The sequence below is a fragment of the Oryza brachyantha genome, chromosome 6 (assembly GCF_000231095.2).
Source record: "Oryza brachyantha chromosome 6, ObraRS2, whole genome shotgun sequence".
Taxonomy (NCBI): Eukaryota; Viridiplantae; Streptophyta; class Magnoliopsida; order Poales; family Poaceae; genus Oryza; species Oryza brachyantha.
The window spans coordinates 3,399,697-3,453,927 of NC_023168.2; the positions used below are offsets into that span (position 1 = coordinate 3,399,697).

The following is a 54,231-nucleotide window of genomic DNA, read 5'->3' on the forward strand; positions in this document are numbered from 1 at the left end:
ATGTCATAACGGCGATGCTGACCATGGCTGCAAGCGCAAAGCTCCTTGCATCTCCTGATGCCTCCAAGGCCTACAATGACACAAGGCAGTGGTCTCTGGGTTTCTATGACGCCACAAAAGAGACTAGATGTAGATGCTAATAAGATGGATGAAGTGTTGGTTCGTTCTTAATTTACAACAAACCTGACTGGTTTGGGAACTTGGGATGCAATGTTGACAATGAATGCTGCTGACATGATCAAGGAGCAGATGGTCAAGTTCTGTGGCAGTTTTCAGAGAGAGCTCTAGGGTCTTGATGGTTCATTTTTTTTGAAACATTCTTTCCTATATATTTTATTTGAGATCTTTTCTGGCGTTTGCATTCCAAAAGGGCAAATATCTTATGCTTCATGATGGAAGTTATTTAAGTATTAGTAGACATACTTTGGTAGGAAGGGTAAAAGGACAATTTTACAATAAGGAAAAAAATCATAAATGTGTGAAGGTAACGGGTCAGTACTGTTGAAATGCAAGATGTGATTTGCATGATTTTCTCTAGTTTGAATTTTATTTCCAAGTACTCTATGATTTACGCGGTGTTTTGCAGATTTGCAGGGTTCAAATCTTCAACAGAAATAATGACTGGCAGGGCAGCCAACTGCCCCAGATCTTCCTATCTCCTTGATTGTCGCTCCTGCCACCTTCCAACCCAACGATAATCTTGCTACTCAACAACAGTTAAGAAAGATTAAGAAAGATTTGTGTGTGAAGAACGATCACCTCTCTGCCTCCTTTCAACCCAACACTGATCTACCTCCTCGACGTTAATGACGGGCAAACCCTACGATGGAAGATTTACGTATGAAGAAAAAACAACGATCAACGATATCTTTTAGATAAATGATATTTTTCTAATAGAGAAGTTATTGAGATTAAACACAATTGCCACTAAATAGCCTATGTAATTACACCACTGACATTGATTACACTATTTTTTTCCGTACCTTGCCCCTAACTAGATCAACGACTAATGTTGCACAATAATCCATACCTCTAGCTGCGTACCTTGGAAACACCATGCTACTTTGTGAATTGTGAACAACATAATTATTTCATGTATTCTTGGAAACTTATTCATTTATATATTTTTCATATGCATTTCAATAGAGCATAACAGTTGTTTCTTACCTTTTTTTTCCTCTTTACCTTTTAGAGCTCTCTTTATTATTTTCTTTTAAAATTAACTACATATTTATTTGACCTGATTTTTTTAACAAAACTTATCGCAACATGCTATTTTTACCCACCTCAACCTCTAGAGTTAGAACTAAGTCATTTAAATACAATTTTCCCAATAAAATAGCTATTGCGCATATTCACAAACTTTAACTTTCTAAACATGATGGATCGGAACATCTTGACCAGCCACTTGCATGTTGTTTACCCCAAGAATAATCAGTCTTAAACATACCATTACAATTATATGATATAGCTTTTCTGGCAGGTTTTGCTGAGCAGTATTTCCTGATGCTTCCTAGCCCTACCATGTCTGCTAAACATGGTTTCATCTAAAAAATTAATCAGAGGTTTTGATCAGTATTCATTCTGAGCTCTTCTCTTTTTGTCTCTTTGGTTAGGCTGCTTTCTCTTTTGTGCATTGTGATTCTGCTACACCATCTCCTCTCACTTTTAAATAGGCAGTGGTTTGTGTTGATGTGGTGTGAATGTCATTCAGTTTCCATAGCCCCGTACATGTAACATTCAAATGAGCATATCACCATCTTTCCAATGTCGCACAATATAAGACAACATATGGAAAAGCATTTGAACGATTTGTTTGATTGATAGAGCCTGAATCTAGCCTAAAGTGAATGTTACAGGAAGTTCATTTCACTGAATTTCAATTCCCAATATCTATTCCCCAGGGATGGATTCAGGATCAAATCGTTTGGACCTCTCAATAATTTGAATTATTTTCCAAAAATTACATGAAAATTATATTGGCATTCCTATGCTAAAGTGAGTGAGAAAACTTGTTCCTGTACTTGACCTTCAGCTAGGCTAGTATTGTACTATTGTCCCACTCTGCTCATGAGTGTAGGAAATGGATGAACAATTTTCTCATATGCTTCTCTGCTCGTAAGGTGGGTTTATGAGAGAGGCAAACTTGATACTACTAAGTTAATTGCACTTAGACTTCCTTGTCATATTCCTTTTCGTCTATAGTCCAATACTGTACGTAGCCACTGGGTTGGAAATTGAGTCAAGACTGTACATAGCCACTGGCTTGGGACTGCAGTCGTCAATTGGTTGAAGGAGCACATATTTCTTTTCAAATGGGTGTCCATGAGCTGCTGTCGTGTTTCCTGGTGCCTCTTGTTCCTATTGTTATTCGTGCTACTGGATTGTCCATCAAGTTTGCCTCCAAAGAACAATCGGACGTAGGGGTCATTTTCTAATGTTCTCTACTGGTAGTATTATATTACAAGTAGAATTAATCTGAGTCATTGATTAAAAAGATATTTAGTACTTTGTTAATTAATTGATTAGTAGTATTTTAAAATTTAGATTTTTTGGCAAACAAAAAGACAATATGTGATTAAAAGAGAAGATCATTTTCTTCGTGTGCGCATCTGCGGCGGTGAGGTTGCAATCAGCGGTAGCCTGGTAGAAGAGAAGATAATACACACGTGATTTCCAGGCTCACAATTAAAAAGACAATAATACATCTCTAAATTTCTACTACTCTTAATATCGTTGGTAGTACAATTTAATCATAACTATTTGATAAAAAATAAATCAACGGTGTTGCTTAAATTATATTGCCCGTAGAATGCACCGGATTGAGACTCCTTAGAATAAAAAGGTTGCATTGCATACAACACACCGTGCTTCATAAATCAGAACTGGTTTGTTTTGAAGTTGGTGGTGTTTTGCCAAACCGTCCGGGGTCATCCTTTTTGGCTTTGGGTTGGGTTATAACTTAAAATTTAAATTTTCAATCTTGAATTAATTTGAAGTTGATTTTGAGATTATTTTTTCATTGAAGTTTATTTTTTAACTTTAACTTTAACTTTTAGTTTGCTAAAACATGTCGTTTGACCTTTTCTTCTAAACACCCTAAAGATGACCCTGCGCAACTCTGTTCTCCTTGATTGCCAGACATGGGCCTGCACATAAGGGAGCTTTCATTACAACAAGTGTGTAGTGTATGATAATTGAACTACTTGCACATTCAATTTGCTTTCTTGGCTGAACTGTTTTCCCAAACTAATACATATAAACAAACACACATGCGCTCACCGTTCATAATTTGGATCTATATATCTCACTTTAGATGTTACTTAGAATTTGGAAAAAGTGTCCGTATGTTGCACCGGGAAATCATATATGGAAATCGTCATAATAGAATCACATGTGATCTAACTATTACGTCACGATAGAGAAAATTGCTTCACACTAATGGCAGAAGGAAATCATATATGGAAATCGTCATAATAGAATCACATGTGATCTAACAACGAAAATAAATATGTCACCAGGAAGTAGAAACTCAATAAATTCATTTTTCATAAATGGTACTCCATTTCATGCTATAACTCACTTTAGTTTTACCTAAGTCAAACATTTTAAAGTTTGTAAAAAAATATAATACTATTTTCAACGCATAATATATATATATATATAATTTTTTACTATAAAAGAAGATAATGATGGTGAAAACAAATCTGCCACACACCAACTATATTGTACGTATTTTACCACCTACTTCATGTATTTAATATTAAAAAAATAGTCATGCACATATTGGTTCTATCTTATTTCAACTCTAAAACATAAGTTTATTATGCAAACACATTATAAATCTACAAAGTCAAATTGTTCTAAAAACCTCACGATTGATTGGTTCCAAGTAATAGTGAGATATGTATAATTTAAAGTAGATATAAATATTTATAGGATTTAAATTTTTTATAAGTACTGAAAGTGTAATCTTTCAATATTTTAGAACGGGGTAGGCTATATAATCACTGTCTCACTGACAAGCGGCCCCACCAAGTAGTACAAATAAAGGAAGACCTCTTTTATTCTTCCCAGGAGAAAGCGGAAGTGGTCTGTTTGAAAGTTTGAATCTTTCGGCTCCTTCTCTGATACTCTATACACCTAGTCCATACACCCATAGTATAACACTACGAGCAAACAACCCCTCCTGGTCCATAGACCGGGTCCACGTCTAAACCTCTCTCTGCCACCCAAAGGTTCAATTTTTATCTGCTCTTGCCCTCCCTGCTCAGTTCACCTTCCGAACTCCAAAGAAAGCGGCGAGAGAGATTGCGAGAAGCCAGGAAGGGGGGAGCCAATGGCGGAGGCGACGCCGTACGAGGAGCAGCGGAGGAGGCAGGTGGAGGAGAACAAGCGGAAGCTGGAGGAGCTGCGCCTGCACCACCTCTCCGCCGCCGTCCGCGAAGCCGCCGCCAAGCCGTCGCCGGTGAGATCGATTCGTTCCCTCGTTTTTCTTTCCGCTGTCTTTTCCCCTCCAAGGCTCCTCTTGGCTTTGTGTTTCTCTGGTGGTTTGGGGGGTTCTTCTCTTCCTAATCTGGGTGGTTGTTTTCCGGTGCAGACCAAGCAGCGGAAGAGGAAGGCGCGTGCGACGCCGGGCGCCGGCGAGGATGTCCCGCTCCGGCGGTCCGGCCGCGTCGCCAGCCTACCCGAGAGGCCCAAGTACCAAGACGTGCGTGAGCAATGTGGTGTGAAAGTTTGAAAAATAATTCCTTTTTTTTTGCTCGCTTTACTAAAGAATTAACTCGTCCAAGATTGCATCTTTGATGGTGGATTTTGTGTTCAGGAGTTCCAAGATTTCGGGAAGAAGATAAGGAGGTTGTGAATTCGTGGCCCTCACCTCTCAAACAAAATTTCTCCATCCAGTGTTGATATCATGAATGGTTTATGAGATTCTTGAGCTGTTCTTCATCAGGTCTTATGGCGGCAAGAGGAGATACTTGTCCAATCGAGTGTACGCAACCGACGAGGAAAGGGAACACGCCATCACCGCTGCCCAAGAGCTGGAAGAGGAGCTCGGCTCCGATCACCCCATCTTCGTCAAGCCCATGCTTCAGTCTCATGTCACTGGAGGATTCTGGCTGGTAAGCTCACCTCTTGCATTTATCTTGGGCAAAAAAAATCATGTAGATTGAAGCTGATTCTTGGGTTTTGTTGGGTGAAATTGGAAGGGCCTCCCGACGCATTTCAGCCGCAAGTATCTCCCGAAGCGCGATGAGAGGATTGTTTTGGTTGATGAGGCTGATGATGAATTTGACACCCTCTACCTTGCCAACAAGAGGGGGCTGAGTGGCGGGTGGAGAGGGTTTTCCATTGCTCACAAGCTAGTTGATGGAGATTGTTTGGTGTTCCAACTGATCCAGCGGACAAAGTTCAAGGTCAGTTTTGAGTTGTTCGGCATGGCACGAATTCTATAGGAAGACTTTGCATGGTTTCAGGTTGATTTTTAGCCAACTAATCATGTCGGTTGATTGAGGTCTTAATTGGGAAAAAACAGAGGCTTTAACTTTCTAGCACTCTTTACCAGGTGCGTTTAATCCCTCTCACGACACTACTTGAGAGGAGAGTGACAAATATGTTAGTACTCACTTTTCCAAAACAAAAATAGGTTATCACCATAAATAATTGAAATGAATGTGTTCCAATTCTTAAACATTCATTGTTTGTATTGGAATATTTTTCAGAAAGCATTGGTTCTTATCAGGCCTAAAACTAGGAGAAATCAATGTTAGTGCTAACCATGTCGTATGACTCATATTGATATCAAAATTGTGCAGGTTTACATAATTAGAGCAAGTTCCTACTATGAAACTGACAGCTGATGTCGAAGCTTCTAATGTCTGTGATTAGAGCACAGGTGCCTGTTCTTGTCATTTTTTTTGCATATATTGAATCTCGTGGTTAAAATGTACTCCATAGTTTAATGGTATCTACTAGTAGAAGTCAATTACTCCCCTTTTTTTTCCCCAAAAGGTTGCTCGGCAATTGACACAATCAGGATTACATCACTTTGGCAATTGCTTTAACAATTACATGGTACTAAAATTATAAATAATATACATAATGGTATATTGCTCTGGCATTACTATTGATGAAATATACATCCCCATCCAAAAAAACTAACTTATGGAACACACGTGTTCAGATTCATAGCCATATTTTTTTTTTGGATGAATGAGTATTAGTAAATATTATGGGCAAATCAGCTTTACAAAAATCAACCATAAGAATCCTAAAATGAAAGCTAAATAGATATAGTGCGTTTAGAACTGTCTGCAAAGCTTCAACCTTTCTCCCATTTCAAAGCTGACTTCAGAATTGAATGTGTTAATAATGATTCTAATTGAGGAATAAAGATCATAAATTAAAGTTAGTTTATCTAAACCTCTCAAGGTATTCTCAATCTTGCCAAAGTTAAATCTCCTCAGGCTGGACTTCTTTATGGCTAAGATAATTTATGACAGCTTCATGAGCTGAACTGTGAAAATGCTTTTTTGGTAATGTGATCACATAAAGTTCTTACTAATCATACCGTTGTCAGTTTTTTCGTTTTGGACTTCCCTTAGATGGAATGATAGTAACTCATTCACTTGCTCACTAAATTTTGCAGCTGCAGTCAATTAGGCCGCCCTAAATTGGAGATTGCAATCCATCTTCAGTCTTTTGGATGAGGAACGATGTTCAAAATATTAATTTGACATGTTCTCAGCTAGCTATTAGGTTATTTGTGGACTAGCCATTCCCAGTCTTTTGGATGCAAACAATGTTCAAAGTTTCAAGTTGCCATGTCACCTGCATTAGCTTGTTAACTTGAACTTGCACAGTTCAGAAACCTATACCATGTAACACGATACCAAAACATTAATTTGGCACATCACGTAGGAACTCTACATGTGATGCCTATTCTGAATTCCCACTTTTTCTTATATTGGCGATCATCTTTGGCTTTTTGAGAGAAAAAAAAAAACAACACATTTGCAAATAAAAAACAATTTCTGACAATTTTTTATATGTGTTTTTAGCGATCTAAAAACAAAGGCTGAAAAATAAACTTCAATGAAAAACTTCAAAGTCAAATCTAAATTTAAGGTTGAAATTTTAAAATTTAACTTATAAACATAAGCAGAAGCGAAAAGATGAGCCTGATCATTTTTGGTAACTTACTTTTAAGTGAGCATGACTTATGAATTTAGAGCACACTAAAAAGTAAGTTACCTGAAATGATCAGCCTCATTTTTTTTTGCTTTTGCTTATGTTTATAAGCTAGAATTTAAATTTTCAACATTAAATTTGGAGTTGACTTTATGGCTTTTCCATCATAGTTTATTTTTCAAGCTTGGCTTTTACATCGCTAAGAAAACATATATAAAAGTTTTATTAGCAACCTATTTTTTATTTGTAAATATATCGTTTGACAATCAATTACCCACTAGGATGGATGAACAAACGTCCCAATTTTTCCCCAAAAAACCGTGAGCACTAGAATATATCAACTCTATTGAGACTTGAGAAAGTTGAAACATGAATGTCTGTTAAAGCTGTAGAATCCAAGAGCATCTCAACAACTCATCTAAATTTGGTCATATATATTTTCATTGAAATAATAATCTAAAATAGTTTCATCCATCATATCTCTTTATACTTCAACAGATCATCTATCTATGACATTCTCTATAATTTTTCTAAAGGATGAAGAGAGAACATCTAAATACGATTTTTTTCTCTTCTAACATGGATGACAACCAGATGGATGCTTTGCTGGAGTTTAACTTTCACTCTCCATCCTCTATTTTGAAAATGGAGGGGATGTGGACATGATTGTATAATATTCTATAGTTCATTCAAATTGGCTGATTTCTTTTTAGTGGTTGATTTTGTCTGATTAGTCGCACGCATAACAAGAAACATAAATTTATTTAATTTTTAAAGTAACTTGTATATAGAAATCTTGTCTACGAAACATATCATTTAGCAGTTTAAAAAAAAAAGACATGTTTACCCAAAAAAACGGTCCCTAAGGTTTGGCTAGCGAGTGGAGCAGCTATATATCTTCATTTCGTGTTATGGAAGTCGACTAGTCCTTCAATGACATGTTTGAATCGAATCGAGAGCTACCAGAGTGATTCCTTCTAAAAAAAATTAAAAAAAACAATTTGAGTTGGTCGCACCTATTAAAATGTTGTGAGATGGATTGATATGAGAGGCTCCTCGTTGTTACTAGGTTCAGGCCAACCGTGACAGTATTTCTCAGCTTTCTTTTCCATGGATTAACTAGGTTCAGGCCAACCCCTGCACTAGAGAAACTAAATGGACTGTTCAGTTGCATTGTTATGTATCTCTATGAAAAGTCTGAACCTATCTCCTTAATTATAAGCTGCTGGTTCCTCGATCGTATCTCTGTACTCTTGTCCTAGTAGTACATATGAAGACAGCGATGTAACTGCATCTGCTGCCATGATTCTTCAAGATAGCTGCAGTGCTGCACCCACATGGTTCACACTTGATAAGAAGTCCTGCCAAAGTAGTTACTGCTGATCGAGCTAATGGTGATCATGCCAAAATTTTAGGACCCAATCAGTTACAATAGTTCAACGATTTTGTAACTTGTAAGTGTGCACTTTTTCTTTGTGTGATTTTGATTGGAGAATCACTCTCCAATATACTGCTGAAATTTTGTTGTTCATCGGATTTCACTCCCATCAGCAGATAAAAGCTTCAGGTAGATCAACCAGTGCACTGTATGATCACTCTTATGTCTGAACCTTATCCTCCCATCAATTAAGCTCCTGGTTCCTTTGATATCTTTAGGTACCTGAGCTCTCATCTTTCCCCACATGCAAAGAACACATCGTTGGTTGTGCTTTAATTGCATCTGGTGCATTTATTCTTGATAAGCTAGGATTCCTGCTAAAGTAATGACTACTGAGCCAAAGTGATGATTCGAATTTATAAGGAGCCTAATTTCATTGGTTTCTTAATTAGGATGTCATAAGTTAAAATCATTCAACAATTTCACAGCTTAATGAGTAGTTTTCGTTGGTTGGTTTTATCGGTTAATTGCTGGCACCATCATATCTTTATCTAATAAAAATAATTTAAAAGACTAATTAGGAGATAAACCCTGAGCCCCTATTAGAATGTAAAGAAAAGGACAGAGGAGACATCCGGACATGTGACACATTTGATTCCTTTGTGACAAAAACCTAAAAACTAATAGCGTGATCAACAAGAAACTGGGAGGGTTTATGAGGTTGTCTCATGGCAGCACATTTGGAGAACCGAAGGCCGTTGACATCAAACTAGAAGCCATCCATCAGAAGCTGACCAACCAAACTAGAAGCCATCCATCAGAAGCTGACCAACCTGACGAATTCAACTCCCCTACATACTTCCTCTACGCCAAGAGAAGAAGAGAGAAGAGAGGAAGAATAGCAAAGAATCAAAAGAACCGGCTTCAATGGCTTCACCAGCAGCTCAGTAGATCAATGGTGAAAACTAGAATACCAACTTGATAGAAGAATGTAATAGTAGATCAATGGTGAAAACTAGAATACCAACTTGATAGAAAAATGTAATGTACAATGGTGATCCCTAGCATTAGGTGGCAAGGGGTCAGCGCTGGTCATCATTTTCACCGTCCCAACATTTCCTAATGCATCCAAGTCCTAGTTCTAGTCCTGCAATATGCATGGCCAATAAAACTTTCCGTTGAAGCTGGGCGCAAAACGTATGTTGATGTACAAATTCCTGTCATGTATATTTCTCTCTAAGCTCCCTCCTCCATTCAATTAAGAGATTATGTCCGGTGCATTCTACTGGTAGTATTATACTCCTAGTAGAACAAATCCCAGCTATTGATTAAAAAGAGTATTTTTGTACTTTGTTAATTAATTGATTAGTAGTGTTTTGTAATTTCATTTTTTTTTGGCAACAAAGATCACAATAAAAGACGATATTATCCCTTCAAATTTCTACTACATCTAATATTGTTGGTAATATAATTTAATGATAGGTGTTTGATAAAAATAGATTAACTATGTTGATTAAATTCTACTATGGTAGAATGCACCAGAGATGAACCCATCAATTAATGGTTTATAAATGTGTTGAAAGCATGAGCATGTCCAACTTCTATCTCTTTTTTTTTCTAGAATACCAAAAGGGCTTGCATATCTTTGTATTAAGATGGATGACATCAGAGCAAAAAACCCAAAAAACCTAAAGGAAAAGGAAAAAGTTAAAGAAACAGGGAAGCTAGGGTTAAATCTCCGGAATTTATATTGTGTTCTTGACGTGAGCTACTTGCGAGTGGCGACACTTGTAGTGCCCCAACCGAACGGTACAGTGTGGCCTCTTCTGACGTTGTCTCGGCCAGATTGTGCTGTTTCTTTCACCCTCGTCTTATGCTTATAAACCAAAATTTAAATTTTCAATCATAAATATATGGTTTTCCATCTTAGTTTATTTTTTAGTCTTGGTTTTTAGACCATGAAGAACACATATATAAAATTTTATCCACAAATGATTTTTTATCTGTAAATATACCATTTGGCTTTTCCGTAAAATACCGTCAAAAACAAATGTCCCATATTGTTTAATGGTAACTATGATATCAGTATGAGAGAGATCATGAGACATGATGGAATAAATTATGGCGGCACTCCAACATTTTGCTTAGATAATGGATATCAATCTGGCTTCTGCATCCAGATGCATCCTTCATTTGGTTTTGAAAACTTAGGGTTGGTCATCACTTTCATGTTTGCATCTTTTCCTAATGCATCCTAATCCTAGTCCTGCATTGTGCATCACCATATATATTTGCCATTAGCCTTACATTGTGTGGCCAATAAAACTTAAGGGGAAGTTGTGTGCAGTGTGTGTGTGTATATGTTGGTATAGATTTTTATGTCGTCTAGACTATAGTATTTCTCTCTTGAGCTCCTCTTGCCCCTCAGTTTCTTGGGTTATAAGGCCCATTGTGGGAAAAAACCAAATGACATATTTGTTAACAAAATATACTTTATAAATAAAACTTATATATATGTGTTGTTACCGATCTAAAACCATTGACTGAAAAATAAACAATAATGGAAACTCTATGAATGTTGTATTATTGTAACAGAAATGATATGGTACTCTCTACCAGTAAAATAGATTTTAAATGTTAGTTTTATGAGTATATGAGTACTTTACTAACTCAGTGATTTAGGTGATTTGGGTAAGTAAACACTTTTGTACTGACTACTGAAACAAGAGCTGCCCTTATGTCTAGAGTAGCTGCACCCTAAAGTTACTCTGCAAAACTGTTGGGACTATACACATCTGTGAACACGTCATTTATTCATGCAACTTCTCTAACTTTTGAAGGTTTAAGTATTGTTTATCTGTGACAGAACAAAATGATGGAAACTAAAAATGTTATAATAAGTGTAAGGATGAGTTTTTCTAGCCAATATATGGAGGTAGCTGGCTAGCTCTAGATGGGTCTTTATGGGCTACACCTTTTCTGTTCAAGTAGGCTCTATGTGGCCCTGAAGCTAAAGGGTGATTGTTTGGTTTTTTCGGGGAAAAAACAAACGACATATTTACAAACAAAAAATTTTTTTAATATTTTTTAACAAAACATCTGTATATGTATTACAGTGATCTAGAAAGCAAAAACTAAAAAAAATAAACGATGATGAAATAAACTCCAAACTCAACATTAAATTTATTATTGAAAATTTAAATTTTGGTTTATAAGTATAAGCAAAAGTGAATAGATGAGGATGCAAGTCCTAATTGCCTGATTGAATATGCAACGGTGCAAGTGGAACATGTTGGTTCCCTCATCGTGCTTCACCCCGGCGGCCGGCCAACTCCGGCATTCTCCAGCCATCCGCACTTCACTAATTAGCCGTATATGTATCGAAGATTCTCAGCAGAACATGCATAATTTGTTGCATGCCGAATTTCATTCAGATTTCAAGTCATCTTAGAGATGCAACACACTTAGGTCTTAACAAACTATCTTCACGTCTTGAGAGACATCTTTTAACCTGACTTCTTCCAAAGAAGAAAACAAGACTATACCTAACGCACTAGTTCTACTTCAATCTTTGTTAACATGTCGTCGCTGCAATAGAACAAGTTTATCCCCTGCCATCTCTCCGCACTATCTCTCCTCTTACTCTAAATTTAGGGTAGCTTGATCCATCACCATTTGAAGAATTGCTGAATTTACTGACACATCACATTCCTACATATATCACATTATCAGCATGATTTTGTACCCAGTGTTCATCGGCCTTCGCTTTCATCAGCAGATAAGTTTCAGGTGTGATGGTGATCATAGTGTTGGTTATGTATGAATATGAGATGTACTCTCTATCTGAAGCCTGAACCTCTTTCCTCCCCTAAAGTAAGCTGCTGGTTCCTTGAGTATATATCTGGAGGTATATTTTTCATGTCTCACATATTATGTAGACTTGACGTGCACTTCATTGGAATATTGGATCTGCTGCCATAATTATTCTAATCAGGAGTAGATGCATCCAGCACGGTTAGGCAGTGCTGCCAAGCCAAAGTAATTGCTGTTGAGATAATGATGATCATGTGAAATTGATAAGAAACCTAAATTGACTAGCAGCTTATGACATGATCAGCTGAAGTTGTCCAACGATTTTGTAGCTTTATGTTACCTCCAACCCAATATCACATAATTAATGTACACATTTTATTGTCTAATTGATTGGGGATTATGCCAATATACTTCTTGAACTAATGGGAGAGAACTGTGGGAAACCGGAAACGCCTTCAACTCGATTAGTTCATGGTCTAGTCCGGGTTCTTTCATTTACCAAAAACTAACACAATTATAACTACATATAGTGTTATCTAATCCTTTAATTTTTTAGAGAAAGAGATGATATCATCTATCATTTCTATTACCATAAACACAAAATTAAGTTTAGCACTTCTAATATTTGTTAGACATGAGCATCTTTTCTAAGTTTTGATGCCATTCCATTCATCATAGATTAATGACCTAGGCAACTGAACTTGACAAATATAGCATGTTTAACCAATAAGAGTACTGACAAGGATGTTCTGCTCTAAAACACAAATAAATACAAAATTGTGTAACTAAAACGAAATAGGTCATGCAGATAGGATGGGCTACCACAGTCACCATTGCTTTGTTTCCTCATGCATCCCAATCCTGGTTCTACAATTTATAACAAAAAGCCTGTGGTGGTATCTAAAATGTTGGCGCATGCATATCCCTCTCCTTCCCTCATCATCCACACTTATATATCTATTCTACTATAAACATTGCTACCACCACCACCACCAACTTCTTGTTTTTTTTTATCTATACTCTATTTGTAAAAGAATAAATAATGGTGGATTTCATATATTAATCGTTACCACTAACTCTACTTATAAGAAGAAAAAACCGTGAGATAATAGACCAATATGTCAATAACAAATATATGTAACAATTAAATTATGACACATGTAAAAAAATAATGACAATAACATGTTATGATATATTTTTTTAAAATTAAATCCTATTGCAAATGCATGGGCAATGTGCTAGTATATAAAGAAGAAAGGTATTATGTTGAGTTTGGTCTAGTAATTCAGCCAAGTATGAAATTTAAAGATGGTAATGGCAAAAATGCCACTACAAATTTAATATATATATATATATATATATATATATATCATCAAAACTATCGTTCTAGCGACATTCTTGCACTAGAGAGGAAAAATCAATGGCAAATTTGTAAACAAATTGAAGTTACACATATATACATGATACATGGTAAGGACTTGGTGTAATGAGATGCAAGCTTAAATCACTTCAAAGAAAACAGCATCCTGATTGCCGAATCGGTTATTCATGTCCTTTGAATAGATAATGACAGAGGCATAATTTGTGTGGGCCGTCTCTCCTCACGGATAATGATGATAAGACAAAGGCCGGTCCGGAATCGTCGCTACTGTAATGCTATATATGTATCCACGAACCAGGCTTAAGCAGCCCAAACAAATTTGATGCAATTTTGTATTTGTCGATTTGGATTTTTTTTTTGTGTACCTTTTCTGTTTCATACTTATAAGACACTTTGGCTAGCAAGCTAAATATCTTTAAGTTGGACCAAATTTATATAAAAAATTTAGTATAATTTTCAACCCAAAATAAATGACTGATATGGTTTCTAGAGACAGAGAAGGTGAGCATCCTAGCTGAGAGCTGTGGCCCGGTGGAACAATAAAACCAACAAGAGAACTGCCAATTCTATTTTACATAACAGATGCGGATGACGTGGCACAACGTGAGAGCTTCTTTACAATAACTTATGTAGACAGGAAGCATAAGGTGGCCAGCATATTAATCATCTCTCTATGAAGAGCTGAAGAGAAATTGCTCGGTATAGTTCATCCACCGTTTCAAGAGACTTTGCATGTGACTAATTAACCCAACACTAGCTAGTACTACACAAAATATATAGTGATCATCTGATCAGATTTTTGAAACTAAGGGAGAATTGGTTGTTTAGAATTCAAAATTGCACGCAATATATATGGATAAATGGACCACAGACAAGATACATCAGAGAAATGAACTGTCAGGAGTAATATTACTTGTGGTACGTGGACACAGTCCATGTTCTAGAGCTGTGTGCATTAGTAGCCATCATCGCGACATGCACGCGTGGCGTAGCTAGCACCGTCTCCATGGTAGCAATCTACTAGCTCATGAGCAGGATTGGCTGAGGGCTTGTGGCTGGGTTTTCACCGTTAACAAGGTGTGGGGGAAGCCACCACCAAAATTGTTGCTCTGGTCCATACAACATTGAACCGCTAGCTCACAATACCGTCGGAGCCCTCTTCGCCTACTTCCTCCCACGACCACGAGGCATGCACTGATGCATTCCTAAATGCCTCCCATTTCTACTCCTAACCTTGCAATGTTTCTAAGTGTATTAGTAGTACTGTATATGATGGTGTAAGATTGTGACAGCTAAAGTCATGGGTTCAACTCCTCCATCTCATTAATTTCACAAGATCAGCTAGCTTCTTAATCTCAGTTCCCTTAGATATCCTCTAGTGATTTTGTTTTTTTCAACAATACACGATACTACAAAAACCATTTTTGGTGACATCCTCTTTGTTTTTATAGGAGTCTCAAAATAAGAAATGCATATAAGGATCCTAGTCACGGACCCCCATGAAAAAATTATTTCCACAAATGGTCGTCTTATGAGTGCGACCTAGGATGGCCATCTATGGAAACCCACAAAACCAACTGACCGAGCCATAAAAAATCACCCAATACTATCTCTCCTCTCTCTCTCGCCCATCACTCTTAGAATTAAAGTCCTCACCATCATCCTGCCACTGCCTTCTGTCATCCTTGACAGAAGTACCTGAGGCTAAGGTCCTTGCCATCCTCCTGTCACCACCCTCTTCCCCTACTCCTCACCCTTCTCCTGCCACTCAAGTGACCACTGGTTGTAGTGGGCCCTGCATGCATTGGATCTAGCAACATCCACCCTTGGGGTTGCCAGATCTAAGGGAGATGGGAGGAGGTCGATCCAGATGGACAACAAAGGTGAGGGGTGTCGGTCGAGGAGGAGTAGGTCTACGTTTCAAGATCAACAGTGACAGTGATGCCTCCACAACAACTTGGCAACACCAACCACAACACTTCTTCTAGGATATGGGCAAAGGTGAGAAGGCAAGGGGTGCACAAGGTTGAGTGTCGTAGTGGAGAAGTAAGAGCCAAGGAGACAATGATGATCATAAGGCTCCTAGATCTAGTCATTAGCCTCGTGACAATGATTATCACTATGATGGCTACCGGCCTTATCTACCACAACCACGATGATTGCTAGCTTCCAGATGCGAGGAGGGCTGCAAGTGTTCCTTCCTTTTGCTGAAAAATCTTCTTAACAGGCAATCCATCTCTAAAAACCTATTTTAACAAATAGGTGTCGATCCGTCAGGAAAAAAATGATGATATTTACAAGTCTTTTGTTACAGTCGGAGTCACCCACACGCCTATTACATTTTTTGACTGCCAAGAAAAACAATTTTGGTACTAGTTGTATATTCAACTAAAAAGCTAGAAATTTGCATTCACGTTTGAGTGACAAAACCAATATATATAGAATTTGTTCAGCTAAAGTGATCAAATATTTTTCAATCAACTCAAGTGCATTCTTCTCTCTCTCAGTCTTCCATCATTGAGCGGAATGGTACCAAACAGACCACACACAATGTGTTTTGATGAATGCATTGTGCATATAATGATAAACAAGATTAGGCTAACAAAAAAGAAGTGCCCATGTCAAAATCATTTCAGTAGAGCTTTGGACCAAACTTCTTTTTTGGTTATTTGATAGGTTGTTGAACATGACTAACGGATGTGGCGCTATGATATTAGCATCTTTGTAGCTCCATTCATGTACTGATCAAATTTTGTAGCATGATCTATGGATGAATCACCCTGCAACAAAACAATGGCAACATCTCAGCCTATTTCTTGGATAGATAGCCCGTGTCACTAGAGGGCCATAGACAACTGTGTCCATCTCGTGTTGTGCAATTGATTGGCCCTGCCTATGAACCTCATGGGTGTGCTTTGTTGGATGCCAAGGAGTTGGAAAGATTGGGATCAACCCTTACTAAGATAATGTGTTTAAGAAGTTGGCGTTGTTTACTCCGACCACCCTCATACTTGATTTTTTTTCTTGGAGTGATCTTTAGAATCTTCCTAAATTTCATCGCATGCCATACATGGTTTTAAGTGATATTTGACTTCGTTGCATCTCCAAATGCCTTCTATTCCTACTTCCCATCATAACCTTGCAATACTCCCCGTATGATCACTACTATATTATATTCGGTACTACTCCTCAAGGGATGGAGTGATGAGGTGATGTGAAGGTTCATGTGTGGAAGGACCCAACATCCAACAATGTTGTCTATTACATCGGAGATCCAACCACTTATTCAAGGTGTTCTCAAAGCGAATGTGGACGCACAATATTTATCAAGCCAGATGTAATAAGTAAACTTGAATATTAGATTTTATACAAACACACCCTAATTAAATTTGGAAAACAAATTTGGGCAAATTGATGACAAATATGTGAATATCAATATCCAACTGTACCTCTTCCTTTTGAACTACGATAACCGGTACCGATGAACTTTGATGATTTGTAACGCAGCATACTTCGAGAAGTGTTGTGTTTTTGCTGGAGTCGCATTGCACACATGACATGGGCATTGTAAATTCCAGAGATGATTTGTAGAAGAAGCCAGCATCGAAACATGTGTTGTGTTAGGCTTGACATCCGATCATGAATCACAATTTGTTTGCAGATGTCATGAGTTGCTTTCTTGCGTTAGCTACATGGCATCGCATCGATGCTCGCCTTTGCTGCCCTTGCAGCGTTTCCAAATGCCTCCCGTCCCTACTTGCTCACTTAAAGTAGTAGTAAAGTATATGCTGGTGCAAGGTGGTGATGGTTAGAGTCAAGTGTTCAACTTCTACACAAGATCAGCTCCTGATCAATAATAACGTGCAAGGATGCTATGAAACTAGTCATGTGTGTTATTGTGTGTGTGTGTCTATATATATATATATAGTAAAATAAAATCATTAAGTTAGGTATATTATTAAGCCACCTCAATGCCAACCTCCTTGGCACAAAGATTCAATACCTTGGCGCCAAGAATGATGTCGACCCTAGGCCATCATTAGCCAACATTAATGGAAGAGAAGTAAAAGAAATAAGATAAATAAATGATGCTAATATATGCCCATTCACTATGTGGATGTATAAAAATAAAATATTTAATAAATTAGTTTATTAAATGAACAATAAAATTCATACATTGGTAAAACTCATTTGAAGCTCAAACTCGATCGGTTCAAACAAAGCTCGCGAGCTTTGACTCAATAGAACCTCAGGCTCGGCTTGTTAAGAGCTCATGCCTAGGACGAGTCAAGCTCTAAGCCCAGGACAGGTCAAGCTCCAGTAACTCCAAACAGACATCAGATCCGTTGGATCCAAAACAATGGACGGCTCACAAACATTCGATGGTACCTTAAAAAAATCTCTGTTTTGAGACAAGGGCAAGTAATCTACTGATGGTTAATGTGTTTGGAAGAAGCCTAGTGTTTGGACGATTTCACTCTGCTTTACGGAGATCCAACCACTAATTGATGGTGATGTCGGAGTTGACATGAACGCACTGAATCAATGGTAAAAAACAAACTCCAGTATTAGATTATACAAGCAGATCCTACATTAGGATGGGCTGGTGAGAAATGTGTGGATATTCAGCCGTTTTTACTTGTTGAACAATGTTTATTTGTTCTGCTGAAATCTACTTATGTTAAATGCATCAGTGCCCAAGCAATCACCCCATCAATCACATCTCAACAACGGCCAAACAGTGGGGGAATGGAAAAGTTGGAGGTAGAACTTTCATCTGCATCACTGATTGGCTCAGCAGAGGAGGAATTCAGTTGCAGCTGGTGGTTCACACTTGGTAAATGACCCTGAATCGCACGCCTTGCTGCATTTCCAGGCGCCTCCCGTTCCAAGCCTCACAACTTTGCCGAGTCCCCCATATATACACAAAGTTCACAACACTACTGTATCAACGATGGTTTCAAAGTTTCATGATTCTATTGCGAAAGAAGAACAATAATTTCATTGTTGAAATTACGAGTTTTCTGGCGCTCACATTGCTTAGAATCAGCTGCCAGGTATGAAAGTTGCAGACATATATAGGTTGGTTGTTTGTTGTAATGAAACAAAGAAAGAAGTGAATGAAGTTCAGAGAAACTACATCCGAAGTTGTTCTGAAAAATTGCTGAACCATATATCCTTGAACACATGATCTAAAGTACAAAAAGAAAAATAAAATCAATTTATCTCCTATGAATGTATGAACCAAATACTCACGAAGCTAGATGGGTGGACTTTCTTTGGGCCTCCAGACTGTCCATAAATAGACTGTGGGCTAATTTGCAGATAATGGATGAGGCCAACATTTGTGCTGGTGTATCCAATGTCTCGGTGGGCTTTCTGAACTATGCTTTTTGTCCGGAAATAAGGCCCATGTCTCCCATACAATGACATGCCCGGTAATTGCTTCCTCTACGTTCCCTTCGTTTCATATCACAAGATTTTTCATGTTTATATATATATATATATATATATATATATATATATATATATATATATATATATATTTATTAACATATATATTAATTTAGATAAGTCTTATAATATGAAACGGAAAGAATACTAAGTAAACACGTGAAGTATAGAAAAGCTACACGTGAAGTAACGAAAGGCTATAATAATGCTCCATCTAACTTTTTTATCAATATTTGATCGCTCGTCTTATCTATTTTTTAAAAAAAATATACAAAATTATAAGTCATATATAAAGGTTCTTTAGTAATAAATTAATTTATAAGAAAATAATTAATAATTATATAAGACGTCTTAAATAATATGAATAGTGAAAGCGTAGACCCAAAAATTATACCGTCGAATAAAAAAACGGAATTACTAATCAATCGAGTAATACTAACCCACAAGTCCACAACGCCCGGCTAAACACTCTCATGGGTGCTGAGCGGTTCGGTTCCTTATTGTTTGTTCCTCGTGACCAATATGTGACGAAGCCATCACTGAAAGAGCAGCTCAGTTTGATAGGATATGCAAGTATGCAACCACTATAGCCCTCCGTCTCATCCTCTTTTCGCTTCTGTTTCTGATTGTAAATCAAAATTTTAAATTTTAACTCTAAATTTAGAGTTGATTTTAAAAATTCTTTCACCAAATATTTTCCAGCCATGACTTTTAGATAGCTAAGAATACACACATAGAAGTTATATTCACAGTTTATTTTTTGTTTACAAATATATTGTTTAGTTTTTTTATGAAAAAAGTCAATCAACAACAACAACATACTATCACAACAACATGCTACAAAAAGACAACATCTACATTCACCGAATGTACACATGCATGCATCGACAAGACACCTGGGTTATGCGATCACTTAGAATCTGGATTCGTTCACTCTATTACACTTGGAAATGGATTCCGAGTCGCGGGGTCTTATCGTGTTCACCTTTCCGGAACACCTCGCAACACTTCTCTAAGGTTTCTCCAACGACGGTTGAACAGAGAAGGGGAATTGGACCTACAGCTTCCATCAGAATAAGACCTTGTTTGGTTGGGTTGGGAATGACCTGGGTTGGGCCGAAATCCCCATGGTTTCCACCCTCGCAAGTTAAATACCGGCCCACAAAAAAATGTGTGTTCGGTTAAGCCCAATAGGAATTCTACCCCGACCCATCTCGGCACTTTTCCATTGTCTCGACCCGGGAAGAAATCTTCTCAACCGGAGAGGTGGAAAATATCCCCGCTGCGAGTTGTGAACGAGAAGGGGAGAGGCGAGAGGCGGTAAGACGCTGGGCGGCGTGCAGCCGGCGGCGACGCAGCTTGGAGGCGCCGGATGGTGGTGCACTCTCCCCTCCTTGACGGTAAGTTCTCCCCTCCTCCCCCTAGTGTTCTAGGGTTAGGGTTCCATGCATCTCGTCACTCGCTTCCTCTGGATGCTCGTTTGGAAGTTGTCGTCGTCGCTGCCATCGTCTTCCTCCTCTCTTTGCCGTCCTCTGGTAATTGCTTTCCCAATGCAGAAGCTTTTTGGTTTACTTTTGGTGTAAGTTTATAATCGTTTTCTTCACTGATGCAGTATATTAGATTTTCAAACTGCACATATATTCACATATACATTGTCAAGTGTCAACTGCTGCATATTTTCCTTTGCAGTTTTGTGCAAAACGTGTTTACCGACCTTGCTTCAGAAAACCAATGTTAACCTACTAGTTACCACTAATTTTATATCATCTTGATTAGTGGTTTGATTACAACTTTCTGACTCCTCAAATTGTTGAATTGTTCCTTAGTATGACCAACTTTATCGCTGGGTGTGTATGCATCCAGCTATACAAACCTTTCAGGGAGACTTGCTGGGTGTGGGAGCAGCATACCTGAGCTAGCTCCTGATTTTTTGTACAAGTCCTAAAATGATCAGGATAGTGCTACATTTTTTGGATAATCCTGGTCAATGCTCACTTGAAATCTTGATAGCTTTATGCTCTCACTTGAAATCTTGCCAATGTCACTTATCAATGCTTAATCTGAAGCTCTGAACATCACTGACAGATATGCTCTCACTGTAGAATTTGGACGTGGTGCCGTCGGCACCGATTGATGACTGTTCAGATCTTGTAATAATTTTTTGAGACAATGCTGGATACTTTTATTAGTATTTCATGTTTTATGCCCACTTGTAATACTGCCAAGATGAAATTAGTCACTCCGACCAACTTGTTGTTCTAATGGTTAGTTATTAGTAACATTTTGATGTTTTGAGCTGGAGGTGCCAAAGGTTTTCATCGTGTAAATTCATGAATGTTAGACATATGGTTTAATTGGATGATTTGTTCCTTGTATAAACCGAACACAACAGCTCCAGAGAGAGGAATAAGGAAGCAAGGAATTCATCCCCCACAGAGATCGGGTGACAGGAGAGGGATTCAACCAACAACCAAAAAAGGCCACAGTGAGTTGCTCAGCGGAAGACCAAGCCAGTTCCAGCGGTTTACTTCACGATTGGGAAACGACCATGAGCATATGCGCTGCCGCATTTCCAAATACCTCCCGTTCCAAGCGTTGCAAACTCTCTGCAATGCTAGCCCCCCTGCATCACACTGCTACATGATCGATGGCTGAAAAATTTCAGATGCCATTTCAGAAGAAGTTCAGCATAGTGAAATGTTAAAATTAGGGGGTGTTCATGTCTCTCACGTTCCTTATAACCTAGTAGCTGGAGACACATGGTGCCTGTTTATTGTAGAGAGTTTCAAGGGCTACAGGAGAAGTCAAGATCTGAGCATGAGGGCCCCAAATTCACCGGTAGCTATGATAAAAGAAATAATTTTTTATCGTCCTTGAAAAATTATACATATTCCGTTTCATGTTATAAGACTTTTTATATTTGTCTAGATTAAGCACGTATCAATATATATATTTTGTATATGTGTCTAGATTCATTAGCAGATATATGAATCTACGCAAGACCAGAAAGTCTTATAATATAGAATGGAGGGAATCCTAGGTATCATATTTTTCAGTGTAAATATTTAGTAACTTAAGGTAAAATATAACTTAAGGTATTAGAATTTTGCACTAAAAATTTTGATATCTCAAAATACTTATCTAATATGAAAAAAAACTTAAAAATAGCGTAAAATGTACGTAAATTTCTTAGACAGAGTGGATTCAAGCTTTACCATCGTTGATGCTAAATTAGGGCGGGCGGGTGATAAATATGTGAATATCCAATAATCTTTCTTTGTTAAACAAAGATTAATTATTTGTGTTGGTTAAATTCAGTAATCTTTAATGCATCACGCTGAATGCCCAAGTGACCCCAGTCTGTTTTCAACAATGGTGGAACAGAGACAGAACTCAAGAGTTGGTACTGTAACTTTCATCAGAATTAGTGGGCAGCTCAGCAGTGGAGGAATTCAGTTACACTTGAGAAACGACTTCCAAACAATGCAACTTTGCAATGCTATATATCACAAGTTCATGAGCTTACTGCATGATGGTTGCAAAAGTTACAGATGTCATTGTGAAAGAAGAGAGAGAATTTGATTGTTATAATTACAGCTTTTCTAACCCATCACGTTCCTCAGAATCAGCTGGCAGGTACAAATTAAAGCTTGAAACAAGAACTGTACTAGAGTTCAGAGAAAATGTATCCTGGAGATTGCGTTGGTGGAATACTTGAATATTGAAAAAATGCCTCCCTATTTAGGATGTGGATGATGTACGACAGATAGTTTCGACTGCGCACCGCCTTGGCCACGCTCTCCTGCGTCCGGAGACGTTCTAACGAGCTAGCTATGACACAGTTTTCCAGATCTACGTGGAAGAACCTGCCATGGAAAGTTGGTAACATCTGCTCTGCTCACCGCGACACCCGGTCGCTGGTTCACTGCGCTGGCAGTGCCTCGGAGCCGTCTCCAGTTGCTCCCTCACACGAGGTATCATTCCCCATCGGCGCTTGCCTTGCTGCATTTCCAGATGCCTCCCGTTGCCACTCCTAGGCCTTGCAGTATCTAGATTGAGGGGTTCATCATCTCCTCACGCCCCTTAATATCAACTCCTGACAGTGGCGGATGCAGGATTTGGATTAGGACGCTCATCGTTTTCTCCTTCGGTTAGCCCCCTTCTTCTTATGTGTCCCCCTTTTTCTCTCGTCTTATTTTTCTCCGAAACTCTAATGTGGATCCAGCATATATAGGGCTGGAACCTCCACGGTGGATCCGTTCCTACTCCTAGATGACTTGCTACTATTATAGTATACTACTACGTTTACATTATATTGTTTATTTAATGTTATTGATTTTTTAAGTCTATGTTTGATCATTCGTCTTATTACAAAATACATAATTATTATCTCTATGATGTGATTTAATTTATTACTAAAGACACTTAAATATGACTTATACTTTTACATATTTAAAAAGAAAAATAATAATATCAACCGTTACATGTACCTTGAAAAAATTAACGACGTTAATTAAAAATCCGAGCGAGTACACGAAACAGGAGACCACATGCATGCTGATGGTCATGGTGCCTTGCTATTGCCGATGATGGTGACACGCTGCATGAGGAGCTTCGTCGACAGCATGTCCAAGAAAAAAAAGATTATGCATATTTATCTGAATTACTATTCTAACCCTACACCAAATTCCTTAATTAATATCTGGCCCACGCTTTTAAATGTCGTTTCACCTATAGGGCTATACCTTTTATCCTAGTGCACTACATATATCTCATCTTCCCTTCCTACCCTCCAATGACTTCACTTATTGGAGATCTTGAAGGGTATATCCACCAAAATACATGCACAATGTGCTTTCTTCAAATATACCTGTATTATCCAACAAAAGGCATATACAAAAACTAGCCATATATATACATTTATGTAATCTTGTGCATTTGATTGGTTTTTAATTAGGAAAATTACAAGACTATCATTATAATTTTGCTAAATTGAAGATATATCATCCTGGTCCACATGTTTAACTTATGTGTGTCCTACATGTCAGTGAGATAGTAATGATATATCTTCAATTTTACAAAATTATAATGATATGGTAGTAAATTTTCCTTTTTAGCTTGTTTTCTACATGTTTAATATAATGAGCATGGCCAATGTGTGTTCTTCATGTTGGACTTGGAGCGAGTCAATCTCAAGAATGTGGCGTCTGCTCATGAGCCAACAAACAACTGTGGAAGTGTTCAAGGTCATGGTGCGAATGGCACGCACGACAAAAGGTGGACTCAATGGACACACCCATGCCTTCTTGATGTATAAATAGGAGGGCAAGAAAACAAGAAATGATATGGGAATTTTTTTTAGTATAAGTTATGATGTTCTTGCTTCCATTAATCCAAGCTGCAAGATGCAGCCAAAGACTAGAATGAGGTAAGAACATGATAGTTTTGCATTTCTGAACGATAAACACCAGGAACAGGCTTTATTGGAGGCAAGCACTGCCCCAAAATCTTGCAAAAAGTACAGAGAGCTTAGACAAAGTACACAGCCATGACAAGCATGGCTGCCAAATGATAAACTACAGCAAATTTATCAAATTCAAATGCAGCTGGCGGCTTCAGCTGCCACCATCCTCGGCTACTCGCGCTTACTTGGATGTGCTCTCTCCATCGACTGCCAATGGGACAGCACTGGCCTGAATTCGACAAAGAAGTAGCAACAGAAAGTCAGATATATATGTCTAGTACAGAATTGCTGAAATGAATAAGCTCTTGAACAGCAAGAGTAACTTACCAGGCTGCGGTATTTCAGAGCATAGAACATCTCAATGTAACGGCGAGTCTCGCGCCTCTCTAGGTTGCTTACGTACTTCCAGAATCCGTACACACCAGTCAGGGTCATCAGCCTCTCGGAGTACAGCTTCCAGGTGTACCTGAGAAGTCCAGATTTATATGATCAATATTGGTTGGACACAGTTTCTGCAGTATATTTCGATTCAAAAATATATGGTATCCGCAGATCACGGAATACGTACTTCTCATAAATCCTCTGCAGACCACCCTGCGAAATCTTGTCCCAATAGGTTGCATCCTGCTTGCATTTCTCAAAGAAGTTGACCAAGATGTCTGCAGCCTTGTCGCTGTGGTAAGGGTCAATGTGCAGACCAGACACCCCATCGACAATAATCTCAGCAGGACCACCATGGCATGTTGCAATTGTTGGCAAACCACATGTCATGGACTCGATGACAGTCAGGCCAAACGCTTCATAGAATGCAGGCTAAAAAACAATTCAAAAGCAGTTTTAGTTGTCTGCAAGCACATGGCTGTCCTTTACAAATAGTGGAAACTATTGCTGCTGGAAGCTCAGATTAGAAACATCACAGTAGAATATGACAGGGTATGTATACACATACCTGCACAAAGGCTCCCTTGGTGTCACAAATGTATCGGTACAACTCCCCATTGCGGACGCGGTTCATCTGAGCTGAGATCCACCGGATATGTCCCTTCAACTTGTACTGGTCAATGAGATCATACATCCTCTTGAACTCAGCCTGCTCCTCCCTATCCTTGGACTGATTGCCATGGTCACCAGCAACAATCACAAGGTTTGCCAAATCCCTGAGATGTGCATTCTTACCATACATCTCAACCAGACCTGTCATGTTCTTTACTCGGTCAAGACGAGCCATGGAGAAGATGACTGGCTTGTTCCTGTCCTTCAAGACAAACCTGTAGAGAATTTAAACATAAACTTTATGCTCAAACAGAAGAGTATGTACTCCAGTCTAGATATCAATATTCATACACTAGAAACTAAGTGATTGTTCAGGGGAGAAAAAAACATTGAAGTAACTATTGTAAAACACCTCAGGCACAACAGTTGTAGTCTATGGTTTGATTATTGCCAAAGTTGCTCACAACTAACCTTAGGCAATGTGTGGCATGGTACAAAAGTGTGGGCATGAAATTGTTGGCCACAAGTATTCCATAGTTGACCTAAAAGTTTAGCGAACGGCATGTGGATCCAAAGTACAGAAAAGTGTGGCAAGCCTAAGTTGTGGCAGTGAAGCAAACACCTGCCTGACTATTGCATGACTAAAGCGTGTGTCGCGTGGCAAGGAGAGGCAACGAACTAAACACCCTTTAAGAATACAAATCTACAAAGTTCTAGTCATATAAGTTGGTAGATTAAAGAGCCAGGATAGATAGACCAGACACACAGATCAGTATTTAGTTGTTTGGGGCATGGCAGGTAAATAACAGGGATGCAACCAGTAGTTCAGTACTCACTTGTGTTCATCGTTCTCGACATCGCTGTAGAGAAGCTCCTCAATTTCAGGGTGGAAGGCAGTGAGTCTCTTGTCAGTCTCGGTGTATGGGAAGTAGACACTCATGTCAGCTCCAGGAGAGACAATGTTGAACTTGGGATCAAATACATCTATGCCATGCACAACCCGGTAAAGCCCAGGAAGGGTGAATGCAATGTGTGACTCATACTGCCCCACAGTGTCCTTGCTGAAGAAACAGAGGAATCAAGCATCAGACTCTTTTAGTTCTTGCAACAATGCAGCGGCATTCTACTGCTCAATAATACAATTTTACCTTCCAGCTATTTCTTGGAATGTACTGGTGATGATGAAATCTGTGTGATTCATGGCGATAAGATCAGCAGTGAATTGGCACGAGAAGTGGTACTGGCTGTCAAATTTGTCCAAGTATATGTCTGAGTTGGGGTACTTGGTTTTCTCCAAGGCATGGGCAATGGTACACTGCATCCATGTACAAGAGAAATCATAAGTAATTGCTTTAATGAAAAAAATTTAAAACATAAGTAATTGGTTTAATGAAAAAAATTTAAGGACTGATTTACACCCAAACATACCTGGGTAACTCCTAATTTGTGCGCCAGCAGAGTGGCGACAAGGTTGCCGTCACTGTAGTTGCCAATGATGAGATCAGGTTTGGCCTGCATTTCCCTCATGATTTCATTTGCAACATCCTGCAGCAAAAAAGGTTGAGCTCTCAGAATTCATGGGATATGCTCAACTCTAAAAGATGTTCAGTCAAATAATCCATTTACCTCAGTGTATGTCTCCAGGAATGGCCAGACATCAAAACGAGAGATCCACTTGCGGAGGATACCATTCTCACTTCTGAATGGAACACGAATAATGTCAGTGTGCTCAGTTCCAATAACCTTCTCCAACCGCTGACCGCATGTGGTCCCAACAGCATCAGGCAATAGCCTGGTTACCTGCATCAAGTAAAATCATGTTCCCACATTACTTTACAATTCACAGTGAGAAGTGCTTAAAACTTAAAACATCCAAGATCGCCATCTCAGACATACAATGAGGATCTTAGGTGTGATATCAAGGCCTTGCTGCTTGATCCTCAGAAGCATCTCATTCTCCAAAGCTCGGACTTGGTCCAAAATGTACACGACCTGCAAACAACACAATAGCAGGTCAAAATTAGAAACATTAGAAGTACGGTATAAAAGGAAAAAAAATGTTTTAAAAACTCTACCTGACCACCAGTATCAGGGTATCCCAACACATTGGATTGGGCAAAGTATCCATGCGGAGACAAGATAACAACATTGAACATCATTGGAATAGTTCCAAGGAACTTCTCCAAGTTTGCCGGATCAGGGGCCTCAAGAAGGTCGAGGAGCAAGTGGATCGTGTCAAGCACACGCTTTGCGCAGTCACCCCAACCCTTCTCCAAGCCGAGTTCTTGGAACCTATATACAAATCATGTATCACATTATCAGGAACTATTCCATTTGCAGAAGTTTAACATAGGCTATATGGTAGGGATAAATGGGATAAATGATAAAGTAATCACCTGTGGTTGAACTCCGAGTAGGGCGTGTCTTGAGGGATGCCCACCAGATATTCTTCTGCCTTTCTAAGGGATGATTGGAGCCCACGAAGGCTCTGAATTCTGTCATTCAGCATCATTGTCTGCAATAGAAGACAATACATTATGATTGAGAAAGTTCAGGTCCTGACATTTAGTGGAACTTCATAGAATGTCAGGTCTCTAAAAGACTAGCATTTAAAGCAATTCACACAAGAAAATACATGCTGTGTAAAAGCATTTGGTAGTTTCTGCATATCGGAAGCTTACCGTGCCCTTGTGGTTATGAGCTTTCAGGAAGTTCAGCAAGGGGTAGAGGCTCTCCTTGTCCTGGAACAGCTTGGAGGACAGGTGACGGTTAAGGAACTGTACCCCATTTCCGATGGACTTGGACATGGATGGGCGTGGAAAGGAAGCATTGAAGGGCTCAAAATCAAGCTCCAGAACAAAGTTGCTGTTGGCTCTGTTTAAGAAAAAGAGATATTGCATTCATACATTGATATTTTGCCACAATTAAAATGTGCATATTGTCGTTCTGGAACTTACTGTCCATCAACAAGCTGCTCCTTGAATGCCAAGTACTCAGAAACACTCAGCTCCTCCACAGCCAACTCACTTACATTCACCCGAATGTAGTCCCAGACACCAGGCCTTGGCCTAATGGCCAGTGCAACCCAGGGGGGCAACACAATGGCTTCCTACATGTAGTCAAGGAAGTTAAATTAGAAGGGCTAGTAGATGACTTTTAGTTGCCTTTTGAGTTGAATAAAGACTAGTAGATGACTTTGAGTTGACTATCATCGGCCGTCGCCAAGCTGAAATAGGTTCATTGCCAATTTTACCTGAGCAGCACGCAGAATGTCTTCAAAGGGAGCATATTTCTCTTTGTCAGCTTCGATCAAGGCATCAAACTCAGCAAGCAGCTGGTGACGCTGGAGCATTCCCTTTCCCTGGTTAACATACCTGCATAGAGCGACATGCTGACATTTCAGAAATAGAACCAATGCTTAGATTGCTCATCCTTCCAGTTGCTGAACTATGTTAATGACGGTACCATATAATACATATGTATACTGATTTTAGCTATGGACATACAAAATTTCAACACCATCCACGATTAAATATGTTTTAGCTCATCAGAGATTATTATATATATACATCATAACCATTTTAGGAAGATGGGCTATATAAAACCGAAGGAATGCATCAACTTATCAGCTAATAATATGTAACAAATTCTCATTTCACATCTGGATTTACTAAGAACTAATCAATTATATGGATAAAATCAGTAAGAATTCAACAATTTCCAGTAGCAGATTCAAAGAGATACAAGATCTTCACCTAGAAAAGAGTGCAATCAACTCATTGGGATGAGATGAGAAGGTGGCACCAAGGCGTTCCCGGAGACTGTGGAGACGAGCTAGCTTAGCAGCCATGACTCACAACTTCAGGACCCCAGAACTGCAAAGCAAGGCACAGATTAGCAGTTAGCAACACATATCAAAACCACTTACTTGCACAAGAATAATTCGTCAATAGCCATCACTAAGCATTAGGTACTAAATCTAAACCAGAAAACCACGCTAAATCAACAATAATCGGCACCAAACAAAAGCATGAAAAGATCATAACATAACTAAAAACATATGTTTTCCTCTGAAAGGACTGAAGCAGCCATCGTTTAGGAACGGAGTCAACTGAGCGTTGTGAACCAAAGTGCCGAGCATCGATCCTACACAAAACTAAAGGCATGTAGTCTGCACCAAGATACTTGTTCTTTTGCACCAAGATAAAAGAACCAACTTTATAATTGGATTAGTCGGTTTTAGAGTATTAGCACTACATAGGTCCTAATCCAAAAGGAAATAAAAGTCCATGAAGAGGAGGTGGTTTGGCTACAGATTTAGCACAGATAACAGCAAGTTCTCGATGTCATGAATCCGTCAAGCGGGGAGATCAAAGAGAGAGAAGATGGAAGACCAAAAACCCGAAGGATTCTCTCAGTAAAAAAAAAACGTTTTTTTTTACTAGCTCGTAATCCACCGACAGGCAAAAGATTAAGCAGAACACAAGTGATAAGCAAGATGTCAACGATCTATGGATCGACAAAATCACTAAGGCCAAATGATTCTAACTGCACCAAGTTGAAATATTTTGGGGGGAAAGAACTCTGCACTGCGTGGTGAGCTACGTGGCAGCAGAGCTAAAGCTCGAGGATTTGAGGTTTTTGACAGCTTTCCTCTTCCCCCAGTCATTCATCTCTGCACCCCCCAATCCCTTCATAAACCCCACTAAAGCACAACAGAAAGCTCTCCTGATTCAGATTTACAGACAGACTGAAACCCAAGAACATGTCAGCAAAAACTCAGGCAAGATTTCAGCTGACGACCCACCAAAAGAATCACACGAGGCGCAGATTAGCATTAGAAATGGCTGGGCAAGACCACGATCACAAGCAAAATCAGCTCAAAAGCCCCAGCAAAACCACACCCCAAGATCAACCTATGGGTAAAGGGAGCAAATTGGCATTAGAAGCAAGCATTACCCAATAGTCAGAGAAGAGAGCAACCGAATGGCGAACGGAGGGTTTCTCCGAGATCCAGAAGGACCAATAAATAGGTGCAAAACCCCAGTGCTCTCAAAGTCTCAACACTGATAGGTGGTAGATAGAAGTATTGGTTAGTGGTAGGCCCTTTCAGCTGACATGTTGAAACAGGAATGGATAAGAGCAGGAATAATAGAAGGTTATAAGCTAGTTATAAATATATTTTAATAAAATAAAAGAGGTAGAGAAGAGCATTGTGCTACAGATTTATAGCCAGCTGCAGCACGGACTATAAGACAGCGTGTGATAAGTGGTATATATTTTATAGATAACTATTGTATAAATTGATTATTAGATTCGCTATAGTTAAATTGGAGCTAGCAGTTTACTAGCTCTGCCATCAAATTATTGTGCCCCCAAAATAATCTCTTTTTTTATTATCTGATAGTGTCACTAATCATGTCACTAGCGCTACCGCAGGCAAGCATCCGATTAGCATATACCGGCACCACTGTCAGCTTTGAAAAAAGCTCTAAGAGCAGCATCTTTTGGGTTTTGCTTATAATAAAATTTAAATTTTCAACTTTAAATTTACGGTAGATTTTTTAATTATTTATTTTAGTTTACTTTTTAACCTTATTTTTTAATCGCTGACAATACATATATAAATATTTTATTCATAAATTATTTTTTATTTATAAATATATTGTTTTGTTTTTTTCTAAATAAGCCAAACTATCGTCCCCTTAATCTTTTTTTCCCGTAGAATAGTAGACTGCAGGTAGGTTTCTCCCAATAAACAGTAGAAAAAAAGGACTGGTTGGGGATGGGGAAGAAAAAAAAACAAGAAAGAAAGCAGATGCCTTTCTCAATTTTTGCCTCTGCAAATCTCACAGTTTTGATTTGGTGGAGTTCAGAATCTGGTGATTTGATAACCAGACCCACCATCAGTGAAAGTGTCCAAGAAAAACAGCAAGAAAAATTTCTTCTGTCTTGCCTAATGCCTATTGACTAGTGGGGCACCACAGACAAACAAAATGATGGTCATCTCATCTCACCATGAAAGCCCAATTGGACAGCACAAACCTTCTAGAAGCTTGACCTCTAAACATAGGTCTTTCAGAAAAAAGCAGAAAGATCATGGGCAGAATTGCAGAGAACCATGGGGGAAACACCAAGGGTGATGGTAACCTCTATACCAGCCAATTGGCAATAACTTTTATGATCTTTTAAGCATGGTAATCTCTACCATGGCAATGAAGAGCAGAGTGGCATCCAGTCAGCATCAGAGAGGACAAGCAGAAACTAGAAGTTGTGCAAAAATAATGCTTCCAGTGAAAGAAAGCACTGTTTGCCTCTTTGCAGATGCACCAAATTACCACCTAATTAGCCGTCAGGACAGTGAGTTGTTAACAGCATTTTTTTTTTGCATCGAGGAGTCCGTGAGAGGATGCTTACGATCCAAACAAGAACAGACCGGCCTAAGAAGTGCAGCAGTTGGGAACACTTTTTTTTTTTGGAAAAAGAAAAAGAAGGTGAAGAAAAGAAACGTTCTTGTCACACGAGATTGAAATGCTTTGCTCTTACGCCAAGAGTTGCTTTTTATTAAGATTGAAAGTTTCTTTATATTCTTGCCTTCTTTATCTCGCTCATTGATGATAAGATTCTCGCCAATTTTTTTCCCGGATTGTGGCCAAAATCTCCATAATTAACTGACCTAACTGCAGTTTCTTGAACCATAGTTACCACTAATATATCCAGAAGGGCAACTATCCGCTGCATTTTACTGTTGGTATTATACTACCAGTAGAAAAAAATATATTTTTATACTTTGTTAATTACTTGATTAGCGGTATTTTGTAGTTTTATTTTTTTAAATAAAGATCATAATAAAAAGGACAATATTACTCATTCAAATTTCTACGACACCTAATATTGTTGGTACTATAATTTAATCATAGTCGTCCGATAAAAATAGATCAACAAAATATATTAAATTCTACTACCAGTAAAATGCACCGGAGTCAACCCCAGACAACTCTCCGGTGCATTTTACTGTTAGTATTATACTACCAGTAGAAAAAAGGTATTTTTATATAATTACTTGATTAGCAGTATTTTGTAATTTTTTTTGATAAAGATCACAATAAAAAGGACGATATTACCCATTCAAATTTCTACTACATCTAATATTATTGGTATTATAATTCAATCACAACCATGATCAACGAAATAGATTAAATTCTACCAGTAAAGCTTCATCCTAGCCAAGAAATTTTCTTTTTCATCAAAGAAAACCGCCAACAAAACACCATCTAAAGTACTAAACAAACCAAACAGCATCTGCAAACTCTAACCAGCATTGCACATTTGCACTGAACATTGAAGGAGAGCATTACCTCTGCAAGAACACGAAGCAGGACGAACAAAAAACACGGAGGTGACCTGCAATGGTATACGGAATGCAGAGCCCAAGGATGGAGATGCAGAGATGGCGAGAGGAGCATTTTATAGTGATTTTTTTGCAATCCTGTGGGCGCTTAACCCGCGGCAAATAAAAGTTAGAAAAAAAAAAGGTTTGATTGTCCAAATCCTCCAGCTCTCAAATCAGCTGGAAAATTCGTAGGTTTTTCTAGCTTTGTTGCATGCAGATCACGTTCTGATCGCTTCCATTATATGCAGTAACATACACGGTAGTGCTAGCTGCTGCCTGCTGCCTGCTGCCTTGCTGTGTTCTTTTCTTTTCTTTTCTTTTTTCTTTTTGAAAGGAATTGCTGTGTTCTTTTCTGTAACTGATGGAGGATGTTTTTTTTCTTGGTAGATTATTCTTCAGGGGAAAGAAAAGAAGGTGATCAATTCCTTTATTGTAGCTGTCATTTTGTTTTTGTTAAGTGAGCTGCTAATCGTGTGAAGTTTGTTTTGTCCACTGCAGAAACAGGGGCTGAGAAATGAGAAGGACAATTCCGTGGTTTAAAGCTTATGAGTTATGACATGGACATCTGCTGAAGTTCATGATACAGAATTAGACAAGATGAAGAAGATTATGATGATCATTATGTACTTATATCCGTCAACAGCGCATATATGTCATCTTGAATATCTCAAAGGGAAGATATTGCAGGTGTTTCTCAGGAAATTTTCAGATGCCGGAATCATTCTCAAGAAAAGAAATCATTTGTACTACGTAGAAGTTTCCATTGACGTAATTGGGTGCATTGCTATTGCCATCAAATAATTCCAGAAGGAAAATTTTCTGACCAAATCTAGAAACAGAAATATAAATCAACAAAAGTCTACCTTTTAGATTCAACGCTAAAACCCAATGAAATTTCGTCAATAAAATTATGATATGTAGAAGCAAAATGAAAATTTGCTTCACTGACTTTTTGCTTCCTGACTTAATCTCGTACATATAGCGAGAAATTTTACTCTCTTCGATCATTAAATATCTAGATGTGGGGAAAATTAGGATAAATTATTAAAAATCCAACCATTAATTTTGCATTAAAATAAGCTTTTAATATCTGATAAATTTATGATGTTGTGATAGTACTTTTTAGGAAAATCTACGTATACCTTCTTTTGCTTTTTATACACTATTTTGTTTTTTAAAACAAAATTATTTCAGAAATTATTGATGATTGAAATTATAAAAGTTTAATCAAGTGGTTCTAAATATCAACTATTTACAAAGGAGGTATTTTAGATTATAACTCGGTTATTAGAATATTCATTTTGATTGAATTTCTAGAAAAGTTCCTTTTTGGCAAAAAGGATACAAAAGCATATGCTTTTATCATGTTTGCGTACTCACACATATAAACCCACCCATATAAAAAGATACAAAAGATATAAGGGCATATGAAATATTAGAACGATCATCTTGAGATTAACCAAATCACCGTAAGTGTCTAAGTAGTCAAGATATGCATGAATGCATCCTCTATTAAAAAAAGTGTTAATCACAAATACGAGAACTCGTATAACCAAAGACTTAAACCCGAGTGAATAGGTTATAAACGAGAAAGCTAATCAGCTGAACTACGTCTTTCCAGGGTATTTAATTTTTTGTCACTCTTACGAATGTTCATAATAAATTTATCACTGAACCTACCTGTCATAGACTCGTAAAGCTCACATGTTATAAATAGTGAATAATAAATCTATTTTGACCACTTATAAAAATAACAAAAAAGTTAAATTTCCCATGTCCTTCCTCCGCGTATCCTTCCAAAGGGGAAGGGGCCTTTGCTTTCAGGGGACAGGGAAACCATGATTAATACTGCGGACATAAAGTTATTGACCTTGGATACGCTCGAAATGTTAATTTACTGCATCCTAGAAATCTGAAGAATTTAGGTAACTGATGCCTTGCAGAATCAAGGGATTGACAATTCCATCTGAGTCCTGCTGCTGCAATTTAAATTCAGATACAAAGTACAGCATGGAAGATTGGAACCTGTATTTTCAATACTGGCAACTGCTATATATATGTGGCTGTTCATTGTAGACTTGAAAGGATTCAACACATGGGTATATCTAGAAACTGTGTACTTCCCTCGGATTTGACTCGATTTTGGCAGCCACAAATACGTGGCCATGAATCACACACAAATTCGTGGTTGCTTTCGTGTTTGCATCTCTTGTAACTCCTGTCAGGACCTGTGGTTGACATGTCCGCAGTTTATTCAAGTTCAGGTTATTCCGGACCTGGTTTGTTTCATACACAAATCGTCTCGTCTTTTGGCTTTGGGTTATACTTATAATCTACAACTTTAAATTTTCAACCTTAAATTTAGAGTTATTTTTTAGATTTTTTTATCGAAGCTTAGTTTTTTCAGCTTTGACTCTTAGACCGCTATGAATACGTATATAAATATTTTATTTACAAATTATTTTCCATTTGTAAATATGTCGTTTGGTTTTTTCCTCGTTAACAACCCTAAAAATGTATGTGCTCTTGAATAAGTATCTTGCTTTCAATAACCTCGGCAGCTTAAACACTTAGGCATCATGAGAAAAAATTGTACTTTTTGATGTCTACAAGATTGTTTATGCAAAGGAATGCCAGTGGTCATAGTGTAGGTTTAATATTATTCTCAGGGACAAGTGAATGCAATCTTTTCCACTTTAACCTTTGTTTATCCCATCCTTTTCTCTGTATGATGCCCTTGCATCATTTCATTTCGAGAGCGTACATCACTAAATTTGTTTGTTCTGGTTCCACAATTTACCACTAACTTTGTTCAATTCATAGTATGCCATCTATTTTTCTTATTTAGCATTGTCACCAATTAGCCTCTATTAGTACTATACTTTTGGTCTAATGACCAACATACCCGTATGATAAAAAATTTTAAAAATTTGGTATAAATTCTATAATTTCATACCATGAGCTTCAGATCATATAAATCCAAAATTTGTCCAAAAAACTTACAATTTGGTATTTTATATCTTTGTCTAAATTTTTGAAAGTTTTTGATCCAGGGAGATATTTTGGTCACAAAATAATGTACAGTACTAACATAGGTTAATTGGACGGTGGTGGAAAATCATAAAAGTTGAGCAAAATTCAATAGCATATTATGAAACTGAATGAAATATATAACAAATCGTGGAATAGAACAAAAATTAGCGATACACAATGCATTTTCCCTTTGATTTCAAGGGTGCAGAAAAATGGCAGTACCACTGATGAGGGTATGGTTAGGTCATGAACAATAACGTGGCGTCAGCTTTTGAAAAAATAATGCCACATAGGATTTATTTTCAAGATGTGGAGCGAAGAGCTAAAAATGGAGAGAGAATGATGATGTATATTGATTAGCATACGGTCTAATAAACAATTTAATACTATAATACTTTTTAGATATGTATTGTTGTTACGTATGACCACACAGACAACTATAAGGAGAAAAAGATGGCCCAAAATTTTTTTAAGGAGTGAGGAGTCTATCGTGGTGTTTGCTTCCTAGCAGGCATTTGAGAGTACAGATAACTGAATTAACTGCTACATACTAAAAATCGTATTTTAGAAAGATTAGATAAGAAAAAAATTTCTATAATCTTTTTTATAAAATATTCCTTCTAAAAGTTTAAGAAGAATGTTTGCGAAAATCTAAAATCCTCTCAGTTGGATTCGAACACACTCTATGGGGATGTTTAGATTGAGAAATTTTTTGAGAGAAATGTCACGTTAAATGTTTGACCGGATGTTGGAAGGGGTTTTTGGACACGAACGAAAAAACGAATTTCACGGCTAGCCTGAAAACCGCGAGACGAATCTTTTGAGCCTAATTAATCCGCCATTAGCACATATTGGTTATAGCTAATCATAGACTAATTAGGCTCAAAAGATTCGTCTTAAGATTTGTTCCGTAACTATGCAATTAGTTTTTTATTTATCTATATTTAATAGTTTATTTAGATGTCTAAAAATTTGATATGATATTTTTGAAAAAAAAATTAGAAACTAAACAAGTCCTATGTATGTGTTACTGTTGTAGAGCTATACTCTCAGTCCCTGTGACAATTCTCAGACATGCACAGACGTAGACAAGCTTACGTTATACGTGTGCAGTGTGACGTGCATCAAGTGTGTGCATACTGTTGTACTTAAAAAAATTACCAAATTGCTAAAATCAGCTAATAATCCATTCACAAACCGATCAATGATCAGTACCTAACCAGCCACGTCGGATAATGCTCACGTTTCACTTTCACCTCACCTCACCTCTAATCCTTATCCTTGAGCCATCTCATCCCAATGCCATCAAATAATTAATAAATTGTGTTGGTACACCATCACCAATAATAGGTCAGACCCACCTAAGGAGAAATTATATGAGAATGGGTGGGCCCCACCCCCTCATGTGATTATTCTACTGTCTAGATTTAATTTTTCTTTTGACATCACAGGAGATAGCACTGTCCATGACCTGAAAACCTGACAAATGACCACAACTAACTCACAAATATCTGCCTTGGTACATTTTTGCAACAGCTTGCAGTTACCGTTAGGGTGCTACCACCATTGTCATGCCGTTTACGATCGTTGGAAACATATTTCTCTATTTAGGAGACGTATTTATCATGATGAAAGTAAATTTACGGCTACGTGTGATATAGTTTTATAGTTGCGAGAACCAAAATGCTAGTTAGTGTTTTTCATATTATTGTATTAATAGTATTATTACTTGTCCTATCATTACTCATCTAGGGACGGATCTAGTGGTGGGTCAGGGGGCTGAAGCCCCTCCTCCTACACGCTGAATCCCGATGAGAAATAGGGAGACCCTTCCTCCTACACGCTGAATCCCGATGAGAAATAGGGAGAGAGAACGGAAAGAAGAAGATAACCAGTTCTCTAGCCTTCGGATCTCGGATCCGTCGTTGGACTCATCCATGGACAACTAAAGTGAATTTTATACTCTCCGATGAACAAAGATATATAAATTTTAGTTATTAATACTTTTTCTCTTTTGTATTATAAGATTCTTTTATCCTAACTAAACTCATTCATGTGTATATGTTTAGTCCAGATTCATTGTCATCTGTTATATTAATACATATAGAACTAAAAATAGTGTGGAACAGATGAAGTACTAGAAATAGCTACATTTGTCAAAAGCTCTATTTTTTTTATAAACCTTCCACGTTCTTTTGGTAGGTGAAGATGAAAAAATATTTAAAATTTGTTATAGCTATTTTATGGTTTAAATAGTGGATTTAAGTACTACAAAATTTAAAATCTAATTTAGAAAAATGAAATGATCAACAAAATTGAAAATCTACTTTACCGTGAGATGATCAACTTAGGCCTTGTCCGGTCACCAGGGTTAGATATCTAACTCTCCTCTTTTTTCACGCGCACGCTTCCCGAACTGTTAAACGGTGTATTTTTGCGAAAATTTTCTATAGGAAAGTTGTTTTAAAAAATCATATTAATCTATTTTATATTTTTTAAATAATTAATTAATCGTGTACTAATCTATTACTATGTTTTCCACGCCGGTTAACTAACCCACCTTCCAATCCAAACGAACGCAGCCTTAGAAATCTACTGTAAATAATACACCCTTGAGCAGTTTGATGCGCAAAAACCGAAAATAATCTGGACAGGAAGAACGGAGCCTCATTCCTACCATAGGTGCTCTCTCCGTGGGGTGAACTACATAACGGTGGAGTCGGAAGAAATTAAGCATGGTTAAATCTCTGAAAATTCAGAGAAAGGGATGGAAGGAGGGGGACACAGAAAGCATCAGCACCCATGCTATCTGAACATTCAGAGATCTGAATATGTGCATGTGCAGAAGAAAGAAATTGGCACTGCACTGGCGGCTTGGAGATCTGCAAGTTGGGCGACTGGGAGTGACCATGGCTGGGATTCAGAAACAGCGGAAGAGTTTGGTGGGAGATGGATGAAATCTGGGTCCGGTCTGGGGAGTGCAGCAGGTAGGTAGATCTCCGTCGTCGTCGTCGTCGTGTAGCTTGCACATGGTTAAACTGGAGCTGGAAAAGCCATGGCTACCTATCGTGATTCGTGAACGTGCCGGGAAATTAACCTGCCCGGTTATTATATTATATTCTGGCCCTCTGTTTGGCCATCAGCCATGGGGTGCTGATCGATTGGTTCGTTGGACACAAATAGGATCCTCAACTCAACAGTATTACATGTGCAGTGCTGTACATAAATATGTGAGTCCGGTATGGACGATGTAGACCTTTTCGCTTGGATTTATGTAAAATTTAAATTTAAAAATTCAATTTAGATTTAATTTTTAAGTTTTTTTTTTCTTTTAGTTTTATTAACAAGCTAAAAACACGTATGTAAATGTTAATAATTAAAATTAGATTTAACTTTTCAGTTTTTCTATTATAGTTTATTATTTTTAGTTTTTTTAGCTCGTTAAAACATGTATATAAACATTTTGTCTATAAATTATTTTGTAATCATTAATAAGTTGTTTCGTTTATGCTTAAAATAAGTCGAAAGACGAGGCTATCGTCTCCTCAAAGTCTGGCTTGTTGGACCTCGAAAGAAGTTGGCTCTTCAGTTGATAATTAAGGATGTGATCACTCAGTTGCTTGTTGCTGCTCGTATTTTGTATGGGATTAGTCCAAATAGTTATCCAATTTATCTGGACCATATCTGTTCTAAAATATAAAAACTTCTAATATTCAAATCTTGTTCTATGATATAATAATTTCTATCACTATTTACGGTACTACTTATCTGATCAATCATTTTATATTCAAATTTCTTTTCATCTACTCTATGATGCTTCCACTCTTATTTATTTCTTATCTGTTGAGGGACAACAAATTTTCTTTTTAACCTTAATATTTGCTAAATTACCTAAAATTAAATATATTTTAAGGATGAGGGAGTACTCCTTTAGAAAAAAAAACTCCAACGGTGATAGTGCATGGTGACTATCACTACCCATCATCATTAACATTAATCATTCGTCTTATTGCTTGAAACTTACGTAATTATAATTTGTTTTGTTATGATATTATTACTACATGTAATTTAATTCTAATATACATTTTCACATATTTATATAAATATCTAAATATAACGAATGATAAGCATATGCTAAAAAGTCAATGGCATTATTTAAATACGGCACGAGTACTTTACATTCATGAAGTGGTGTTTGCCTCCCTAACCCCTCAAAGGGCTTGAATTACCAGAAGAAAAAAACGACAAGCAGCCCTGCACGTCTGACTCCATATCTCTGAAATCACTCCCTCAGCTGCTCGAAATGAATTTTTTTTTTACACAAGTGCGACTTTATTCACTGATGCTTGAGCACTATAGAGAGATAGAAGGGAAAGATGCATAACTTTGACGACACGGATAAGCATAGCATAGCGATCAACAATGCTTTTTCATAATGCTCCCAAGTATATAATAATAATATAAAACATGTCTTTTTGGAAGATGGGTTGGTACGACCGTACGAGGAAGACTACAAAATACACAGTAGTATATCTTCTGTTGCAATAATGAAAATACATGTACATAAGATCTCGCAAGATCTCAGAAGAAAAGGAAAAGAAACAAGTTGAGGGAAAAATGGTGCTTTCGTGTCCACCTCAACTCAAGAAAAAAGGGTAAACACTTGTTACACTTCGGTCACCATATATATATATATATATACAACAATGAAAATGCCTGAACAATGGTACAACTTCAAAAGAATAATATACTACCTACCTTCTTTTTTTTTTCCTTTAAGAGAATAAGAACAATGCCTATCTACTCACCCCTAGAGGAATGAACTGGTGAGCAAGCTTAACAAATGAACAGAATGGTACACTTCCCTGGAGAGTCATTGTTGAGGGCGATGTTGTCTCATCTCATGCCTCTTTGCAATAGTTTCATAGCAACTGCGAACATCTACCTTGGCTATGAGTGATAAAATCATCTAGGAATATTAGAACCAAAAGGTCTCTCCCTGATCAATCCACTGAACAAAATGTTCCGAAAACCCCTGAGCCTGAATCTCCGCAGCATGGTCTTCCTGGAAGATTCAAATGTAATAACTATTAAGTTGCTGCACGAATTATACTTCTTCGGATTTGTTTTCCATTCTGTGTGAATAAAAATTCTCTGAAACTGAACCTCTTACTAACTCAATTCGAGCAGGAACTCGCTCTTTCAGGTGAAAAGAGAACCACGCTAATACCCAGAACAAAGGTAGTCATGAGCTCTTTTTTTGTGGGATGTTCATACGGATTAAGAAAGCAAGAACTTAAGGAAAAGACCAAAAATAAAAAAAAATTCGAAGTGCTAGGCCAAAAAAGAACCAGGAATCTGACAGTTCCTGGCTTGAGTTAAGCGACTGTGACAAATAAAAATGGTAAGAGATTTTCTGAACCGCAATTGCAATGCACATAAACAGGCAAGATGAAATGGAAATGAACAGTTCGCTTGTTAACTGCACTAACCGTTCTCCTAGAGGATACACCGGCAGCAACATTATCAGTTGAAACATTCACATCAGGAGTACTTATGGCTGTTGACCTGTTCAAGCATAATGGACAGCACAAATGTAGTGAGAAAGGAAAGAAACTTTCCTCTTGAATGGGCAGTATCAATGAAAGTGTTATGGATATATTACTAGATCAAGGATTTGAAGTATACATGGCAAAGATAACAGTGTCAACGAACATAGATACTACAGAAGTCCAGTATAAACAAAGGATCTATAGACTTATATTCAAATTATCATTTTGTGGCAAAGCCACATGCCAGGTTTTTCTTTTTTTAAAAAAAATAGTGTTGTTAGGATAAAAAGGGAAAGCAAGGTACGTGGTGTCAATCACCTTTCATTGTCTGAAGATGAAAGCCAGTCAATGTCCAGGAAATTTGAATCTCCAGAACCATTGTAGTAATCAAGCTCACAGCTTACATGCTTAACATGAGGCCCTGTGGGAGTATACCTAAAGTATTTTTCAAGAGAGAACAGGGATCAATATGCTAGTGCCAAATATTGTACCAAATATTGCTCTGAGAATTACCACACCTCAATACTTTCAGTGTCCATTTATACTATATTAGCTGAATGAGGACAAGATTGAGTTTCAGAATTTAAAGAAAAGAAACTGACCTTGATTTTGACACTGTAACTGATGAAATTTCGTTTACTGAATCAGAAGAAGAGTTCGGAGATTGAAGCTCACTTTTCGCATCAGTAAATGATGACTTTAACATTCCATTTCGACCATTGCTGGACATAGATGTGTTGCTTTTTCGGAGAATGCTGCCATCTGACCTTGCCCTTTTCATCAATTTACTGTTACAAACATATTTTTGTCAGATAATTCATAAGATATTGTTAATTTGCAAAATGCATGTGCAAATAAAGTAAACAGTAAACACAAAAACAAGAAAGCACAAATGGAAATGGCCTTTTGTCTTGTCCTTCACCCTCTACTATGGAACACCATGAAAATCAGAATAGCATGTACAACATTTCAAATTAAAATAAGTTATGGAAAATAAGCATAATTATTTGTTGTTTATATTTGAGGATTGAGGAAAGGAGACCAATATTCATGTGGAACTTCTTTGGGGTCTCATGTAAATATTGGACCCTTTTTTCTGCCTTCCTGGTTTCCAGAGCCAGTAGCATCAAGTCATCAATAGTATGTCATAAGACAATGGCAAACTGACAATCAGTATTCAGACCTGCCCTCGCCAGTCGCCATTAATCGAGACAAGGTCTCAGGTCACTGACTCACGATTGAAACATTTTATATTAAGTTTCAATAATTATGTACTTATCAGAAAATATTTACATTCGTTAAGGAAAAGTTAGCTGGAATATCAAAAAAGACAAGTAAATGACATTATCAGCAGAGAGAGCTGTGCAAAAATATAGCAAAGTAGTACAGTTGCATAACCTAAAGATGTCATCTTAGGCTTTTAGCTGATAAATCTTAAGAAAAACTAGCAGCTCGTACTAGATGATGATTCACAGCATGTAGAGCAAAGTTTTGCAATCTATGATGGTCAGCTGCCAAGCAGATTCTACTATCATGATAGCTTGCGGCAGACTGCAGGATGGAGGATCAATGGAGGAATAGAAATAAGCAGATGTGATGGAGGCATGGAGAGGGTGTCAAAGATGTCCTATGGCTTTAGCTTTACATTTCAAGGTAATTGTCTATCAGCATCATGAACAAAACCAGCTGATCACATGAAATAACCAGGTCAAACGTTTCTCTGAGCCCACTTGCCCAGGTATCAAGCAAAGTATAGCCTCTGGGTCCTGGTCCTGGCTTTTCCAGTTCAGCTACTGGGCTGGATAGGTCTGAAGATTATGATACATGGTACCAAAGCATGGTTTAAAAGACGGAATGAATAGCTCACATTGAAACCAAAGAGAGAGGAAACATAGCTCATGTAGTTCAAATGATAAGAAAAAGCTGTGTTACATGATCATAACTAATCAGTAATCATGCATGTTCAAGTGCAGTAACTTTACCTTGCATTCTCACCAAGGACACCCTCCCCAACAGAATCCAACTCCCAAAGTGCAGGTTCGCCCTCACATGGCTGGAAGTATCCCAAGAATCTAGAAATTTAAGAGAGTAAAAGCACCAAGTGATAATAAAATTAGTACATAGTAATTCCCCATTTAAACTTTAGAAGACATAAGGAGATCTACAGTGAACAACGAGATTGTTTAAAACATACAAGTTTATTGCTGCCTGTTTGTAAGCATCCATATAGGCATTACTGTAGTATCGTTGCAGTGTCCTGAAAAACTCTTGTGACTGGATAGCAAACTTTAAGTGTCCTCTCTTTGCAGAGAATATCTATTCCATAAAACAACATATAAGTTTATTAAATACATTATGATTGAATAGTTCAACTAATAAAGATATTATGCCAAGTGATAAAGTTAAGATGTTACATTTAGTCTTGTTCCAATCAGCATACGATGTTAATTGTATGGAGATCTCAACAGTCAAATATTACTCTTATCTAAAGCTTCAAAATCTTTACTGCTAAGTTAGGATGGAACTATCACTATATTTTCATTCATGAGTAAATTTGCTTAGTACCAAGTTGTGAATTACCAGGAGATGACATGCTTACAAATGCCACCACAAACACATAAAGTTTTAACTTCATCCCCCTCCTACTTACAAATTTATAATCCAAAAGGGTAACTGATCTAGCAAAGAAACAAGCTAGGTGTGGCTACAGGCAGGACACACAACAAAGCCATTACTGGTAGCTTTGGACAGAAAAAATTGACGGTAGCATTTCCTAACTTCCGTGCCATTGTGATGGTATTTTGCAACTTCTCTCCTTCAGAATAGAATTTTGCAACTCATTGATGCTTGAAAGCATACTAAGCTAATGTACTCAAGGAGAATAGCAAATAATGTAGTACCACACTCCAAAGAAGAATCTGCTGTGAGGTTTGACTTCGTAGTTGTAGTAAGAAAAAGATGCTGATCCTACGTAATTTGTACTGTTGAACAGTGCTAGCTGGCAGACCCTAGAGGCAGTGGCAGAGCCAATTTTTTGGAGCCAGGGCAAGTCTAATAATGGGAAGTATTTGTCACCAAAATGATATTCATGATCCCTATCATGACACTAAAATACCCCTAACAATTCACCACCAAGCTCATCCCCCAGTGCCTGGAGGTGTTGTGTAAACAAAGTTACCTATATGGAAAGCACCATCATCTTTGTCATTACATACATAAGAAAACAGATGGAATGCCATACCAGTCACTGATGGATAAAGTGATCAAAGGATCAGTACATAACATTGTAACTCTGTTCCAGCTATACATTGCCACACAAAAACTACAAATCTTCTCGTGATTGCTTGAAGTTTTTCTAAGATCCATATTGCACTCTTCAGCACTTCGCACTCATTAATCATTATAAATTTTAATGGATCATTACCATTTTTAGTTCATGGCACAAAATAAAACTGTCATATATTATAGGCACTTAAAACTCCTTTTTTAACTTTAGATAGGCTCGTGATTTGAATCTATTTTTTGGAATAAATGCATTTGCCATAGTTATATCCTGCCATGGTTGAATTATTGGCTCCATTTGAAAGGCTCTTGAAAAACTTCCAAGTGTACCAGATACAATGCCCAAGGGAACTAGAGATAGAATGATCCTAAAATTAGTAATGAAGTAGAACCATTCCTATTTCAATTTTCAATTCATAGTCCTATGAAAAGAGTGAATGATCTACAGTACAATTAGAAATATTTCAGTTAAGTACCTTGTTATGAGCAGCTGAACCGCCATACTGTACAGCAAGTGTATCACCCATTCGCTCATAAAAATGCATCAAATGGTGAGCCAAGGGGGAATCCAAATCAAGTTCAGAGGATTCTACAGAACCAAGTGCGTGCAACTGATGTCCAAGAGCAGCTAAACCATATGCATACTGAGCAACATTTGTGCGGTCCAAACAATCTATACAGTTGGTGCGTAGGACACCCTTTTGAAATTTTGGAGGCTTTACTGGTATAGATCCATTGTCCGCTGCTATATCTTCTGCAGTTCCATTACCTGAAGTATCAGAACTGCCACAGGTATCTTCATGGGACATATCATCAATATTATCAATACAGTCTGTGGCATCATCATTGTTGCTGTCATCACATTCGTGAGGACCAAAACCATTCTTCCTATAAAGCCCACAGTGAGAAAAGAAGGAAAGGCACAAAAGAAAATACTGCCTTTGTATTGGGAGGAATATCCCATGAGGTAAAAAAAACAGAAATTCAAAGTAAATAGAAAAGGTAACAGATACTTACAGTGAAGCATGCAAATTGAAGGAACTCTCAGCCCTTCGAGCTGGGGGTACTTGATAGTAAAAGAACTCTGTCAAGTTCAAAGCTTCAAATGCCACTTTCAAAAGAACTTGGAGGGCATTTGTACTTTTTCTGAAATACAACTTGCTTCAGTAATGCATTTTAAGAGCATTACCAAACTATACATGAAAGGTGCGCAACACAAAGAAGCAATACCTTTGAGAGTTCTTATGAAGATCCCAATGTAAAAATCGCAGATGATTTTCCCCTGGTAGATCATTATTTATAATATTTATTGCCTTATCAAATTCTCGGCGGAGTATAGATTCACGTGGCCGCCTCTCACGTTTCTTCAAACCATAAGAAAAAGAATTGTAAGAGCATGAATTATTAAGTACTACACCCATTTGAAAAAGTGACACCGTCTCTAGAACTTTGGTCATCAATACTATTGTATTATATTTATAAAGGCCAGGAAAATTATATGCTAGTAATGTATTTTCAGCTTACCTTAATCAAGTTTAGGATGATTATAGGATTTCCATATCTTCTCCTCAGATTTTCAAAATGAAGCCTGGTAGCTTCATAAGTATTGTCCTTTTCATGCACTGAGAAAAATAAACAAATCAAAACAATTGGCTAGTACTGGATGCATAAAAGAATGAATCCAATGCTTACATATGATATCAGGCTTAAGATTCAGCTTGGATGTCTCCTGAGACCAGAATAGAGGAATGGAACCCCTGTTCTGCACAACAGAGCTTATTTGCCTTGGCCCAAGCATATCCTCAAAAACAATTTGTTCAGTTTCAACATCATTTGCTACTTTACCCTCATCATTCACACCTCTCTTTAAATACCTGTTCAACAAAATAACATAATCAAAAAAAAGAATGCCACAATCCACATGTCTTTCTTAATCACATTAACGCAAAACATGCAAAGAATACTACTAGGAAAATGTATATACCTGGTTCCAGCATAATGCCTCGAGCGTCTGGCAACAAGCGTCAGCAAAATGTCTTTCCCAGATATTGCGAGTTTATCCTTGATGTAAATGTAAATTAGGTTATATTATTCTAAAATTATATCACAAATCAAAAGTTGCAATATCCAACAGAAATAAAGAACTAATACTAAAAGGAGTTCATAACTTAATCAGCAAAATGTCTTTCCCAGATATTGCGAGTTTATCCTTGATGTAAATGTAAATTAGGTTATATTATTCTAAAATTATATCACAAATCAAAAGTTGCAATATCCAACAGAAATAAAGAACTAATACTAAAAGGAGTTCATAACTTAATCATATAGCAATGGATACACACTATCAGAATTTCTTTATACTAAGGTTTCACGTAGGAGAACATATCTCAGCTCTACAAAAATTATTTGGTAGCTGTAACCCATGTATAATTACAAATATATTCCAATATGATGCTCTCTCCTATATATATTTTTTCCATAACATGATTTTACTGATATAACATGGAAAGCACTGCTAATTACCTATGGCTGTTACTTGTTTACACAAGTGTTTACACAAGAAAAACAAAAACACAATGGCTCACTAGTAAACAAATGAATAAATAAGGACATTCCTGTCTCAATATCAATAAGATCTTGAGGGACAGGTTCTTGCAAATCTTGGCAATTGATAGCCAGGTATTTCTCAAAGGAAAGAAGGATACTCATTTTGCTGCAATCTACCATGTTTCACTAATCCTGTTTGAGATTAACAAAAACACTAATTTATGGGTATGCATACCTGTTTAAAAAAGCCATAGACTAATGCAACAGTCCAGATAGTACTTTTTAGAATGTTGCGAATCCCTCGTGTTAGAAACTCATTCCATACAAACATTGTGTCATAGAGGTCCCATCCTTCCTGTGGATCATTAAAATTCTTCTGGAAACTTCTCATGATATTATACGAGTGGCTAAAAAAGAAGTCCTTTCTAAGATCAATTGTCTGCAAGAGCTTCTTGTATCTGCACGTTAGTAAAGGTCAGATTATCAAGAATATACAGTGTAGTCGTCCGGATGGGAAATATATATGTAGCTTTGTATTGAAGTTTTATAGAAAAATAACCAAATGTTCCCTGGTCATAAAACTAAGGTAAAAAGAAGGGTAAAAAAAGACATTAGGCATTGTTTGGATGGGCCTCAATCCCCACCAGCCAGCCCACTGACATGGATTGGGCCGGGATCCCAGGCTGCCAAACAAGACCATAAGGTAATGTCCAGGGCATAAATCTGAAGCAAGATACCTGTCTTCATCCCTGGAATTGAGAAATTTCGCCCTCGACTGGGAATTTGATAGCTCAATCATTGCAGTCCTAGTAACTTGGTAAACCGGATGGCCAAATATAGCCCCGATCTTTTTCTGCTCGGTGATAATTAACATGTAATAAGGTCCAAGGAACTTAATGAAACCTGAACAGAAAAAAAATCATAAATGCATTACTTTTTATTTATCATATGCTTCGAATTATGAAATGATTATAGAAAGATAGATAACTTACCGATGATTCCAAAACAATTTGTAACAAATTTTACTCCACCAGTTGACCTGTGATCTTCATCAAGAACCTTTAGCAGATCAAGATATCCACTATGTGAGTACACAGTAGAGCCCTCATCTATGTTGAGTTCTGATGGCTTCATTCTATCAATCGTGAGTAATTTCCATGATGTTTTGTCAGTATTACTTCCGAGAATATAATATTTCTGCAAAGTAGAATACGCAATTTAAGTGTGGCATAAATTAATAAACCAGCACCTAACTGACATTGTAACAAAATGTCTTCACTAAATTCTTAACTATTCAAAGATCAAATTGCTGATAAACTAATAGATAAGTCATGTCATATCTACTAGTGAAGAGCTGAAAACTTATGAAAGGAAATCAGAAAGACTTGTTGCAATATGGAAATATGAAATACTGTTCAAAACTTCTGCAAGCAACGAATGATGCAAGTTATAGCCACTACCTGTGTCATAGAGGATAACAGACAGCTCAATCATTTTAGTGATGGAAGTCTGATTGAATAATGGACAAAGAAATTTCAAAGTTCAAAAGGAAGTAAAATAAATGCTAATGTGAGAATGGTCATTAACTCACGCCATGATCTGCTGATCTGCTTGCTGATTAAGTCTGTCACACATAGCCCATACATGAACTATCCACACTTGGGCTAGCCTAAAACTCATGCATTGGCAGTTTACCATATTAACATAGTAAATTGCGTTCACGGTACATGAACTTGTATGGTGGGTGCAAATAGATACAATAACTTGCAAATTGTTTATTCCGGTACAATAACTTGGCTAATTTGTGCAAACTTGAGCCAAACGATCTATTTCAGCAAAATTAAAATGGTACGACACATAAGATACGCAATTATGGTTACCCATTAAAATTTTATACCGACAATGTATTATTATTATTCCGTGTGGTATTTTCAAGATACAGACGAACTAAAGAAAATAATTATTTATTTTTTTTCAAGATATAGATTAGAAACGCTTGATCATGAAAATACACTTTCAATGATATAGAGTGTTCGAACATGAACATGAAAATTAAAATGGTCTTTTCAGGAGTTAATTGTACGTATAAAGATTATAACATATAAATAGACATTAGACAAGTTATATAGAGATTATTTATCCCAATAAATAAAATAAATTCTCTATTCTGGACATGAAAATAAACTTTTACACATCTAATTTTTCTTTTTTTGAATTTGAAATAAGATCTCCAAATTATAGCCGTGAGTGCATGCTATGTAATTAGTCTGCGCTAATTCAATGCAATTTTGCTTGTGTGAATCATTTTTGGTCTTGTTTGCACCAACTAACCAAGTTATTGTATCAAAGTGAGCAATTTACAAGTTGTTATATCTATTTGCACCCACCATGCAAGTTCATGTATCGTGAGCGTAATTAACTCAATATCTTCTACTGCTACAAACTCTGCACATGGAGATTGCCACTCCAATACCCAAACAACGAAAAATTTGTACTAGTGCACATAACACTTTGGTTATCACTTCTGCTAGTGAGTATCTTTTGGCTGTAATATCACCATTCACCAACCATACGGAAGAGTATAAACTCAATTTTAGTCCACTGAAGCCTTAATTTGCCTCTCCATCTTACTCAAACCATAATTTAACCCAAAACTCTGCTCCACTATATTGAAATAGCATTCTCCTTTGAAACCATACAAAAATTGCCACATCCCACACTAAGACAATGCCAATTACCAATCTACAAACACTGTAAAAGGCAATGAAACACAGTAAGGCTCAGCTGTTGCAACCAAATTGAAAGCCATCGAAGGATGACTGGTCTTCACCTTTGCACACAATATGACAAGAGTACTTGCCACAACTCTGGTATACCTATAACAGCACAATGTTCAGACTGTGAACTGCGTAAATTCACCTTGGTAACCAGCAAATATTTGAGAAATACGTTTAGAAAGTGTCAAAAGGAAATTTTGAAGGTAAGTCACAATTGCAACAGAGAACTGCAAGAAAATGAGCAGAGCCACCTTTTAGGATCATAGCTACAAACAAATTAAATCCAAAAGGCTTGGAAACAAGGTAAGCTCCCTCCTTTTGCTAACCAGAAATGAAGCATAACGGCAGAAACTAACAAAGGGCAAAAATCCCGAATCGTGCTCAAAATGAGCAGCATAGACAGCTAATAAAACCTGGAATTCTCCTTCCGTGAACGTTTCCCCAAAAAAAAAAAGCTAATCGCAAGCAGGAACATTAGATTTAACTAGAGGATCGTGGTTCCAAATCTCCCGGCTTGTCACAGAACGATCCAAGAAACCACAAATCCGCAGCCTGCACGGTCAGATGACACCCACCGCCCATGTAATCCTAAAGCGCACGTCCCAAACGCTCAACCATTTCCAGCGCCAACATGCACAGCCAAAACTCGCGCCTTTCCCGAATCAAGCAAGCACACCAGCAGCAGCAGCAGCAGCAGCAACAGCAGCATCAGGAGAGCATCACATCACACAGCAAGGACAACAGCCATTGCGATTCGGACGCGAGGAGCTCACCGACTCGGCCTCGTAGAGCTCGAAGCTCTGGAGGAGGCACCCCCCGGCCTCCGCCGCCGCCGCCATGGCCGGCCCTATCGCCCCCCCGCGCGCGCGCGGACGACGGCTCAACCTCGCATCCGCCGCCGGGGGCAGATCACAGCCCCGCCACCGCCGCAGCCCGCCGGAACCCTAAATCCGCGCCCGGTTGCTTGAGGTAGAGCATTCCCCGGCTGCCAATCACCGCGGCGGCGCCCGCAAATCACCCAATCGCCTCAAAAACAACAAAAGCTCCCGCCTTTGGGATCCCGAAGCGAGCTCGACGCACGCACGCCGCGAGAGCGAGGAATTTGGGGGAAAAAAATTTGGGCGGAGGAGGAGACGACGGCCGTGAAAGGGAAGATTATTTCTCGCCCCTTTTTTTTTTCTCTCCTTCGGTGCTAAATCCGTGAGGCGAGGAAGCGAAGGAGGAGAGGACGGAGGAGCGCGAGCTGGCATGTGAGCGAAGAAATATATCAAGATCTCATTTTTATTATCATTATCATTATTATTATCTTTTTCTTCTCCCATTTTATTAAATTAGTAGTAATTTTCTGTTCAGCTGGTGTTATTTCTCATCAAGAGATAAATTTGGTGACTTTGACTCTAGCTGTATGTATTTTTGTTGTTTCGGTTTATGATGATTGGTGTTTATTTATTTCCAGAAATGATGGGGGGAAAGTTAATTAATTCGAATTAACGTAGAAGCGTAGGGGATGTGCATTTTGGTGAAGAAATATTTTTTATATTTGGGAGGAGGAGGATTTGTTAGATGTAGCTTTTGATTTGATTAGTGTGTGAATGAATGTGTGTGTGGGTGTGCATTATTATTATTAGGCATTGGAGCAGCAGAGCACAACGTAGAGCGCGGTGATTGGTGGCCGGGAAACCGGGCCGCTAATCCTGCCACGCGTGGCGCTCGCCGGGCCGACCAAATCCCGCTCCGGCCGGCGCTCCGGCGGCCGCCCCGCCCGCCGCCGGCCGGCCGGCCGGCCACCGTGCGCGCTATGTTGCCCACGCCGCGAAGCAAGCTAGCAAGCACGGAGGAGGAGGAGGAGGAAGACGCGACGTACGGGGCACCGCCGGCGACTGACTTTGTTTGCATGGATGCTTGCCTCGGGTGGCAACGCGGGGGGAGGTTTCGTGGTCAGCTCAGCTCAGCTCTACGTAGGGTCTATGCTGCAGAGAGGCAGCAACCCAAGCGATGCACGCGACACGCGCGCGTTTCGGCTCTAGCTTGTATGGTGTTGCCGCGAGGGAGTCATCATATGACATGCTCCGACGGACATGGTTTCGGAGTCATTCATGGCAACATAAACCGCGATGAGACCGCGATGAGAACATTCCTGACAACTCATTCAGAACTGATTATCCATATTGCCATTTGATGATAATCTAGAATGGATTTTCTCTTTATATCCGTTATCAACCATGTTTTTTCTATTTCTAGACACGTATTTTTATAAGAATAAATAATGATGGATTTCATATATTAACCGTTCGAAGAAAATAACCATGGGATTAATAGACTCATATGTCAATAACAAATATATGTAACAATTAAAATATGACACATGTAAAATATGTTAATAACATGTTATGATATACTTTTTAAAAAAATCTCATTGTAACGCATGGGCAATGTGCTAGTATATCTAAAGCGTGCATCGTCTAGATGGCATCTAAGGGTGCGTTTGGTTCATGGTCAAGACTGAATGGGATATCGCGGTTCATATTTTGTTGGATATGGCGATCCAGTTTTTTGTTTGGTTGTGTGAATATGGCGATCCAGTCTTTTGTTTGGTTGTAGGGATGAAGATAAATATGGCGATCCAGTAATTTGTTTGGTTGGAGGGATTAGGATGAATTTGTAGGTGTGGTCACCTCTCACTTGAGATGGTGAGTATAACCCATCAAATTATTAATACACAATACAAATCATAAAATTTCCAACAATTTACACTACAATCTCCATTATAAATACACATATAAAAAAGAAAAAGAAGAAAAATGAAAAAAACGGCTGGATCTGGGCACCGCCGCCTCCTTCCCCCAGCCGTCGCCGCTGCCTACCCCGCCGACCAGCACCTCGCACCTCCTCCCGCGGCCGCCGCCAACGGCTCCTCCCCCACCCGGTCGCCGCCTCGCGTATCCTCCCCCCGGCTGCCGCCTCGCTCATTGCCCGTGCCGGCGCTCGCCGCTGCTCCCTCCTCCAACCACACGACGTCGTCGTCGTCATCGCCGGACACGCATCGGCATCGCTGTCGCCGCCGCGCTCGCCGCTGCTACCTCCTCCCGGTCGCAGCACGTTGTCATCGTCATCGCCGGGCCCGTATCGGCATCGTCGTCGCCGCCGCACTCGCCGGGCCCGTATCGGCATCGTCGTCGCCGCCGCACTCGCCGCTGCTCCCTCCTCCCAGTCGCAGCACGTCGTCATCGTTGTCGCTGGGCCCGTATTGGCATCGTCGTTGCCGCGCGCTCGCCGCTGCTCCCTCCTCCCGGTCGCAACACGTCGTCGTCGTCGCCGGGCCCACATCGGCATCGCCGTCGTCGCCGCGCTCATAGCCTGCTCGTCGTCGCCCGCCCGCTCTCTCCACGCGGTGACGCGACCGCTCGTCCAACTCGCCCGGGCGGCCAAATCCGGGGAAATCGGCCGGATTCATCCATCCGGTATCTGGAGGGAATATTCTCCTCCGGGACGCCCTATCCCACTCCTGCCCACCATCCAAACACCTACAAAAAATGGGTCGCCATATACTATCCACCCCAAACCATCCATCCAAACACACCATAATTCGTTTAATGTGTCGAATACATCCGATGTGTATAAACGTCACACAGAATGTCCCTACAATAGACATTGGTTCGTCGTCTATTTTTGTCTTGCGTCTAGAAAAACATTGGTTATCACTCTAACAAAATATCTATATCATATCCCCATATATATTTTATTAAACATTTTAGAACCACCACCTCTCTAATGTTCTTGCTCTCTTCTTTCAAGATTGAATGTGAAGATGTTGAGTGAGCATATATTAACTTTTGATACAAATTTTTTTTATTTAATATAGATGATAATCTATTTTTTAACTATGAGACGTAGTATCCGGTAGAACTAATTTTTTTCTCTCCACGTACTTTATTTTAAAAAGTATATCTGCTGAGAGGAGTGCACGCAATGA

At 38.3% G+C, this 54,231-nt stretch overlaps 3 protein-coding genes across 3 annotated transcripts; 1 reads left to right on the forward strand and 2 right to left on the reverse strand.

Annotated features, from left to right (window-relative positions):
• Positions 1-4,264: 4,264 nt before the first annotated feature.
• LOC102705443 (B3 domain-containing protein Os06g0194400) lies at positions 4,265-6,950 on the forward strand. Its single transcript, XM_006656668.2, has 7 exons — positions 4,265-4,468; positions 4,601-4,711; positions 4,826-4,857; positions 4,955-5,123; positions 5,211-5,417; positions 5,817-5,896; positions 6,650-6,950. The coding sequence occupies exons 1-6, from the start codon at positions 4,340-4,342 to the stop codon at positions 5,859-5,861; spliced, it is 693 nt and encodes a 230-aa protein (XP_006656731.1). The 5' UTR covers positions 4,265-4,339; the 3' UTR covers positions 5,862-5,896; positions 6,650-6,950.
• A 17,619-nt stretch (positions 6,951-24,569) lies between these two features.
• LOC102705920 (sucrose synthase 2) lies at positions 24,570-30,750 on the reverse strand. Its single transcript, XM_006655814.2, has 16 exons — positions 30,634-30,750; positions 29,430-29,549; positions 28,928-29,048; positions 28,632-28,783; positions 28,356-28,548; positions 28,071-28,189; positions 27,750-27,966; positions 27,571-27,666; positions 27,301-27,474; positions 27,103-27,219; positions 26,823-26,989; positions 26,511-26,735; positions 25,631-25,949; positions 25,250-25,494; positions 25,009-25,147; positions 24,570-24,910 (listed from the first exon to the last, which is right to left on the reverse strand). Exons 2-16 carry the CDS (start codon positions 29,522-29,524, stop codon positions 24,863-24,865), a joined length of 2,427 nt encoding a protein of 808 aa, XP_006655877.1. The 5' UTR covers positions 29,525-29,549; positions 30,634-30,750; the 3' UTR covers positions 24,570-24,862.
• A 9,864-nt stretch (positions 30,751-40,614) lies between these two features.
• On the reverse strand, positions 40,615-51,494 carry LOC102706203 (phosphoinositide phosphatase SAC3-like). Its single transcript, XM_040524958.1, has 16 exons — positions 51,032-51,494; positions 48,474-48,678; positions 48,219-48,384; positions 47,717-47,939; positions 46,919-46,995; positions 46,627-46,808; positions 46,459-46,556; positions 46,165-46,298; positions 45,952-46,080; positions 45,411-45,822; positions 43,847-43,968; positions 43,635-43,724; positions 42,255-42,440; positions 41,971-42,087; positions 41,593-41,668; positions 40,615-41,165 (listed from the first exon to the last, which is right to left on the reverse strand). The coding sequence occupies exons 1-16, from the start codon at positions 51,095-51,097 to the stop codon at positions 41,079-41,081; spliced, it is 2,370 nt and encodes a 789-aa protein (XP_040380892.1). The 5' UTR covers positions 51,098-51,494; the 3' UTR covers positions 40,615-41,078.
• Between the last annotated feature and the right edge of the window lie 2,737 nt (positions 51,495-54,231).

Bases quoted from the DNA above. Each gene is read 5' to 3' on its own strand.
- LOC102706203 (XM_040524958.1), bottom strand. From the start codon at position 51,097: ATGGCGGCGGCGGCGGAGGCCGGGGGGTGCCTCCTCCAGAGCTTCGAG. The intron at 42,441-43,634 runs GTAAAGTTACTG...TGTTTGTAACAG, and splicing joins GTCCTTGGTGAGAATGCAAG to TAAATTGATGAAAAGGGCAA. The intron at 42,088-42,254 runs GTCAGTTTCTTT...AAAATACTTTAG, and splicing joins GTTACAGTGTCAAAATCAAG to GTATACTCCCACAGGGCCTC.
- LOC102705920 (XM_006655814.2), bottom strand. From the start codon at position 29,524: ATGGCTGCTAAGCTAGCTCGTCTCCACAGTCTCCGGGAACGCCTTGGT. The intron at 29,049-29,429 runs GTGAAGATCTTG...CGCTCTATGCAG, and splicing joins TTGATTGCACTCTTTTCTAG to GTATGTTAACCAGGGAAAGG. The intron at 28,190-28,355 runs GTAAGCTTCCGA...CTTCTATTGCAG, and splicing joins CTCATAACCACAAGGGCACG to ACAATGATGCTGAATGACAG.
- LOC102705443 (XM_006656668.2), top strand. From the start codon at position 4,340: ATGGCGGAGGCGACGCCGTACGAGGAGCAGCGGAGGAGGCAGGTGGAG. The intron at 4,858-4,954 runs GTTGTGAATTCG...GTTCTTCATCAG, and splicing joins TTCGGGAAGAAGATAAGGAG to GTCTTATGGCGGCAAGAGGA. The intron at 5,418-5,816 runs GTCAGTTTTGAG...AAAATTGTGCAG, and splicing joins TCCAGCGGACAAAGTTCAAG to GTTTACATAATTAGAGCAAG.